The 72089-nt window shown below is 35.5% G+C and overlaps 1 protein-coding gene across 1 annotated transcript; it reads right to left on the minus strand.

The window, feature by feature from the left end:
* Positions 1–338: 338 nt before the first annotated feature.
* cactin (cactin, spliceosome C complex subunit) lies at positions 339–29853 on the minus strand. The gene is made up of 17 exons (XM_089241076.1): positions 29725–29853; positions 24759–24828; positions 23282–23335; positions 21984–22130; positions 19773–19844; positions 18584–18646; positions 14919–14973; positions 13995–14083; positions 13185–13338; positions 10733–10867; positions 9752–9861; positions 7437–7630; positions 6917–7244; positions 5646–5729; positions 4619–4669; positions 4110–4172; positions 339–601 (listed from the first exon to the last, which is right to left on the minus strand). Exons 1-17 carry the CDS (start codon positions 29751–29753, stop codon positions 476–478), a joined length of 1824 nt encoding a protein of 607 aa, XP_089097202.1. The 5' UTR covers positions 29754–29853; the 3' UTR covers positions 339–475.
* Positions 29854–72089: the final 42236 nt, after the last annotated feature.

Below are 72089 nucleotides of genomic sequence, written 5' to 3' on the forward strand. Positions count from 1 at the left end.
ATCTCATTGTGTGGACTACCCAATAAAATTATCCCTATACCATGAAACCTCCTATTCATGGTTACCCTCTCTTTTATGGACAAAAAATAATTTTCCTCGTACAAGAAAAGTATGCATTTGAAACCCTTGATTAATTGTCACCCCCTTTTAAAAATTTTTTGTCCTGCTGATGTCTGCAAAAGAGAGGGTTTTATTGTATGTACAGGAAATTATTAGTTTATTATAGTGAAATAAAATGTATGAATATTATGCTCAACTTAATAAAAAAGTAAATGTGGAAAGATATGCTATAGTTACAAAATAATTTAGAAATAAGAGAAAAATATCAGACGTACAAGGACACTATAAATTGTTTGTATTCCAATTAAAATCCATTGATATGTACATAAATCAAATAAGTGGAGTGTGCATGAGAACTTGTACATAACTTAAGGTACAACAGATAGTATGTAATGTGTTCAGTAACAAAACTGTATCATCTTCTGTATCTATAACGCTTGAAATGAAACCAAAGTTGGAAGATGTTATTGTGAAATTGACACCGGAATCCTCGTTTATAAGAATACTCCCATTCCCTGTTCACGATTTTAAAGGCGATATCCTGTAAGTAAAGAAGTGCATTCAGTAAATACGGATGAATTCAAGAAAAAGAAACATTAAAATAATTCATACAGCAAATTGACAGAGACCAAAGGGAAAAAATGATTTAATTCAATATCAGGATGATTTGAAATAAAACCTATGAGTATATATTTGTTAATGTTCACAGTTTATAACAGGCATCTTCAACCAAAAATCGGTTTTTCAACCAAAATCATCTTTGCTCGAAAGCACCACGATGCTCCCTGAAGTACCCAGAGTGCTCGATGCTCATGTCCGATTTCATGCTTGCGAGCACTTGGTCAACGTTCCAATTGCATTCAAGGATTGAACTCATCGTCACTTCATGCATTTGTATGTTACACTTGCGATAAGGGTGCTCTTCTTTTTATGATGGGTACAGGCAGTGCTCGCAACTGGAAAAAAGTTGGACCTCTGGTTTAGACTCTTCCCGAAGTGGCTGCCCAGTTCCCAGCCCCTCACAAACTAATAAATGCGTGAAGACAGGTCAATGTGTGAATATGAAGTATGTCATATTGGCCAGTAACAAATAAGCAAAAGCGTTATTTTGGCATGAATTTTAATAACTGAAGAACAGTATAGACTAGAACTGGACAAGTCACAAAAATATCTAGGCATAGGAACAATTTTTTAGGTGACAAAATTTTAACCATAAGAAAAAAGCCCTTCAAAAGTCAAAGCTTCTTTTGACTTTTTCAGGGCACAGTGATCTCTTTTCCATGTTAACAGATATGCTGCAATAAATTCCAAACATTTTGTGCTGCTCTCAGCCTGCAATTTAGTAACTTACACAAAGAAGAAAATTTTAGGTGCAATACTAATATCATAGCTGCCAACTGTGGAAAATTAGAATTCTGGAACTTTTTTTAAATTTCTTTTACATTTTAGGGACTTTTCATTAGTAAAAGGGAAATTTTAAATATATTTTCCCATTGCAAAAACCATGACACCATACAAACCATCGCAAATCATGGGGCCAACCAGTAGGTTAAAGTCAATGGGTTGAATTACCTCTCAAAAATCAAATCTTGCAAACGAAAAAATCTCCATCGGGCCTGAAATGGGATACATGGATAAAGCAGATACACACAATCATGCCAATTTTGTGTTTTCTTCCCAAAAAATGAAATTTTTTTGCGATGTGACGAAATGGTGACAATTTACACAACCCTTATGAAGCAGCAGTTTTTTTTGGGGGGTAAATTCTTGGGGAAAAATTTTCCCCCCAAATATAGGGATTTTTTACAATCATGAGCAAAATTCAGGAGATACAAGAATTTTTTTGGGAGTACAGCAGATAGAGTAGCAATTCTAGAACCTCCCGGAGAATCCAGGAGACTTGGCAGCTATGCAATATTTTAGTTACCATGGCTACCTGGCAACTGGGAATTATCCAGCCCTGGTATAGACCAAATAAGTGCCTAACTTTTTACGGCTATGGCCTCTGGAACCATATTTTTTCCTTGTGCCTCCCCTCTCCATGAAGGAGTTAGACTCTTACTTCTATGCAGTGCCGTCTCTCAACACTGTGGCCCTTTGGCAAAAATATGTTTTAGAGCCTTCCACTTCAACTAGAAGCAACACCTTATGCATTTACTTACTCACACAAATCATGGTACCAGATCTCATCATGTAGGACACCCTCTATTGACATTAAGCTCAGGGCCATGCCTGGATGCCATCACCCAAAGTGTCAAGATGACCCTAGTTCTATGCAGGACCATTTTAGCAGGATCACAAATCCTTGCAAGACTAGAACACAGTGGGAGTGACTGCATAAAAATTTACGTACTTATAGAAAAAACTAAAAGTCAAATCTCATTACCATGGGGGCCTTTCTATGCACTCAAGACCCCATGCTGCATACATATGTTAAGGTGATCCTGGGTCTATAGGCAGGTCTGCTTCATTCAGAAAATAGCGTAACTTTTTTTTTGGACCCATGAAGGATTTTTATTTTGGCTGTATTATTGTAAAATGCAGTAAATATCAAAACTTACTTTAAATGTTCTTTTAATGCTATTATAACTAGTCTCTTCAGTACAAAATATAAAAGTCTTGACAGTTCATGTGTGCAAAAAATATCTATTATGAGAATTTTCAAAGAAAAATCCTCAGGGGTCCTGATCTACTGGTTGATCATGGGTTGCCAACTGCTGCTATATGAAATTAAAGAGAATGACAATGTTTACAACTCAAAAGATATGCACCAGTACACCAGTGTTTCCTCAACCTTTTTAAATCTGGGAATCAGTGAAATTTCTGAAACATTTTAACAAACAAATAACTCATATAAGTCCAATTTCATTATGTATTATTAACTCTGAAATCTCACTGCAATGATACTCTGTATAACCATAAATCACTCTACAACAATATTTTTTTATATTGTTGTTTGGAAATGCCTATAGTCAGCTGCATAAACCAATATATAAAATCTCTCCCCCCCCCCCTACCCACAACAATATATTTTCCTGGTCTGCAAAGTAAAAGTTCACTATACTTAATATTTTATCATTTAAATTATCTCAATTTAATTAGAATAAGAAATTTAACTATGCTTGGTGGTGATAGGTTGAAAGACACTTGATATATATATATATACAGTTGAATCTCAATAACTTGACACTTTAAACATATCAATGAGCATGCTGACTTAAGCTGATGTCAAGTTAACAAGGTTTCATTTGATCTCACTTTCCCAATTTTTAGACATCATTTATGTCATGTACTCATATACACATATCTATAAATGAGCAAAAAAAATATTATCTACAATTTTCTACAAAAAGTTTCTGAATAATCTCGATAATTGCTGTGAAAAAGTGCACTGAGACATCGGTTATTTGCAAATGAGCACAGTGTGATTGCCAAAGGTTATAAAAACTTTCTTTTTTTAACTTAAAAATTTCTACCTAAAAAATTTTAAATCCTTTATTTTTTAGCTTTTCCAACCATCTCTTGATCAAAAATTTCATACATCATCTGCACTTATTTGTAACTTTCGTAGTCCACAGGTTGAGTTTCTAGGCTTCAAAAAGTAGAAAATGACCCTACCCCCCAAAGTATGAGAAAATATTTTTGACCAAAATCTACAAAAAAATTGAAGAAAAAAAAAATTAAATGCAGAATTGTTGAAATATGCAAGAAAAATGTCATGAAAGTATATTAACTGGCCAATCCATGGGGAATTCACAAAATTAATTGTGATAACACGATGCAAATCATGGTAGACTTAAGCAGGGTTTAGCCATCTTGTGTCAAGTTAAAGAGATTTTTTCCTATTGAATTTATTATTATGCCAACCATAACAATAACAAATAACAAGTTACACGGGTTTCTTGAGTTATCAGCATGTCAAGTTATCAAGGTTTAACTGTATATATACCGTAGTTTCTAGGCTTTTCTGTTCATCCTGTATTTTCAGAAAAAACACAATCATGAAACTATAATTAGTGTATATCATTTGAAAGAAAAAGTGCACTTACTTCATATGGTGGACCAGCATGGAATCTGAGTATGGCGAAATCCCTGTTATCCTCACATGGGGTCTATGAAATCGAAAAGGAAAAAAAGACATCCTTTAAATAAGAAGTTGAAACTTTGACATTTAAAAAAAATTTTTAAGAGAGTTTAAAAAGATTTTAAAAAACTCAAATTATTTATCAACTGACTGTAATTGGAATTTTGAAAATAATTAAGTAGGGTTACGATTTTCATGCCCTAAAAATACACCCCATCATGATGATATCATGTGATCGTAGGGGATAAAAAATTCCTATAGACCTCTCATAATAGTATCATTCATTTCAATTTTGTAAAAAATATAAATTGAACCTTCTTCCCAGATAACTTTATTTATTCTTATTCATTTATGCAGATAAATATAAAAATAGATCTTATTGTGCTTGCAACAAATAGCATAAACACATGCTATTTTGTTGAAAATGATTTTATAAAATAGTGTAAAGGCAATATGAGAAATGTGCATGCTTACCAGGGTATATTCTGGAGTTTTTGCTTTCTCAATCAAATCCGGATAAAATATCTGCAAAAATATATATGTGCATGAAAAACAAACTTAAACTGAGTTTATTTCTGTTGGAAAAAACATTTTTGCTACCAATATCAACTCATTTAGAAAATAAATAATATAAATTGTACATGTGTAAACAAAATTAACAGTGTTTTTATTTTTCTTCATTAACATTCAATAACAAAAAAATAATGCATAGTGTCTCCACAATTCTTTAGAGTTACCAGTTGATATGAGGTAAAATTATTTCTGCTCTGTGAAAAGATCAGAGTTGGAAACTGTTTTCAGCCAAGAGGAGACGAGAGAGTTGGAATACGGTTTTCACACGAGAAAGTTGGATTTTTGGTGTTTTATCAGCAAATAAACAATTTTTGCTTTTTCCATTTGTGGATATAGTGAAAAAGTTTGAATTTCTGAGAGGTTTGAGAGATTCAATGTTTCTACCAACAAAGAGAGAAGAAATCTGTCGTAAAACTAATTGAGTACCACAAAAAATGAAAAAAAAAAAAGCATTGGGAATTTGATTTTACGACAGTTTGAACTTATCTGAACCACAGTGAGATCTGTTTCGATTAGAATGAAATTCTCTGCAGGCATCCCTGGCTTCATACAATCAATTTCACTCGTTTTCACTTAAATGCGGTTTCAAACATTGTGTGAAATAAAACAATGGAAGTGGTTGAAATAACACTGGAGAAATCGACTATCATTCTTTCATTTGTCTTACTAAAAATGCAGACCTATTGTTTCCCTAAATTTTGTAAGTGATTTTAAAATAGCCCTTGGTTCTTAACACTCTCCAGTTGGAGAACAAGAAAAATATATGAAGCTTACTGACTAATCTTTCAATATTAATTGATGTTTCACATACCGTATTTGAAGCCCAAAATGTCAGGGGAGTTCCTTATACGCATTAAAATACAGTATGTCACAGAAACAAATTGAGAACTGAAAAATAAAGATTAAATAAATTAGTTGAAAAACTTACATTAAATTTGTAGCCTTGTACAATTTTTGGTGGGGGATTGTCCATATCATAATGAGTCTGATTGTATTTGTTCCACTCAAACCCCTGAAAATTAGAACACATGAGTAAATGATGAAATAAGTTTTAAATATAAAAGAAAATTGTAGAATAGAACGCAGGAAATGAGAATTTGATGTGAATAAAATGGGAAATTAAATTTTGTCATTGCCCTTTAAAAAATTTAGACGTAAACAAGAAAAATGTAAGTCATAGAGAGACCATAATTTGTATAAATTACACAAATATTCACTGAATAGTCTTCATTAGTTGAAGATCTTCTTAACAAAAGGTGACTCAGCCTCCAGATCTATTACTCTCAGTTAATCAAGATTCTATTGTACACTAATATGCTCAAATTTTTAACTGACTTTTTTCCCCCTCATTTTTCAGTCATGTGGTTTTTTTTTAAACCCAAATATTTACCAGATGCTAGCAAAAAAAATAAGTCATTCCTAGGCATGCAGTACTATTGACAATATAGGTGAAAATTTTATATAAGGATACTGTGTATAATAATCACCTATATGTGGTGTCCAGTAAGTGCTAATGTGGCCATTATCTCATCACCCACTCGTCACAGAAGTAGGATTACAATTTAAGAAATGCTATAAAGGCATTCAAAAATTACTCTGTGCTAGTTTTAAGAAGGAAAATAGTGTTTCACAAAAATTTTAATTTTTTACGGTCCCCCCCCCCTTGTTTTCTAACTTTCAATTAGAAAGTTGTTGCCCTGTATGTCCTGAACCACATAGGATCTATTTTGTTGGGCTCAGAAAAGACAGGGCAACACTTTCTAATTGGAAGTTAGAGGACAGGGGGGACCGTATAAAATTTAGATTTATTTTATTTTGCTATATATATATATATATATAAAAGCACATATACATATACACACACACTGTATTTTCCTCTCAAAACTTGTTAGGGTAATTTTTGAAAACTTTCTGAGCATTTTTTAAGTTTAAACTATAGCTCTACAACAGACAGTTGATGCATAAGGCTGTATTAACACTTACAGGACACCTTGTATAACAATGTTTCTCCGTGGTTGTGATGCACATTTCATAGTGTTAATTTTATTTCATCTTTAACGACAAATCCTATATAATGATGTTTTTCTAGCCTTTTAGGTATCATTATACAACAGTAGCACTGCATATGCTTACAACTGGAATGTTTAAACTCATAATTTCAAAACATGAAAAAAGTAAATGGTAGCATTTTTCACTTACTGTATGCACTCTGTTGAAATATCTAGGCTTCCTGGGTCGGTACTTATCAGACCAAAGGTAAGTCCTGTCTAGAGCAAATTCTACTCCAAAGACTGCCTCATCTGCATCCATGCCTTTCCTGGCAATTTTTTCAAATGCTTTTTCCTCTGAAGTTAACTCTTCTTGGTTATCAGATCCCATTACTCTACGCTGCATAAAGTGTAATCTTTGTGCGTCTTCATCTGGATCGAGTACTAACACTCCTGGTTCAAGTCTCTCTGAGCTGATGAGAACTGGGCTGTAGCGTCCAGACAAATATTCATTTTCACTCTGTTTCACTGGATCAACCCTAAGAGGGGAAAACCAATAAAGGCATATCAATATGGTTATTAAGCTTTTTATACATAAGCACTGAAAGGCTTTTGATTTGATACTGTATGATAGTTAAATAGTTTTTTTTTTGCCCCAACCACATCACTCATCTGTTTTTTCTCTTATTATACAAAAATGTGTTATCGAGAAAAATATTCATTTATCATACTCTGGCTGATGAGTTTCTCCTTCTTCAGGCTGTTTATCAGAGCTGCTGCCAGCCTCTTCCTCTTTGACTCTAGGGGCGTGTGAAGTATGCGGTTCTTCTCCTTCATCTGAATCACTTGAAGGTTGTTGATCTTCTTGGTCACCTTTAGATGTAGAAGCAACACAGGGAAACAGTGGTTCTCTTTCGACACCTTGCTATGTTATCAAAGAAATATATATTTATGTCAATTATATATAAATGAAATAAAGTGTCAGTAAGAAACACCCACATGCATGAAAGTTATATATATATATATATATATATAATTGATTTTCTATCTGTGTGCATGTTACCATTAAAAATTTATAACTTGCAACCCACTTCTGCTGAACAATATATATATGTTACAGTAAATGTGATAAATCTGGTTACTTTATGCACCATTGCAGAGCGAAAAATTTATCAAAATTTATCGTTTTTACTGCAATTACGCATAATAATCAAGTGCAGCATCCTTGGTAAACATGAAAAATTGTATACATGACATATTATACATGAAAATTCATGTTTATTATATCATACTATCAGGGTAAAATCATTAAATTTTTTATCCTTATATTGGGGTCATCAAATATACTAGACTCATTTTGATTTCTTTTCATATTTATCAAATTTACCAATAACGCTAGGGTGCTAGGACTATGCATAATCACAGATAAAGGCAATAGATTTCAAGTATTTACCAAATTTAACTATGATGCTTGGGTATTATGCATAATCTCCAATAAAAGTGATATTGTTTTAGTACTTATCAAATTTACCAACAATGCATGGGAATTATACATATTCATTGGTGAAAATGATAAATTTATCAAACTTACTCAGATGATCCATAAGTATGCATAATAACTGATTTATCACATTTACCATAGCATATATATCAAACAGGACCTGACATGAGACTGACTACTTTACAATTTTCTCAGAAACACATGAGACACATGATAAAAAAAATGTGATGAAATAATGGTTTTTTAGCTTTAACAATGGCTCTGAATGCTTATTTGCATTTTCATGGTTCCCCAAACAATATTTTTAGCATGTTTATCTCTTCAAATTTGTCCTTTGTTTAATGTTTTACATACAGGAAAAAAATATGTGTAGCACCAATATTTCCACTTGTTATTATTACAGTCAGACCTCTGTATAATGTCACCCATTAGGACCAAATAAAAATGACTTCATAAGCAAGGTGACTAACTAACTAACCATGTGATGGCTCGGTCCTTATCCTACGAGACTTCTAACTAGTAAGCTCAATTCAATAACTATGCTAACATTATAATTGGGATGATGTGATATACATTGTATCAAGTTTTGACTGTATGCCATGGTTGGAGAAATCGCAAAAAAATCTAGGTGGCAAAAAAAATATTACATGGGAAAAGGTCCAAAATATTGCTTCTTTTAATTTTTTCAAGACATAGTGACCCTCTTTCATGTGTGTTGATATGCTGCTATGAACTCCAAACATTTTGTGCTGCTCTCAACAACAATGTGCTGCTCTCTACAATTTGCAATTAAGTAGCTACACAAAAAAAAATTGGTGCCAATACCAATTTCTTAGTCGCCATGGGGACCTGGTGTCTGAGATTTGTACAGCCCTGCTGTATATGCTGTTATGTTATACAGTCAAATCTCACTAAGACAAAGGGGATCCCAAAAATATTACATTAAAAAAATTCTGTATTAACCAATGGAACAAAAATTTTATTATGATAATGCACTTGAAACCTTGTCTATCCATCATAAAGTGGACATGTTTAATCTAATAAAAACAATTGTGTCTTCCTTATTGGCAAAATAAGCATGTTAGCATCAATGCTATACAATGAAATAGGACAATAATGAAGATGAAGAGTAGTGATTCCTAATGAAGATATCAAGAGATGTGTCTCTTAACATCGTCCTTAACCCTACTTGCCTGCTTTTTATTTGTGCCTTATTACGTAATGTTGGCTGATTTAATGACTTATTCATCCTTCATAGATGAAAATATAAACTTGAAAAAAAAAATCACACAGAAAACAATAACATATCGCTACTAAAAAATTTCCTGCCCCTCAAATTTTGCCACCACATGTAACACATGTCCAAAATTCTACCCTGACTGATCAATAATCATTGAATGGGTGAAATTTGTGTTGTTGTCACTTGTGTAGACAAAATTTACGTAGACCGTAAAACTGATATCATTTTGAGTCATATATAATGTATTACTTCAACTAAACTTCAATGCCATATCATAGAAGATAGAGGAATTTAAAAATAACTACTTCTTGTTTCAGCTGATAAAGTTTGTGTCTCAAGTTCTCTTGGTGGCGTTCTCGTAGTCTTGCTCTTGCCATATATGCCTTCAATCGAGATAGAAGAGTCTCCCAGTACCCTAAATATGAAAAAAATAATTATAATTAGATAATAGAAATATCTTTCCTCTTTCATGTAATGCATGGAATGATTATTGCAGATTAGTTTGCGGGGAAGCTATTCTGTCAATATGATGATCAATCAGTGTTATATTTGTATAATTAAATTAAACTCTGATACAGATTATTGATATAACTTGTAATTAAAGCAGTTGCAAAAAATATAAAATTGAAGTAATACAATATAATTTTAAAAAGATCACCTCAATGTTATTTTTTTTATATTTATACTATATTGTTGATCCTAAGGCCTATAAAAGAGAATGCGGCTGAATGAGACATAGATATTGTGAAAAAAAACTAGTGACAGTAGAGGAATTGAAAATGGAACTGGGGAGTTTGTTCTATTTGGCAAATGGTATGAGGAAAGAAGCTGTATTTAAAACAGTCAGTGGAAGCAAAGTTTGGTTTTATTTTAAGGGTATGGTCGAGTCTTCTGGAGAATTAGGATGGTTCGGCTAGAATACCAGAAGTATCAAAGTTAAGATGGCCATGATAGATCTTATAAAACTGAGTTAATCAAGAAATAAGATGGAGAGTAGCAAGAGAGGGGAGAGAAGATTAAGTTTGTTTTTTTAAGTTCAAACGTGGAGACAAAGGATGGCCCGCAGTCGTGGATGAAGCGAATGGATTTATTTTGGAGTGATTCGAGTTTTTCTATATTAGTGGAGGCGTAAGGATCCCAGATTTCAGCGGCATAGGAGAGATGCACTGCAAATTATCAACTTGAGTGAATAAGGGATTAATAGATGAATCAAAATGTTCAAATTACCTTTAAAACAAAAATTAAAAGTTTATTTATTTATTTTTAATGCCAACAATCAATCTTACCAACATCAACACTTTCATCTGCACTGGAAATTTTCTTTTCTATTTGTTGGTACAGAGCCTGAAGCTGATTTGGAGTTTTGCCTTTGAAAATGTTAACTATCTCTGATCCAACAGCAGAGTTTATGCCGTCTCTCTCTGGAAGAAGCAAATAACAATCATTAGAAAGAAAGTTGAGTATAACAATCGGAAATCACCAGATGATTGAAAAAGTTAATACCCACTAAAAAAATTATTTGAGGCACAATAACAAAAAACAATTCAATACAAATCTCAATTTTTCAAATGTGTTTATTAAACTGAACAAAACTAACAAATTTTACACAATTATTTCAATTCCCCCCAAACATTTACCAACTCATGGCACATGCATATTAAAAATCTTTTATAAAATGACACAATACATGCACTAACTCTCAAGTAATTCAGTATTTGGTTATTAAGCAAAATCAATATTTGTCCCATCTCTAGCTATAATTAGTAATTAACTACAGGTATGTCTTATTTCAATGTGGATTAAAACCAGGAATTTCAAATTAAATTAAACAGCAAATCAAAAATGATTATTAGCATTGATCTTGTATTAAATGCTCATATTAAACTAGTTAAACTAAAAAAAACCCATGCAAATGTGCATATTTTTTTTATTATCTTGATTGCATATTGATTTTGAGAATATCAGCATAGAACCATTTACCCTGTCTCTGGGTGTTTGGTTAGAATTCTCTCTATTTATAATGTCAACCTCAAGTTGTATGTTGGAAACCATCTACAAGCATGTAAATTTTTTTATGTTAATATGATGTATAATTTTATATCACTTATACACAGGCAGAGGCATACAGGGCCGTCATTTCAACCTTTTCCGGATGGGGGGGGGGGGAGAGAAAGAACATGTACTCAGACGTGCCAACTTTTGAAATCCAGAAATTCTCCCGAGGGGAGTACCCCCCCCCCCCCCGACACTCATAGATTCGATCAAAAAAAAATTATTTTTTAATCAATTAAGAAAAAGTTACATGCAGAATAGACAAAAATCACATCTACGTGCTGTTCATAAAGTATAAGTGTTTCCTTTCGTGGATGCTATCAGTGATTGATAATCTTGGGTATATGAATTCTTAAAAGCTTTATATTTAGCTGTATATAGCTTAAAGTTTTATATTTTCTTTCTGAAGATGTTTAATTGGAAGAAACGATTTAAAAAATATCAAATTACAGAGCTGCGGACGAAAAAATTTGTTTACCGCATGGCTGTTAATGGAATACAATAACGATTATACAGGAATTTCGGCAACCAAGGCTATGCCCTTGATAAATAATTGCCGATAAACGCTACGAAAACGAAGTCACGTCTTTGCCAGTTGCTTAAATGCGGTCACCAAGACTTTTTCGTAGCTGCTCGATGGAAATGACTACGGCTGTCCTCTATGGGTGTTTTCTCTAACGACGACGGTAATCATTGACGCCACGACAACGTGAAAGCTCACGTAAAATCTAATTTTCTGCCAAAATCCGGAGAAATTTTAACAAATCCGGAGAGCGGGAAGAAGGATGAAAAATCTGGAGTCTCCCGCCTAAATCGGGAGAGTTGGCAGGTCTGTGTACTCAATGTATGTATATATATATATATATATATTTGCATATATATATGCCATTTTAAGTGTATTTTCAAAAGCCGGGGGTAATGGCCCCCCATGACCCCCCAAATGACAGGCCTGGAGGCATATGCAGCGAGAAACAAAGGGATCCTTATCCCCTCCAAAACAGATAATCAATAATTTGAAATATTGTCAAATACCTTTCAAAAATAACTAAAAGCCTGAAAGTAAATACATTTTTTGCTACCTCAACCCTTTAAGCGGTTTTTAAAATTTTCCTAATCTGTATTTTAATTTCCACACTGGAAATGAAAGCATGTTAAGAACCTGAGATATTTCAGGGTGACAGAAATAAAGCAGATCAAGTTTGATGAGATATCTCAGGATTGCTGCAGTAAAGGTTAATCAACTCCTGTTAGTTTAAAATGTGTTTTGAAGATTAATAACTGCAAATTTTGTCACTAAGAAATTTCGTGTACTTTCTCCAAACCTGGTAAATTCCCTGCAAAGGTCAATTCAGTGCACATCCTTGTACACAGACAGAAAACGGAGAAATCATATATTTAATGAGAGTGGTTAATAGCACCTAATATAGTGGTATCTAGACTTTATAAGTTTAATTCACACCTGAAAGTCACTTGTGTTATAAAAACATCTATTTTTTAAAGCAAACTTTCCATCATCAAGATTTTACTTGTTGTATTTCATAACACCAAAACAAAAATAAATTTACATGGTTTAGCGAATTGATCTGCAAAAAAAGTCTTGCAGGATAAAATAGAAGATAAATCAAATGAGCAATTTAATATGTAATTAAAGACTGCCTAATTAATTTATGTTTTATACTCGCACACCTGATCCGGTAGAGTCAACTCTCCTCAACTTATGTATTTCATCTTCAACAATGATCTGTAAGTCTTTCCAATAATCTAAGTTTCTTCCATTTTCCAATTCCATATAAATCTTGATGTCTTCTTGTAAATCTTCCAGATCTTGAATTTTCAGCCCCTGCAAAAAAAAGTAAAATGTTGCATAAAACCTGCAATAAAAAAAAGAAGCCTGATACACTTTGACGTAAATGAGAATTAAAAATAATTTATAAAAAAAAGTATTGTACAGATACTCTTTCTTTATTGAAGCTTCTCGGAGTAGACCTAATTTCAATTTAGTGATTAAATGAGGGAAAGGGACTAACCTGTGGCACACATACCACTAAGTGACATGCCATGATTCTAAAAGCAGTAGTGAAGGTTCTCTACAAAAATTTTCAAAAAATTTAAAGGATTTGAAAATAGAGAAATTATTACAACTAATGATTTATCGTCTGATTTCCCATTAGGTTTACAGCAGCTTACACCTACATAATAGCATACAAATTCATACAATGAAATAGTGTGGCAATATTAAAAAAAATCTCACAAAAAGAGAGATTTGAGTTTGATTCTGGGAAATTCCGGGGAATTCTTATGGAAAACAGTTTTGCATTTTGTTGTCCCCCCCCCCCCACCCGATTATTTTTCTTGTAAAATCTTGATTCAAACAGAAAAACATAAAAAAAATGTTTAGAATTCATTTGAATCTAAAAAAACCCATAAAGTTTTGGTTATATGTAATAAAAAAGAACTGGAGATATGAAAAAAATATTTTTTGAAATAAATACTTACATTTAAATAAACATAAGGTTCATGCATTTCTACTGTGAAATCTTCTTCTTCCGCACTGATGTAACGAGCAAGTAAATCTATAGGTTTCGCTGCAAAAATACATAAGAAAAAAAATTTAAATTCATGCTTTCATACCAGAAAAAAACGAACAATATAATGGCAATATTTTATATAAAAAGTAAACAAACAAAATCAAAATTTCACAGTTTTCAATAGGAAAATAAATACTATGAATGCATAATTTTAATTCTATCAAGAAATTCACATAAAAGAATAGTAGCAAGCAGTGACATTTTACCAAGTGAGTTGAACAGAGAGCCTCAAAATTACATATTGAATAGTGTGATATCCATACAAGATTTTTAATATAAATATTCTAATTTTTAAATGAACTGGGGTTGAGCCTCAGTTACTCAGACTAATTGCTGCAATGGTCCCACTTACAGTTTTGGTTATATTTTTAATATTCATAATGGTAGATGGCCCATTTTAGAACATGGGTATCTTGTGAAAGAAAGGTGAGGGTAAAAAACTAAAAGCTCTGCCGAAGCAAGAACAGGTTAGACAAGCCTACACACTCTTGTACAGCCTCAGCATTCAAATATTTCTCAAGCAGGCTAGCTATCAAGCGAGCCCTGGTCATGGGAAAGAAACTCTGTACATTCTGTACTGATGCTTCTTCGAAGAGTTCAAAGAAGCCAACATTCAATCCCACACACAGCTCTCATGCAAGATTAACATTCTATCTCTCTTACTAATGTAAATATTTTACATATACTTAAACCATCTTTAATTAAATTTTTATGTAATTAAAAGTCTGTCTATCCAATCTTGGAGTCAGATGCATCACTCACTGCTAACATATCACTCTAAAGTAACCAATGGGAGGGGGCAGAAATAATATAAAGACAAATGAAAACATACCTCTTCCATCTTGTATCCTAATCTTTGATCTCAGTTTAGCTTGCTGAAGGTGAAACTAAAACACAATTCAAACACAAAAATGTTAACTCATGTTATACTAAGAAAAATAAAATAATAATATAATTGAAAAAAAAAAATTATTGCTGCTCATATGTAAAGATTATGATCTTTAAATGTAATGTCTAAGTAAAGGTGTGAGCAGTACTTGCTGTGAAGTGATAATAATTAACAATCCTCACATATGAGAATGATTTGAGAGATAGTTATTTCCAAAATCATGAGATGTATTTTTATTAAAGATGTGCTACCTATTGATAGTTCTCAACATTAACTTTCAGTTGTTTTAGACAAGGTATTGCTTCGATAGCTGTATAGATAAAAGGTTTTGCATTCTGGAAATCCTAAGTACTAATGAAAGATGAAGTGGAAATCTTTGAAGATTACATCTGATAACATACATACATACATGATAAAGGAAGAAGCATGAGTATATGAACGTTACATTGTTGGCTACACAAATGAATCAAGAGAGACACAGAAGTAGAAAGATAGCAATCTTAAATCATATGAACATAATAAACAAGCACATAATATCACTATAATATGCTGCCATCTACATAAATGAAATAGATTGCAACAAAATGCATATCAGTACTTTATTTCTTTGTCAAGTTTATATTTAAATGTATGTGTGTTGAGTTGCAGGATAAAGTAAACATCTGAGTTAAAATGAATTTTTTATCATCATTTACAAAGTTACCATTTCTCCTTTTTCTGTCTTCACCTATACCTCTCAAAGATATTTAAAACACTACATCTAATTTTTTTTATAGCCAAAATTTCATTTCTGGTAAATTTTCACAAAGGAATAGAAAGTTCTGACCATTTTACTGTTACACAGTATATAAGGTTTAATATAATTTCCTGAAATTTCATTCATGCATTATAAACTTTTTTCTCCCCCCCCCCCTTTTCTGATGATAAGCTATGTTTTAAATACAATACCCAATACCCATTTTCATATCAACACTTCCGGTTTTCTAATTCCAGAGCTTCATACTTATCCAATAGAATTAACCATTCCCAAAAATTTAAACCAATCTTTGCATCCACAGATTGTATAAAATTTAGTGTCTCTCCTCGAACAATAATTGCTATATCATTTCAATATCCCCTTGATATTGCCTCCGAATTTGATTAGGCCTTCTCTATTTTCTTCTTTGACCCCACTCCCCCAATATCTCTTTTCTGATTCACTTCACAACTCCAGCCCCATCTCTTTTTCTAAAGCTGGTCTCCTGAATCTTTTAAAAAACTAAAACCCCACTCTACTGGCCCTGATGAGATCCTAAATCACATCCTCAAATTCTGCTCAGATGAAATTTCTAACTATCTCCTCATTATTTTCAACGTCTCACTGAACACATTTAACCTTCCCTATGAGTGGAAAATTAACAAGATAATTCTCATCCATAAAACAGGTTCACTGCCCCACCCTCTTAATTTTAGACCTATTGCAATCACCTCCTCTTGCTGCAAGCTCTTTGAACACGTAGTTGCAACGGAAATCCGTACGACTCGATTAACTTTTTCTTCCCTAACCAACATGGAATTAGACTGTTATCTGTTTCAACCCAGTTAACACTTTTCATACATGACTTAACAGACACCATTGACATAAAACCTTCAATCTTATATAATTTTCCTGGATTTTTCTAAAGCATTTGACAGGGTGCCCCATAATAAACTTCTACTAAAACTTTCAAACCTTGGTCTAAATGTTCAACTGCTTAAATGGGTGAAAGCCTTCCTCATTAAACGTAGCCAGTTTGTCTCATACAAGGGCCAGAACTCCCCATTTCTTCATGTCAACTCTGGCACACGGTTTGGTCCTCTCGCAATTACTATTTCTAATTTATATAAATGATCTACCTGTCCCTATAAACTGTCATAACAGACTCTTTGTGCTGATGATTTTGTCATTTACAAAACAGGGTCCAATTTTTCAGACTAAGAAATCTTTCCAACATAACCTTAACATTATTTCTGCATGGTGCTTAACCTGGGAACTGCCCCTCAACTCAAAAATAGTATTTATGAAAGTTACCCGTAAAATAATTTCCCACAATTTCCCTTACTCGATTAACAATTCTTTGATCTCTGAGGTTTCCCATTATAAATACCTGGGCATTATAATCTCTTCCAATCTCCGCTGGAATTTTCACGTTGATTATATTTTTAATATAAATGTCTCCAAAAACTCTTTTTCTTTCATCACAACCTGAAAAACTCCATCCGTCATATCCGTCACCTGTGCTATCAGACATATATCCTCCCTGCTCTCTCCTGTGCCTGTGAAGTCTGGGACCCCCATACCCAAAAACCAACATAGACCAACAATCTATCTAAAATAAGTCCACTCGCTTCATTTTTAACTGTTGGTCTCCATATCTAGCGCCAACTCAATATCCAACCACTTTCTTGTCTGAGACTTATTTCTAATTTAACTTTTCTTTTCAAAATTCTCCATGGGTTTTTTAATATTGACACTTCCAACATTCTAATTAAACCCTCACATTTCTCTGTTAGACTCAACCATTCCAAAAAATTACAGCCCATCTTCGCTTCTTCAGATTGTCACAAATTTAGCTTCTTATCAAGAACTATTATCAACTGGAACAACCTATCACTAAATGTTATAGATTGTACTATGATTTACCAATTTTCCTGTATCATCGATCACCATATTTGTCATACATAACTTACGCATACTCTTGTATAGGCCTCAGCCAAACAATATTGAACAAATAAATAAATAACCGATCGGAACAACGTTCCATCAAACATTATTGATTCTACAACAGTTTCTGATTTCTTTTGTAACGTCAACTAATGTCAATCATCTCCTCTGTCAAACTTCACCATCGCATTCCCTTGTATAGGCCTTGGCCAAGCAATATTGAATAAATAAATAAATAAATAAAATAAATAACATTAAATCATGGAATTATATTACAACTCAACCATACATGCACCTTGTAAACATCCCTCTTGGGAATTTCCAACAAATTGGTGAAAGAGCAACCCTAACATATCTATGTTGTCAAAGTTGAGCTTGTTTCACATTACACTTGTGCTGTCATCTGTCTTCTATATTTTTAAAGGAAACGTGTCAAATGACTGAATTTTCATGCTACGTAAGCATCATTTCGAAGGTTTGTCTACTCTACACTGAGAAAATTTCTCCAATGAGCGGCTAGCTTGCATTCAACCTTTGAAGTTGGAAAACTGCAGAAAATCAACTTTAGCTGGCCACCACTGTGCCGTGAACAGGATTTAAACCTGGATCCTAACAATGAGAAACCAGCACTATGCTCACACAACCTGATATTAATTTAAAAATACAAGAATTGCACAGCATAATTTAATACAGTCAGACCTCCTTATAAGAAATTCAGAAAAACAGATGAAATACTTGTTATATCTTTACCTTATTGATAAAAGATTATAATCATAGGTAATAAATATGAATTCACACTTGAAGTGGGAAAACGTCACTGTATGTGAAATTTGGTGATATCTGTGTCTGTTAAAAGCAAGTTGTACTGTACTATACTTTTATATAGATCATTTGAATGCACAAATTATGTAAATGGTCAACATACTGTGTCCTCTTGTTTCTCCCATTCTTTGAACTGGGCCGCTTCTTTCTCACGTTGTATTTTAGTCTGAAAAAATATTAAAACACATTAGTATCTTAATTTACAAAAAAATTTGATCATTTAAAAAATATATAACAATAATTCTTGTAAAGGTAAAAGGGTAGGGTCTTATAAGTAACTAGCGTTCTTTTATCCCTGTTTGTTATCTTCCATGTTGTTTTGGGATATTGTTATTCAAGCATAAAATATATTATGTGCATTAACAATGGCTGTCAGACTGTAAAAGTACTGGGGAAGCATCCCCACCTCTGATATGTTTAATAGTGATCTCTCACTCATACATTGGCACAAGGGAACAAGGAGAAAGGGTGCATAAGTGAAAGAGATGTATAAGTGAATACCATTATTATGTTATACAGGGTGTTGGACATTGAAGGACTGGACACATCCCATTTCACATCTCAAAGAGATATTGAAGCAGCCTTATATCATATATCAGAAGTGTTATTTATATATATTTTAAATATGAATCCCAAATTTCAAATCACACAATTGGGGGGGGGGGGCGGCTAGCGAAATCTTGAATAGGTAAATGAATAAATTGTCTATGAATATCACACACAAGAAGTCTTGATAAAATCTGTAATCACTGATTAGTTTTTAAAGCATCCATTGTACAGGTTGATGTAGCCAGTTCACAGAGTCCACAGCTCGTCCTTTTTTTGTCATGTTTTCTGACTTGACTTTATTGAAGTGCTGTCCCCTTCATGTGATCCTGTCAGTGACCTTGAGCTTCTTGCTTTGAAAGGTTTTGCAGAAAATAATATCAAAATGTAATCAAATGATATTAAAATGTATAGGTGAGATGGTGTACAAGTGAGAGATCACTGTACTTTTATTTTCCCATGTAATTCCCATAACATCTTGACACACCACTGTACATATGAAACAATTTTTTTTTTTAACATCATTTTTACATGATGGTTTTTTTTTTTCCTTCTTTCTTTGCTTCTAACACCTCAAAATTTTCTGATCCAAAATTAGAACTTTTCGAATCAATTTTAAACACTTCAAAATATTCCATCAAAAACTAAATTCACTAGATAGGCCTAAAGCTCACAAAAAATTCAAAAGCTATGAACAAAAATAGAATTATTTTACCTAAGATTAAACCACAACTATGAGAACTCACCAATTCTTCTTCTCTAGCTTCCCGCTCTCTTTCCCTCTCCAAGCGTCTTTGTTTCACTTTTTCCAATTCAATCTGAAATCGGGTAAGGACGTTCATAATCAGAAAAAGTGATGACTCATATGAATGATTATGTTTGGCTATAAAAACTTTCACTAGTGTTTCACCAGGAGACAATGCAAGATCTTAAATTTTTACTAGAGAAGTAATCAAAACTAATAAAGTCAATGCTAGTTACAGCAACCATTCCATTACAACAGTAATAAAAAACATGTCCCAAATGTTTTCATATAAAGACTACTGATGTATGTTTTTCTTTTGCTAACAAGCTTATTTTCGACGTAATAATGAGGTGCGTTATAATGAGTTGCAACTGTATTATATTTTATTAATTAACAAAAAAAAATTAAAAATTTACTTATCTGAAACACTAACTGCATGGACAAAAAGAGGCAGAAAAGGTTGCCTCTGCATATCGCACAAAAAAAGTACACACACACTATATATATATTATACATACCATAAAATTATATAAAAGAATATTACACATACAATTTGAAATATTGAATGTAAATATGTTACTTATGATAATTGTTAGTCATTTGCTGAAGTAAAAGTTGTTTTCTATTATTTAAGTGCTAGAATTGCTGGTAAATAAGAGTAACAGAATTTATAAGTGCATTAAGAGAAATGACCGAAGGAAAAAAAATTGTAGAAATACTGCAACTTTTTATAAGTCAAACATTATGTTCTTTCAAGAGCTTAAAAATACACTAACATTTAAATAAGATCAAAGATCATGTACTGTATGTTTAATTTACTTATGAAATTTTCTTTGAGAAATTCTATAGTATTGCTGATTAATATCATCACACATTATCTCAGTAAAAAAATTTGATTTTTCATTAAACTGAAATAAGCGTTGAACTATCAAAATAATTGTTCGATCAGAAAGAAATAACACTCATAAAAAATCATTAGAATCCCTCAAAGACAGATCAGAAAATAAAATTATTGGCTAGGCTGCGACTTTGAATATGCTGCAAGAGCTAAACATTAAATTCATATATGTTACTGCCAAAGCCCAAAATTGGCCAGTTTGCAAATTGGCCAATTTCGTTGCAGATGAACCCAACCAATATCTGAGTTCAAGCTTTGGCCAGCCAGTTTGCAAAGTGCAGAAGATCTCTGGCCAAAGTCTGATAAAAAGATTTGGGATCATTTCCAAGTTGCCATATTTTTTCATGATAATTATGTCCACGTGAGCTATAGCAACTCATCAAACTAGTTACGATGCAGTAAAAAATTTTTTTTTTGAGAATTTGACAGAGAAAACTGTTTATATTATTATATTATCATTTTTATAGTTTTTTTCCTCTCAAATTTCTAATTTTATTTTTTTCTTGTTACATGAATCCAATGCAATACAGCTGCTATATATAGACATGTATCATAAGGTAGCAATGAAAAAAAAAATGGATTTGTTGCTGACTGGGCCATCTTACATCACCTCAAACTTTGGCCAGGGATCTAAGGCCTTTTTGCAAATTGGCCAGCTAAACTCTGAATCATTTCTGAAAATAGATATTGACCAAAACTCTAAGCCAATTTGGGCTTTTGTAGTAACATATATACGCTGCTGTGGTGTTCGAGTGGTCACAGCGACGGACTTGCATCGCGAGGACTTGGGTTCGAGCCCCACCGTCACCACAGTAGTGGTCCGCTGAAGTTGGTTTTCTGTGGTTCCCAACTTTGAGATGCAAATGCAAGCCGATCTTCCCATTAAAAAAGTCTTGCCACAGAGAGCAACAACAGGCCTACAAACAGTACAAATAGTCAATCATCACTCTTTCTTCACTTTGCTTCCGAAATATAGATGGTGACGCTGAGAAATCAAACACAACACTAGATACGCACTCAGACAATTTAGGTACACACACACACCTATAGTTCCAGCCAAACTCACCATGTAGTAAATTGCCCATGGTGATAGAACTGTGATTGGTTAAAAAGAAAGAAAGTAACATATATAAGTCAAAGATTCATAAGATGAAATTACTGTAATTTCAAATATGAGGGTGTGGTAGCACAAAATGTTTGGTTAAGACAAAGTCAATACCAAAGGAAAATTATTATCCCTGAAAATCCAGACTCATAAATTTGCAAAATAGGATGAATGATTTCTAGTGAAGTGAATACTCCACATTCATTTACCCTATTCTGCTCAAGTTTTTCTTTGTTCCTCTTCTCTATCTCATCTTTGCCGAGGTTTTTCAACCCTTCTTTTTCGAGTTTGCGATTCCATACGAAAGTCTTTAGTAGATTTGTGTCACCAAATGGATTATCAGTATTGGTATATCCCTGTATAGAATAAAAAAAAACCAATATAAATTTCTAATACCTAAAACATATTTTGTACGAATAATAATAACATTTAATAGTAGTTTTGTGTGGAACAAAAAATTGTATCTTGTGAATGTTAATCATTTTTCATGTTCTCATGCAGGTGAAATAATGTGTTACCTATTCAATTCAGCAGCAAGCAATGATTATACGATTCGATAAAGTTTACTTCCTAAATCAAGTTGACTTATATCACAGGGCACAGTAACTCAATCTTGATAAGATGCTTGCCTATTGACCCAAAGATTTTCGGAGATGTAATGAGTTTGATACCCAATTATTCCTTGAAAGAATCTTTCCTGATGCATAGGTACAGCAAAGAAGACAACAAAACGACTACTACATCTTAATTGTAGGTACACGCACCTCGTAAACGTTCCTAAGCTGAATTTCTAACAAATCAGTGCATTGCAGGAACCATGGCAGCATCAAAAGCAGAGCCAACTGGTCTGATCTACAATGGAACCATGATAAGTTGACACCCCAAAATTCTTGATAAACATGTTGACTAAAGCAGATGTCAAGTTAGCGAGGTTTTATTTGATCTCACAAATAATTTATGTCATGTGCATATACTTATATGTATAGTTGAACAATTCCATTTCATCATCTATAAATCAACAAAAAAAATGAATAAAAATCTGCAATTTTCTATGAAAAGCTTCTGAATAATCTTGAATTCTAGTGGGAAAAAAACCATAAGTATATTGAAATGTCTGTTATTTGCGAATGAACAGTGTGATTGCCAAAAGTTATGAAAACTTTCATATTTTAACTTAAAAATTTCAATCTAAAAAAAATTTATTTTTTAGCTTATTCAACCATCTCACCCTCAAAAGTTTTTGTAGTCCACACGTCAAGTTTCCAGGCTGCAAAAAGTGGAAAGTGACCCTACTCCCAAGGTATGAGGAGGTATTTTCGACCAACAAATGACAAAGAAGCCTTTGTTAGTGTGTCACCGTTTTCGTCAGTGTGAGTGTGTATACACAACGAGGTAATCATGTTTTGAGTAAGCTGCAAGTCTGTTGTATTATTTTGTGTTTATAAAAGTTGTTTTTTTTTTAAATGAGTTCGACTCACTCTGCATTAAAACCCTACATATATCTTACCATATATTCTTCATCCCAACCCATCTTTTCTTTTCTTTTTCTTTCTTTTGCTTCCTGCAACAACAAAAAAAGTTAATTTAATTTCAGCAAAAATTTGCAAATGCACTTTTTCCCCCATAATATAATCTGACGTATTATCGAGCACTTCAATATAAACATTCTTCCCTGAGCTGCTAAAATTAAAAGAAAATGCCACTATCTATATACTATAAATAATATGCTGTTATGACGCAAGACGTCACTCTCCCTTGTTGATACGACAGATATGGAAAACTGGCTGAATGAGGACATATCAATGTTCAGGAAAGGAAACCCTGTGAGGGCAGAGATGAATTTTCCGTTCCTGAAACCTCAGTATTTCTTCACTCAACCAGTTTTCCGTATATGTCGAATATGCTGTTAGTTTGATAAGAATTCATGAATCAAATGAAATTAATATTTTCAGTGAATGTAACAAAAACTCAAACAATGCAGTAAATCAGACCTGCACAAGATAGAATATAAAGAAAAATATTTCGCTACTAAACTTAACTGGTTAAACCAACAATAACTGGTATCAAGGAAACATGTTCTGGACATTATGTTGAGGTGAACTCGGAAAGAAAAGTCATCCTGTCTTGAACCCAAGACCTCTTGCATACTGGGCAAGCATGCTAACATCTACACCACTCAAGACACATCCCTGCCTTCCTTATTTGACGCACTGTGGCATGAGGCGCTGAAGTAAAAACATTAGTAGCCTCTCTTAACTTCAGGAAATTGCTCCCAGGTCGAACAGTTTAGAGACACAGACTGCTTTTTTCTCAGCCCATATCAATTTGATATCTTAGGCAGAGAAAAAGCTGTCTATCTCTAATAAATGGCATGTAAATACTGTAGAACCTCTATTTTGCACACACCAGTGGGACAAAAAAATTTGTCTGTAAAAAGGGGGGGGGGTGGAATTACCTTTTTAGTATGATCAGGAGTAACAAAATGATATTTTTATTATACACTGGGCAATTATTATTTGGCCGTAAAAGAGGGGGGGGGGTGTAACCGCATCTAAGGGTATTTGTATATAAAGAGTGTCCTATATCACCTCCGCTTTAAAATTATGTTTGAAAATCAAAGATATATATATATTTTTTTTCAATTATAGGTCTATAGCAGAGCTGTACAAATCCCAGGCACCAGGTCCTCATGGCGACTAAAAATTGGTATTGGCACCTAAATTTTTCTTTGTATAGTAATTAAATTGCAGACTGAGAAGAGCACAAAATATTTGGAATTCACAGCAGCATATCTGCCAACATGAAAGAAGGTCACTACGCCTGCCTCCTGAAAGAATCAAAGGAAGAATGATTTTGAATCATTTTGAGTGAGTAAAAAACCTTTTCAGTGCCTAAAACTTTTTTAGGAGCCTGGATCTTTTTTTGTGATTTGCCCAGTCCTGGCCTACAGCTGATTACAATATTTGACAAATGGAATCTCTTACTTTCTTGGCGAATCTTCGGAGTCGTTTCTGCTCAGGTGTTTCTAAGGCCTTGACGATGTCCTTGTGAGACCTATAAGAGGCAAAAACAGTAACACAATGTTTATCTTAATAAAACTAAACATATTACATGCCCACCAAACAATGAATTGTTTTACGTATTATTTGCAATCTAACATAGAGATTTTGCTGTAAAAACACCATTGAGATTAAACTAATTGATCCTAGGATTTAAGAGCTGTGCCTGTTGTACATCAGTATGAGCTCCTTCCCTGAACTTCTTCTTACAAATGTTCAGATCAACATCCTTTCCCATCAGATTCCTTTTTTCTTTCAAATGGAATTTCTTCTCAATTCCTCTTTGCTCTTCAAAATCATGCATATTAAACTCCCAATTTCTTTGACATGTCACTTTTTGTCCATTTTAGGTTTTAAGCTAACTTAACACTCTCAAAATTCATTCCCATGCAAGCGCGTGCCATAACACTGCAACAACTAAGTGGCCATTTAAGTATTAAGCCAGCAGATTTTTAGACATTTGTTACCATCCCCCTCACCTGTCAGTTCTGCCCCCCACTACCTCCGAATAATGTACATTGGGAACAGAGACGTACATGGAGAGGGAGAGATATGCCCCTCCCCATGCGTCCCATCCAGATGTGATCAAAAATTTATTTTTTTATGCAATTTTTTTTTTAAATTAAAATTTCAGAAGAAAATACACTGATGAAATAAATTAAGAGAATTTGCATATTTTATCGAATTTCATGAAAAGAACTGAACTGAATGTAAAACCACTGCGTCTAGACAAAAATGCAAATCTTGTTGGTCAAATATGTAAGCGTACATGTGTGTGTAGGCGGAGCCAGTAGAGAAAAAGCCTTTATAAGCGCGCGTAAGTTAAGACGCATTCCGTTCGCTAGCACACCTCGGCGAATTTTTTGGTTTATTTTGCAGCAATCGGTTAATTTCAAATTGTAACAGTAAAAATGAGTAACCACCAACGTTTAGATGATGGAATGAGGTGGAGAATTGTGGGGAGGCTAGAAGCAGGCCAATCTCAAGTCCAGATTTGTAGAGAGTTCAATTTAACGCTGATTGTCGTGTGTAACTTATGGAAACAGTTCCAGGATACCGAATCCATCGAGAGAAAGCCTGGGCAAGGTCATCCAAGAGCCACGACAGCCAGAGAAGATCGCCATTTGTCGATTATAGCGAGGCGTAACAGGAGTTCTACAGCTTCTCATGACTTGTATGCAGCCACAGGAACCCGTGTATCAAGGGTGACTGTTTCCAAAAGACTTCATGAGAGAGGGTTGTTTGCAAGAACACCTGCTGTTTGCGTCCCGCTCACTTCTACGGACAGGAGAATCCATTTATCATGGTGCAGAGAGCATAGAGATTGGAGTATGGATCAATGGGCGATCATTCTCTTCACTGATGAGTCCCGGTTCAACCTAAGCACCAATTCTCGCCGTACGTTCATATGGAGAGAACCAGGGACCCGCTACCTACCCTCCAATGTCTGCGAAATTGACCATTATGGCAGAGGAGGTTTAATGGTTTGGGCAGGCATCATGTTGGATGGCCGCACACCTCTCCATGACTTTGAAAGAGGCACTGTGACTGGTGTGAGGTATAGGGATGAGGTCTTGGAGCCCTATGTTCGCCTTTTCAGGGGTGCAGTTGGTCCCGAGTTCATTTTAACGGACGATAACACGAGGCCACATAGAGCTCTTCTGCTCGACGATTTTCTAGAGAGTGAGGATATTCGCTGGATGGATTGGCCAGCCAGATCTCCAGACCTTAACCCTGTAGAGCAGTGTTTCTCAACCGCCGGGCCATGGCTCAGTACTGGGCCCTGGTATCATTCATACCGGGCCACGAGTGATTAGCCGTTTCATTTTCCCTCATTCATTTTCCTTTGATCGTGTGTTTGACCGGGCCTTCGACTCACAAAAATGAATGAAACCGAGCTCATTTCAAGTATGAAATCACGCTGCGAGGGGGACCTGTATATAAGAGAAAACCATACCCCCCTATTAACCCATTTTTTTGTTTATTCTGCAACCGCTGTTTCATACCTTCCGACTCCAATGAGTGTTACGCACGATCATGCGTGTGTATTACAATTATTGAATGGTTATTTGTTTTGTATTGTATCAATGTATGTACACATCAAATTTCATTAAAATCAGTACAGTAGTTCTAGAGATAATCGACCAAGTCTGCGAATTCCCTTAATTTCTTACACCAGTGTACGTTTAGGCCTATATCTTATTACAATACACTTCTGTTAATTTCGATGCTATTTGAAGGCTAAGAACTCAAAATTTCTCTTTTAAAAAAATATATTGCAACCGCACCCCCCCCCCCAAGCCATATGTTCTAAACCCATGGTCCTCAGTGTTATCTGATGCAGCCCACTACCTCAAACAAAATTTCCTAAAAATGATCTAAGCAAGACATTTACAGATCGCTTAAGTGACCTGTGGCACATTTTGAGATCACTAAAGTAGGGCCATGGCATATTCACAGATAATATAAGTGACCCGCAACACCTTTACAGATCACATGAGTGACCCACAGCACAGTTCCGGTCTGTGACACATTTAGAGATCTCTTAAGTAACATGTGGCACATTTAGAGATCTCTTAAGTAACATGTGGCACATTTAGAGATCCCTTAAGTAACATGTGGCACATTTAGAGATCCCATAAGTAACATGTGGCACATTTAGAGATCCCTTCCCTTGAGTAACATGTGGCACATTTAGAGATCCCTTAAGTAACATGTGGCAGATTTAGAGATCCCTTAAGTAACATGTGGCACATTTAGAGATCCCTTAAGTAACATGTGGCACAGTTTTAGAGCACTGAAGCAACCCCGAGTGCAGGTCTACATCACTCAAGTTACCTGCACATATTCCCAGATTACTTAAGTGATGTGCAGCATACTTACGGATCACTTAAGTGGCCGGCATCACATTTCTGGAACACTTGAATAGCCCGGACACATTTCCAGAACATTTATAGATCACTAAAGTGGCTCTGAAGAGGATTTATCAATAGGAAGAATGTGAGTTCAGGTGTGCTTACAAATTAAAGAACAGTTTCTTCTTCTCTTTGGCACACTGGGTAAGATTCTGTTATGGACTGTTTGCAAAAATCAGTTGAAAATTCATTATAGGCATACTTTGCTTGAATCTGTTTATTACAAGCAATAAATATAACATGGGTAGGCCTAAGCAATATTAAAATCACGGGACATAGTGGACAAACATTTTTATATGCGAAAATATGTAATATCCACGTTCTATATAAGTGATTCCAACTGTATTTTGCTTCATTTCCAATCCCTATCGAGTCCAGGATGTTTTTTTTATTAATCTCAATCCGTTATTTAGTTTACGAATGTTGTTTGAACCCCCACTAGCACCACAGTAGTGGTCGGTTGAAGTTGGTTTCCTGTGGTTCTAAACTTTCAGGTGCGATCCGATCTCCCTGTTAAAAAGTCTAGCCACAGAGTGCAGCAAGCCTAAAAACGGTACAAACCTTCAATAATTATACTTCACTTCTGAAATATAGATGGCAACACTGAAAATCAGACACACCACTAGATACACACTCAGTGTGTTAGGTGCACACACTTACACTTTCAGCACTACTCACTTGGTAGTGAATTGCCTATGGCGATAAACCTGAGTTCTGCGAAGTTTAAGAATGTTACTTCATTTGTTGCTTTTTGTTTGTTTTTTGGGTGGGATGCAGTTTAGACCACTTCAGAAAGTAGCCAACTGTGGCACCTCGGAAACATTTGTTTACCTTCAGCCTCAACTGGATTATACTGTCTTCTCTGTCTGCTAGCGCTTTATTCCTGCTTAGTGAAATATTCTTGCCATGTATCCTGCTTAGTGAAATAATATTGCCATGTTTCTGGTTGTGGTGCAAACAGAGTTGATAATTACAGGCCGGGGGCAGGGGCCCCCTTTAATGGCCAGAGGAGCGAAGTGACGTCCGAGCGTAGCGAGGCAGCCAAGCCCGAACGAAGTACGGCCTACAGGTGCAGCCACTGATTTGCATATTCGCATGCACCTGTTAGCAATTGGACGAAACATTTTCTGCGCTAATGCATTGCTGAATTACGTGCCATTTCACTTCCATTGCGCGTTATTGCAGGATGTTCTGCTTGCAGTCGTGTTTCAGCACTAATTTTTTAAATTCTTGACGGTGATTAATGGCTTCTGTTGGGCCGAGGTCTAGTAACTTCAACCACTTCAGAGTTTAATAATTCTAGTGATTTTAATTCGGTATTTGGTAGTATGAGTTTACCGCCCATTCCATTCCATTGGATTATTTTGATTTATTATGCGCATTTCGAATTATTTACGTGTTTGTGTCGTAAGGATAATTTCACGTGCTTGTGCCCAAGGCCATGGCGCCAAAGCAGTGCCAAGAAGGGTGCTTATACTGCTTTTTAACCAGAGGAAGTTCTTTGAATGAATGCGGAAATCCACTTTATTCACAAAACTTTTCTCCACCATAAATTTACTCAGAGGAAAAGACCTTACTCTCCCTGATATTGGGGTGCTCCCGCAGGACGGGGCATGGTGAAAGAAGAGAAAAATGTGGTTTAAAAGGAATTACAAATGAAAAAAAAAAAATTGCCAAGAAACAGATTTAAATAGCTTTTTGGCGAAAATGATTGTTTGCGCTTAGTAATTGTTAGGGTTAAGAATTATGGCGCTGGTTAGATAAATGTCACCAAATCTGAACTAATACCGCAATTCTGTGAGAGTTACAATGTACGATTGAATGTTATCTGTACAAAAGTTTCTGATCTGACTGCAATTTAATTTTCCAAAAAGGAGTCCTGAGAAATGTTTATAATCAAATCCTACAATCAATCATGTTGGGTTATTATTAACATGATCTCATATTTCAAGCTTTAAAAATTGAAAATATCATACCTGCTACTTCTATGCGATCGTTCAGACATGATTCAAGCTTCCGAAAGATGCTCTGATCAGCAACTAAACATTGAAACTTTAAAGATCAAAAAAATTATTACGCGTTAAGGATGACAAACGGCTCCAGACGGCTGTAACATAATTTTTTTCTGGTTTCGACTAAATTATACTGGACTATCGGCTGCGAAGACCATTAAACCTAATATGTGAAATAGCTCAAAATCAGCTTTGTGCTGACATCTAACGAACAAAACAAACAACTTTTGATATATGATGAAGTAAAAAAAAAACTTCGACTCTTCATAAGTTAAAGAGAAATAAATCAGTTAAAGACCCGTTTACACGTGATTTAGAGTTAAGTAGGGTTGTTGTAGTCGGGAATGCGGGTTAGTTAATGATAATCACAACAGTACTGACGGGGAATTACCCACCTCTGACTTGGATGGCTTCTCGATTGACAACAAACCACCGGGCAAATTAAAATGTGTGTTAATAAATGCCAGGAGCTTGGGTAATAAGAAAGATTTTTTAGAAACTATGATAGTTGTGGAGGACTTGGATCTTATAGCCATTACAGAATCTTGGGCAAACGATGGGGATGAATCTTTCTTACACATCTCCGGATACGATACTTTTTTGAGAAATAGATCTGATAGGAAAGGGGGTGGAGTGTTGATATACGTGAAATCATGTTTGAAGGCTAGAGAGTGTAACGTGCAGAGAAGTGATATTGAAACCATATGGGTTGAACTTGAGAACAAAAGACGTCATAAGCTTATTGTTGGGGTTTGTTACAATCCACCGAATAGGGATCAAAACTATATCGCCAAAATGCATGATGAAATTTCCTACATGTGTAAGCGAAAGAGGGTTCTCATACTAGGGGATTTCAATTACCCGGGTATTGATTGGGAGAACCTTTCATCTGGAAATCAGTATGAAAGAGACTTTCTTAAGTTGGTGCTCGAAAATTTTTTGTATCAGCATGTATCAGAAGCCACTAGGGGTACTGCTATTTTGGATTTAGTTCTTACTAGTTCTGAGGATCTAGTTGAACATGTTTCGGTGGGGGAAGAGTTTTCTTCCAGTGATCATCGTATCGTCAGATTTCACTGTAACTTTTCCTCGGGTAAGGTTGATAACAAAAGACTGGTTCCTTGTTTTCGGAGAACTAACTTTGATGTTTTGCGAAGAAGGTTAGCGGAAGTTTTCAAAGACCGGTTGGAATCAGTAGGGGTGGTAAGTCAATGGGAAGAATTTAGTACGAAGCTGTCCTCTGTTTTGCACGACGTCATACCCTTTGTTCGAAAAAAGCGTGTTTGTACATCACACCCTCTATGGTTCACGGATAGCGTGAGGAACCTTTATCTTGAAAAGAAAAGAGCATTCAGAGAGTATAAAAGTGGACGAGGTGACCTATCATTGTTTACTGATAAAAGAAGACTGTTGAAGAAAGCGATAAGGGATAGTAAAAAGCAAGTTGAATCTAGGTTGGCAGATAACATTGGCTCTGACGCAAAATCATTTTTTCGATACGTCAATAATGGATGTAAGGGGACAGTTGGCCCCCTCTCGATAGGAGGCTCAAAAGTAGAGAGCAATGTAGGCATGTGTAGTGCTTTCAATGACTTTTTCGCGTCGGTTTTTAATGGAGATAATGATATTCGATATACGGGTGTTGCATGGGGTAATAAAACGCTCAACGATATTCAAGTTGAAGACGTGGAGGTCCTAAATCTTCTAAGAAATGTATGTGCAAGCAAAGCACCAGGACCAGATGATATCTATCCCAGGGTTCTCAGGGAAGGTGCTAATGAATTGTTGGGGCCAGTCGCACAGATATACAGGAGTAGTGTTGCTGAGGGTATCGTCCCGAGAGATTGGAAACTGGCTAACGTTGTTCCGATATTTAAGAAGGGTAGTAGAGAAGTGGTGTCTAATTATCGTCCAGTGAGTTTGACGAGCTCCCTCTCGAAAATTTTGGAAATTATCATCAAAAGGCAGTTTGTGAAGTGGATAGACGAGAATAATGTATTGTCGGATAATCAGCATGGGTTCAGGAAGGGGAAGTCATGTGTAACTAACCTCCTTTGCTTCTATGATTACGTGACTAAGGCTTTGGGTAAGAGCAAAAATGTCGACGTTGTTTACCTTGATTTCCAGAAGGCATTCGATCGGGTCCAACATGGCAAACTCTTGAAGCGTTTACACGAGATTGGAATAGGGGGCAACTTGCTGAATTGGATAGAATCGTGGTTAAGAGATAGGTCGCAACGAGTTATGGTGAACGGGGAATTCTCTGGTTGGACAGACGTCACAAGTGGAGTTCCTCAGGGAAGTGTCCCTGGCCCCATACTTTTTTCACTTTTTATCGACAAACTCGATCAGGGTATCGATGGAATTACTAGCAAATTCGCAGATGATGTAAAGCTAATGGGGGTAATCGGAAATGAAAGCGATAGGGAGTTGCTCCAGACCAACTTAAACAAGATTGCAGCATGGGCAAATGAATGGAGCATGACGTTTAGCGTAGATAAGTGCATGGTCGCTCATTTTGGTTCGAACAACCCACGGTTCTCTTACGAGTTGAATGGTGTCACTATCCCGGATGCAACTAGAGTCACCGATTTGGGAATTCTCATTGACGAGCGACTTAAGTTTTCTGAACATTGTTCAGCGGTTGTCAAAAAATCGAATAGAATGCTTGGTCTCATTTTCAAAAAGGTCTCTTCGCGTTCTCCTAAAGTCATTCTTCCGCTTTTTCGAGGCTTAGTTCGTCCTGGACTGGAGTATGCTGTAAGGTTTTGGAGACCATACCTACAGAGGGACATAGACTTGATTGAAGGGGTGCAGAGAAGAGCTACGCGTGTCCTTATTGGCACACAGGGCTTGAGTTATGAAGAGAGACTTCATTTTTTGAATATGTTTACATTGGATGAACGCAGGTGTCGAGGAGATATGATCGAAGTGTTCAAAATTTTCAATGGGATGGATAGGATGGACCATGAACTTTTAGTACACCGCCAATCAACCGCTTTTACAAGGGGACACCAGTATCGATTGGTGAGGGACAATGCAAGGTTATGGTGTCGCAGGGAATTTTTCTCTAATAGGGTTGTTAATAAATGGAATAGCTTACCCCCGGAGGTAGTAAATTGTAACACAATTGACACGTTTAAAAAGAAATACGATAAACATGTTGGGGTAAATCGAGAAGCTATCCATTCTTAGAATAAGACAACCATAAGTATTCTTTATGGGCATTGTATAATATTTTATCATGTGTATATATTGTTTGTAATTTGTGTTAATTGCATTTTTAATTGGGTTGCTGTATTTTTGAAACATATGACAACCATATTTTTATGGGCATCTTTTTATCAGCCACCTCGTTGGGCATTTTGCCTGTTGTGGCGTTGTATTTGTATTTGTATTTGTATTTGTACACAACTTTAGTAGGACATGTCCTCCTTTCTGATGTCATTATAAGCGTCCCCCTACGTTTCGAAAAATTCGCCCTTTTGTATTCTTTTCCAGGTTTCTGAAATTCTTTTTATTTTTTTCCTGAGAAACATTTTTCTTCCTACTTTGAAGCATGTCTCTTTACGAAGGTTTTTAATAACTGGTTGCTGCTAAGATGAATTTTTGGAAAAAGAGGAAATTCAACTGCCTTTTCGGGGAATCGAACCCATGTCTTTTCACTTTCCGGATGAACGCCCTAGACCACTATACTACAAAGGCAACGAATTTTCTTCAATGGTAGCGGAAAGTGACGTCATCCTTGAATAAGTCGCCATCTGGTGGCAGCGTCAGCAGTTGTGAGCTTGACCTGAGTCAGTTCCGGCCGGCCGTCCATGTACGGCCTTGTTCAGTGCACACGAGCTCAAGTAAAGATTCATTGATTCGTTGCCTTTGTAGTCTAGTGGTGTAGGGCAGTGGTCCGTAAACCGCAGCTCGTGAGCCACATGCGGCTCTTTGGCCCCTTGAGTGTGGCTCTACCCCAAAATATCACTTGCTGGCACGCAAAAATTCCAGATTTTTGCGAAATCATGTTTCGACACTCATTTTGGACATTTTGTTCTCGCTCCCTTCCCCTCCCATCCCAAGTGAGTAATCTTTTTCACGGGTTTTTGCCGGAAAAAAAAAGAGTGAAAGCCTGACGCTGTTGCCACGTGACACTTCCGCGACCAATCAAAACTGGATTTTGGGTCGAAACTTGGAAGTTCGGGAAAAAGTTATCGAAAACGAGGCTTTTCTTCTAAGGTACTCAGGGTAGATAGACGCAAAAGACGAGTCTCTTCTCAGAACGGGGGGGGGGGGGGCATTCAATGTTTTCCGTATACTAAGGAACGTCAACCTCTACCCTGCCAGATCATAGAAGACGATGCTCCTGGGACACCACCTCTCATGACGGCTCTCCCGAGGCCTCCTCTCTCCAACCAACGTCTGTCAGCACTGCTAGAAGCGATCCACCAGGAACCACACATCTGGAGACGATGCTCCTGGACAACCACCTTACCACCTCTCATGACCACTCTCCCGTGGACACCTCTCCATCCGCATCCAACATCGGTCAACACTGCTAGGAGCCATCCACCAGGGACCACACCTCTGATGACGACGTTCCTGGGCCACCACTTCTCATGAAGACTCTCCCGTGCCCACCTCTCTCTATCTGCAGCAACCATCGGTCATCGCTTCTGAAGCAATTCCTCAGGGGCGACCATCCGAAGACGATGGGGCCTCTGCCCCACAAGACGGACCGCCTTGGGCTTTCATCGACGACGTCGCCCGTCTAACATCTCTTCGGACGAGCTTACAGTGAACCCGTCTTCCGCATATTTCCCAGAGAAGGGAGCCAGATATCCGTAAGACAACAAGCAAAACAATAACTTTAAGTAAGGTATAGTTAATTTTAGGGAGCGTTGTGGAGTGAAAGGAGATGTAGTGTCGGGGATTGAAAAAGGTATGTTGAGATGGTTTGGATGTGTGTATAGAGGGGATGAACGAAAGGAGATAGACTAAACGAAGTATACAAGACGAATGTGGATGGGAGAGTTGGAAGTGGTCGACCTCAGCGAACGTACCTCAATCACATTGAGGACGTTTTTAGCAAAGGCCAGCTGAGGAGTACCTTAATTAAGTTAATAACTATGTACCTACCTACCCATATAGTTTGAAAAATTTGGCTCTCAAAACAAATTTCAATCGTTGTACTGTTGATACTTGGCTCTGTTGACTAATGAGTTTGCCAACTACTGGTCTAGGGCGTTCACCCGGATAATGAAAGTATGTGGGTTTGATTCCCTACAAAGGCAGTTGAATTTTCTCTCTTTCCAAAAATTTATCTTCGGAACAGACAGTTGTTAAAAACCTTCGTATGGTAGCGGAGAGGGACGTCATCCTTGCATATGTCTTTTTATTAATTGGCATGATTGTTTTTGTGGGTTTTTTCTCATTCACCAAATGTCCATCAAAATTGCCAGAATTTTCTTCTGTTTTTACGGTTCTGTTATAGTCAGGAGAAATTACGGTTGTGACCCGTTTTATCAGTCAGAATAGTAGCACCATCTGCTTTGAAAATTGATGGAAAGTAACGTCATTAAGGATGCGCGCAAGCGTCCTCCTAGTCTTTGAATCTGATAACCCTAAATTAACTAAATTTAAAGTTGGCAACCTGTCAAAAAGGGTTCACATTAAGTGGATTTAGTAAATTCTCATTAGATAATTTTTATATTTGGCACTGGCACATGCACATAGGTATACTTTAATCGGGGGAAAAAAATCTGATTTTTATACTTTTCAACCTGATCAATTGTCGACTAAATCACTTGACAACTTAACGGCATGTAAACGGCTGTTAATGTCTGAATGCATTTTGAAGTATTTGCGAACTTGAAATTTAGTCATAAGCGGAGATTGACTTCGAAGTCTGAGGGAGGGGGATGAACAATGATCATTGTTGCGGGGGAGGGGGTATGATGATGCCAATCCATACATACATCGGACACGTACACGTATACACACGTATACATCGGATCAGTTGGCTGCGCCTTTGATTCTGGGGGAAGTCCCCCCACCCCTATGCCCCAGTATCTACGCCAATGTAACTACTAAATCACTTAACGCTTGTAAACAGCCCTTAATGCACTAGTAGTAAACGCAGGACCAGAACTAGACAGAGGTGAAGGAGGCAACTGCTCCGGGAAACAAACTTTGAAACACTTATTATAACATTTTGTTGTGGATGGGGTCAGAAACGTTTGCTCCCCCCACCCCCCAAAAATACCCAAAATAAAAATGCTAGTTTTGTCCCTGCTAATGAATTCAAGAAATTAATGTGATTAATTCCAACAATGAACGGTTCAGAAAGCAACCAGTGTAAGTCAACAAACTTTTTAACCCATTATATTATAAAACTCGAACAAAATTATTTAACTTGAACAAAAAAAAACCATTTTGTAATAACATGAATGAAATATGAAAGAAAAACTGTTTGGGAAAAAAGATTTATTGAATTAAAATATATAAATTAATACTTGTGATTTTTTTAAAATATTTTTATGGAGTTGGTACAAAAAACAATAAAATCTGAAAATTCCACTGCTCAAATAGAAATTGAGCCCAATATGGTTGATTAAGGGCATCAAACGTAGCATTATGTGATATAATAAAGGACAAACGTCATCCCTGAGATTCTCAACCAAAGATTGCACCATTAATGATTGTCCATTTTTAAGTGGTCAATCTCTCATCTTTATGAGTCAGTCATCATCAGTTTCATGGTGTCATGTCAATCATCACTTTTCATGGTGTCATGTCAATCATCACTTTTCATGGTGGGAAAGGCAATGACGGAGAACATAAGGGCGTCGTGCTTGATACTTCGCAATAACGAACAATAATAAATGGAAATGGAAGCAAGTGTCCCAAAAAGAAACAATGGTATATAATGAGCTAAAAATTTGATAAAAATATTTTTTTTAAAATCGAGTTAAAAATTACCAATTTTTAAGCGCCATCTGTTGTTGCAATATTAAGATAGCGACTTGAATGCTTTGACAACTGAAAATTTCAACAATGAAGAAACAATGGCAATACCCAAGTTAGTCTTGAGAAAAAATTAACTATATTAATTACATTTTCAATTTTTGTCTATGCATTAAGCTGAAATTTAAAATATGAGAAAGATAATTAAAGATATGATAAAATAAAACAATATAAAAAAAAGAAACTGCAGCAAGAACTTTTTATGTAAAAATCAATGACACAATATCTACAAATAGACGAATTAGATCATCTATAGTGCAAGGCAGTGTTATAGGACCTTGCCTCCACAATTATCACATGAATGATTTTCCAGTGGCAATTAAGGGTATTACTGCGCTGTACGCAGACGATTCAATGATAATTTGTACAGATAGAAAACCACAGAAGGCATTAAGTAATTTACAAGAATTAATTGATCAAGTCGAAACATGGTGCGAAAACAGCAGAGTTAAACTTAATGCAGACAAGACAGTATTTATGTGGATCACAGGAAAACTAGATCTACCCCCAGATGCCGGAATAGTGGTTGGGGGGAAATTCATTGAACCTGTTATAAGTACTAAATACCTGGGAATAATAATTGACAAACGATTGACATTTGTGCAACAACGAAATTATGTAATACGAAGAGCAGACGTAGCAAAACACACTTTAAAACGCATACTTGCAAGCAGATCAACATTGACAATCAAGAACAAATTAAATGTATACAAAATGGCTATCAGATCCATACTTTTATATGCTGCACCAGTGTGGCTCTACTCGAGCAATCAACACATGGTTAAATTAGAACAATATCAAAACAAAACAATTAGAGCTATGCTGGGAGCCAATTGGTTCATAAGGAATAGAAGTATAAGAAACGATATAGGAATGCCCACCATACACGCCTTTGCTCAAAAGCTGGCTAATAATCTCTTCCAATCTCTTGAAGAGTCAGAATACCAACATCTTAGGGAAATATCCACTTACCCAAAAGATCAGATATCAGCTTTTTCCAGACCCAAAAACTTTCTGGTTATGAAAAGACCGGAGGTACCGGGATTGTGAAGAATGTATATAAGCAACTATATATAGTGTAAATAATTAGACCAACTGCAAAATATCAAATTTTGTAGATAATATATATTTAATCAAATAATCATAAATTAACTGCATTTAATAACATATAATCGCATTTATTAATATGATCTATAGTTGACGCTGAACATAAAAATGAGAGTAGGTAATATATGTATTATGATGAATGATTAATGTTAAAAGAATAGCATTTATTATAACTTAATGACGTCCTAACAGGCTGATGAAGTGACATTCTGTCACTGCCCTGTTGAGTGACACTTTCTGCTTTCTATTTCTCCTCCAGCCTACTTAAGCTTTCTTTTCCCCCTAGATTAATAACCCAATATGGGTAATATTAAACTCTAAGTAGTTTAAAAATAAAACATATACAACCATGGCGAAAATAGCACTACTAGTCCAGGATGGCTAAGAAATGACTCAGGGGTATGCACTGATTGCCAATTTCAGTCGGAACCCACAGGCCACTATGTCATATTTAGGATTTAGGATTTAGGAAAAAAAAGAAAAGAAAAGAGAGTGATGCCTAGTCACTATCAGCACTATCTGTATAAGTATATATCTCACCAAACCAGAACATGACTCCCACTCTGTCCCCAAAGGGGATATAAGCAGTTAAGAAGTCATGCTGGAAAAGCCTTTCAGCATCCAGGCTGGGAGAGCCACCACGCAGAGTAAACAAAAGTTTTATAAAACACATAACAAAAAGCTTTAGCCCCAGAGAGGTGATGCCTTAAGGCACCCCATCTCCGGGGCTAAAGCTTTTTGTGCTGGCTTTTCTGATTGCTGTGGGGGATGGTTGCTGCTGTAGCGACCTCTGCGTGGTGGCTCTCCCGGCCTGGATGCTGAAAGGCTTTTCCAGCATGACTACTTCTTAACCGCTTATCAATATCCCCTTTGGGGACAGAGTGGGAGAAGGAGAAAAAAAATACACATATTATATGACATATTGCTACAAAAATCTGAAAATTACGGTAGCGGAAAACACTATGAACATCAATGTTCGTCAATATGATACGAAGCAAAAGGTAGGATAACCGATATTAAATCGATACAGATAACAGATTTACATGGATTACAGATACTACGTAGCAATAACATGCCTCCATGAAATATAATACAGATGGCAGAGGAAATGATTACGAGCATCAGTGTCCATCAATACGATGCAATGTGTCAGTGTTACACAATAATATTCACATGTAGGATAAAACATGTTGCAGAGGAAAAAATATACACAATATAAACATCCAAAAAATATGAAAATGATAGCATCGGAAATGGTTATGAACATCAATGTCCGTCTGCACAATTCAGAGCAATATTATATTAAAAAGAAAGAAAAAAAAAAGATGGAGGTAGATATGACATGTTTTTCCCGAGAGAGAGAAAAAAAACAATATATGTATATATATATACGGGGTGATTATAAAAAAACTATCCCGTCATATGGGCCCCTAACTATCATACCATTCACAGAAACTGAATGAAATTTTGGCATAAGGTATTTTGAGGTATGCGCTCAAGAATGATATGGGAAAACAACAGTGTCACTCTAACAGTTACGGTTACAGTGAGAAAATTTCGAAAATATCAAATGGCAACACCAAGTTTTTTGTATTGGAATGCGATCTCCATACTGAAAAACACTAAATAGCGTTGGAATGGCACCTGTAGTACGAAAATCCCCGGAGCTAGGCAAGGAAAAAGTAAAAAGGACTTTGCCGTGCACCAGAGCATTAAGAGATACTAACCCCCGGCCCGGCAAACATAGTTCGCCATACGGGGTTCCCCGAAGGGAGCATTTATTTTCTCCACAAAAAAAAAAAAAAAAAAAAAAAAAATCAACTTTACATCTTGGCCCAGGGAGCAACCATTAACAACTCGCGAGCAGCAATTTAGTGTCCCTGGGGTTTATAATAATTGCTTCACTTAAGTATTATATTTTACATTGTAATTATCACACTGTAGATACACATTCACATGCCACACATGAGTTCGACAATCATTTGATCTTTCAACATAAAAAAAGAGCACCAGAGCATTAATGTTCGTTTCATTCGTCACACCGTTTCTTCGGCTGATATCCCAACCTGATTAGTCCTCCACAAGGTCATATGGAAAATTTGTGAAACACAATAAAATGCTTTATTTTATGCTGCTTCTGTGTCCTTATTGGTTGTCCTCACTTTTAGCCTATCTACCGCCGGTGATTTTCATGCTACAGTTGCCGTTCGAACGCTATTTAGGGTTTTTCACAATGGAGATCACATTCCAATACAAAAAACTTGGTGCTGCCATTTGATATTTTCGAAATTTTCTCACTGTAACCGTAACTGTTAGAGTGACACTGTTTTTTTCCCATATCATTCTTGAGCGCATACATCAAAATACCTTATGCCAAAATTTCATTCAGTTTCTGTGAATGGTATGATAGTTAGGGGCCCATATGTCGGGATAGTTTTTTTATAATCACCCTGTATATATATATACACAGATGGCAGAGGGAATCATTATGAACATCAGTGTCCAACAATACAATGCTACAGTTACACTATAATATTCACATACGAATGCTTATATATTGAAAAATTCCAGTGCCCATGTGCGGATTATTCTTCTTTCGGGTCGAAATCCGGATCGGAATCTGAACTCGTATCATGCGTCCGTACATTAACATAGTCAGTTGGTGCTGATTCCAGCAATATTAGCTGATCCTGGTGAGAGTCAATGAAAAACATAAGATGTGATAGTTTGGCTCGTAGAGAAGTGTTTTTAAGTATTCTTTTCTTCCAGGAAACAACGTCTTCTGAAGGTTGAATTGCTATATGAAGTTCCTCGGTGAGCTGACAGTCCGTAGCATAGTGATATGGGTTGCCCACTTTCCCACATTTACATTTGTTAATTGCATGGTCCGGGAGCCTCACTTAAATAGGAGCTAATTGGACTTTTCCATGTAGGGCCTGAGGAAAACCAATTGGCCCGGGGCCCTATGATGCTGACGGCCCTGTCTAAGAGATAACAGTCTACTCTGTCAGATTAAGTAAATGCATCATACCTATACATCATTATGTATGGTCGATATTATTATTCACTACTATTGCAAAACCTGCAATATTAGTTTGTGTAATCAAACGTTAAGAATATGATTTATAATGTGTATTTTGATTTGATTTTTTACGTCATCATACCATCCTTGAATGTGTTGAATACAGAAACAATAATATAACACTATCAAAATGCAGGTATAATTGATATACCAATTTTATATATATACTCACTCATAACATCTTTTGCAAAGGACTAATGCTCTGTAATTCATAAATGTCTCTGATTAGTGTCTCTCAATTTCGTAACATTATCCCTGGGGGTTTTTGGGTGGCACACAACAACAGCTATTTTTTCCCCTTTTTAATGTCAAATGTTTCTTCGACAATGTTGCTTCTTCCTTCGACTGATGAGCACTCTGTAAAGATTTGCAAACAATCTCTTCTCCTAAACTTTCAATAAAAAATTCTCTACTCTTACACTACACTGCTGACTTACAAGGACACTCTTGTCTTTCTCTTCATATACCATCATATACGATTTGTAGGTCGGAAGACAGCATGCAAGGGTTAGGCACAGATAACCTTTATTTCTAGTCTATGTGGTTCAAGTATAGGTCAGGTGAGTCCATTATTATTATCATGGCATGGTTTTCTCAGCTCATTTTCCATCTTTTCTAAATTTTTCGTCATTTGATGGTGTGAGATGACCCTTATTTTGCCATCATCTTTTTTTTAAACATTTCAACCAACTATGGATTTAATGCACTATTGCATTTGATTTTGAATTGCAGAGCGATGATGAGAGGAAGAAAGGGGTATGAACTGTTACAGTCGCATCTGAGACACCCCGGATTCAACAGATAGAGAATAATTGTACAATTGTACTTCACAAAAGTTTGTCACTTGGACCAGCCTGGTGCTAACGAGGCAGTGACGTCGGAGTTGGAAGTGTTTGAGCAGCTGTATTAATATGTTCCTATACAAATTCTTCTCATACGCATAATAGAATGATGGCTCCCAGGTGGGCTCAGGAGAGAGAATAAAACTTGTTTTCTCTTAATCTTTCAAGCTAGAAATTTGCTAGAAAATGTTTGGTAGTCAACTAGAAACCTTGGCGAAGAAATTAATACCGATTTGAAATTCAATGTTTGTTTCGCCAAAACCCCGAAGAATTCATCAAATTTGAAAACATGATTGATATTATAGCGCAAAAAGTTTATTTATAATTTATATCATACGACATATTTCCAGGAAAGAGACGTTTTCTGGATATTATGCAGACGTGAATTGAAGAGGCATTCCAGCAAAGTGCTGTCTCCCGTAAAATACGGATAATGAGCTTGCCTGGGTTGTAGTCATTTGATTGATTCTCAGCGTAGAATCAATCCAATTACACGGATTCGATTCTACGCGGAGATCAGTAGATGTTTCTTTTCGAGTTCACCTCAATTAATATCCAGAAAAAAATATCTTTCCTTCATATATTGGAAAGAGGAAAAACTATCTTACTAGAGTTACTCAATATCGTTCATTTTTATGCTGCACAACCAATTTATGCGAAAACCGGATGAAAACTAACGTTCAATTTTAACAGAATTCAACAAATGGTTCTGTTTTTATTTGATAGATAGCAGTAGAAGTTTCCCCCTCAAGGAGGAATGCCCGTGAAATAGAGCATTTTATTGTGCCACACCTGTGCTGCCATCTACACAAAATATATAACAGATCACATATCGTAGTGGGTTGTCTGCCGTAAAATATCTAATCTCCGGTGACTATGGTTCGCTCATCTAAAATAATTGTTTGAATTCTCCGGTGAACAACTTAAACCATAACTGGAAATATGCAAAAAATGTACACAAATATCATACCAGATGTGATTAATTTTCATGTTTCACAAAAAAATATCATGCAAAAAACCAGCTGAAGCGAACGTTCAATTTTAACAGAATTATAACAATTTTGTAATTTTATGGGTGTCAGCCGTAATAAGTCATACGTACAGTATTTATTTATGTTACACTGAAGCCTTCGCTTCTCATCTAAAACATACAAAACCAATCAGAAATCGTAGCGAGTGGTCTGGCGTAAACTATCCAATTGCCCTTGGATTGGGTTTTAATTATGTACCGAATATGAATAATTTTCTTTCTTCTTCCCATAATCCTACTTAGATACGTTCCAACACGACGTAGCTCTGAAGCTTTCCCAGCCAGCAGAACTAAAACAATTTCCAATTGGTTCAGGATATTTAGCAGTCTTGTAGTCGGGTGTAGATCCGAGGCGGACTTAACGGCGGGCGCAACGTGCGTGCGATCATGACCCCGACTTCTGAAGGGCCCCCGAGAAACCCAAACTTCATACTTTTTCTAATTTACGGAGAGGGGCAATTTTTCTCTTGCAACTGAGGCATCCACCGACTAAAATCCGCTTCAGGTGTAGATCCTTGAGGATCTCTCAGCAAACTGTCCAATCATGTTGATCACCCTCACGAAAGTAAAGCCGAAAGTGAGCATCGACGTAAAAATTTCTTCGAGTCTTATGGCTTTGCGCTAACGAAGTTCAACTTTATTAATATTCGTCAATACGAATTTCTAGCACAGGCAGAATAATGGCACTCTGGTCGGTCCAAGGATGAAACTGTAATTACATTTTTAAGCCCGAAATTTGTAAGAAAACCTGCCGTGGCGTGTTGCTTAAGAAACATCTGCAGAGGGATTCCGGCAGCATATTATTCCATCCATCACATTAATAGTTGAAATTTTTAAACAAAACAGTTTTTTCCCCAATTTTTTTCTGTTATTCATTTTTTTCCATTTCCCCGGATATTGCACCCCTCCTTTTGTTGCACAGCCTTAGAGCCACACCTGTGTTCAGGCGTCCCTGGTATGAATTTTCTAGTCGTAATAATTCCGAAGATATCAAAGAATCACGATGCGATCAACTATTATTTATCACACCTGTTTTACCACATCGTAACTAGATGGAGGCACAGTACTAAGCAGTCCGTATTTATCTTTTCCTAAGAATGTGCGAATTTATAAAGATTTTTAACTTTTTCAGTTATTGAACTAGTCGTTGCAAATTATAAGATGGAATTGAGAGAGATTCTCGAATTTCTTTCGAAAGAAAAGAAAAGAAACATTGATTTTTAAATTAATTTTCCGTAAATGAAAATTGCACTTATTCAAGGACTTATATATGCCATACTTTATTACACGACTATAAAAGAGATGAATAATTTTCTCACGTGATAAGGCATTCTTACCCCGAGTGTAGTCACGAAATATTTTCTTGGGGGGAAAGGGGCGACTGAAGAACTTTTCCAATAGTACAGCAAACTCAACTATAGGTGTATGTGATTTTTTATATAGGGGAAAGTGGGGTCTAATGAGATGAGACCGAATTTAAATATTTTCTTTCTTTTCAAATATCTTTTCACATCTGAATGAAAACAATCAAACTACTGTCATTAATAACAAAAAATGAACTATTCCGGATAATTAGAGGGGAAAAAAGGCGACAGTTAATTTACCTCTCTAAAAAATAAGTTTGATGGTTTTTTTGTTTGAAAATGATTATGAAATAGCCTACTAAATTTCTTTACATTGGGGAAAATACTGCTAATTTTTATATTTATTGCACTTTCATGAATCTCAGTTGAACTTTCTTGTGATAAACATGAACTGTTTAGATTCAAAAAATTTAAACTTTCAGCCTGTGTCGTCTAATAGGACCAACAAAATGAAGTTCAATGGAACATGTAGTTATTATTCAGAGAAGGTTTTTTTGGTTTATTTTATGAATTATTTTTTTAGATTATTCAACAAATTAAGCTATATAATTCGTGGATGGTATCGCATATTACATTAAAAAAACACTTGTCATCACTCCGAGATTACAGCCTAACAAAGTGTTTTCAATCAAGCAAGTAGAGGAACTTGAATATTCGGTAGTGACATCAAAGCTGCACCATGGCTCAACAACAATTGAAACTAGGAAACTTTCATTTCAATATACTGTAGATTTAGACATAAAAACTGAAAAATTACGTTGAAATAATATTTCATTGTGTTTACAGTACTCTGTGATTTTATTTCCCCCCGTTAGGCCATGGCCGAAAAGAGTTGATGTAGAAAAGGATAATTACTGCAAAATCTACTGAAGCTACACTTGTTTTGAATATTTTTATCATGTAACACAAATATGTTTGTTTGTTTAAAAAAACAATTAAAATTATTTACTTTTTTTTGAAGAAATCAATACAAATTTTTTTCCAATTAGCCCCCCTTTCCTCTACTATAAAAGGTAGATTTCTGATTTGTCTCCTGCAAGAAACCTATTCCGTCCTGCTCCTCCCGTTCTGAAACAATCCTCGTCCATGATAAGTGCTTTAGTGCAAACGGCCCCCTTTTATCCTAATTGATTTGTTATTGATTTTTAAAATGTGTCCAGGATTTCTCGTCTACTCTGCATATTTCTTTTCACGACTGTTATGAAGTTATAAAATTCAGCCCATGAAACTTTCAGAAAATAAACTGTGAACCTCCAGTGGTCTGTGGGCCACTTTTCCATCAACTCAAACAAACAAATTTATTAAGCAAATCAAAGTAGTTTATGTCCCCCCCCCCACATTAATTATGAATGATACTCCAAGAATTTTGGAATTCGTTTGCAAACTATTTCGCATGTAAGTTACAGCAGTCCAGGATAGATATTTATTCATTCTTATTTATTGCATCATTCTACTTGAACTTGCATTTAGAAAAACGCTCCCGTTTATTAATTTATTTTCCCGCGTTTCAATCGTGGTAAATTTTCCTCAAACTGATTTATGTGTGCTTGCACCAATTAATTCAGTCCATTTTCCCGCAACATACGTATATCCAGTGCAATTTATCTTAAGAATCGGTGTGAGGTTATTTAGAATTTGAAAACTCTATAAATTCAACATCGATGAAATAAATTAATAAAACAAGAAGTATACGCGTAGTTAATACCGTCTACATAAATAAATGAAGCATTGTAGTTTATATAGTGCATCATTACTCTACATCTCACGGAAAAAAGCCATAAACTAAAAGTAACCCAAAGTCTCGAAAGTGTTGTTGCTAACCGCCGTCGTGTCTGTAAACGAAAAAAAAAAATAAATTAAAAATAAAATATGAAATACGCCACCATATTTATAAAAAGAAAATCTCCAAGGAACTGTGTAAGGGATTTAGATTTATTTAACCTTTCGCATTTCGGTAAGTTACACGAAATAAACAAAAAAGATGAGAGAGAGACATAAGCAGACAATAAATACTCGGATAATACAATTCTGTTTTTTTTTTTGTTTTTTCTTTGTTTTCTTTTAATACAAGCGATGAGAGTTTGTATCGTAATTTCCCACTGGTGTCGTTTATGAAAGTAGAAAAAAAAAAAAATGTCGTCAGAGTTTATGTTATTTGTCTTCCTATGTTTTATTTTCTTACTTTTATTTCCAAGTTTATATAGTTTATTTGCTTTTTTTTCGCGTTTATTTTTCCTCACGTCAAATACAGTATCATGGTAGAAATATAAGTTTAGCACGCACGTGTATGTATACAAACATATATATTTAAGAACATAATTGCTCCCAAGCATATTTTTGTCATAAGTTAGTGAACTAAAGTACTCAAAACGGAAAGAAAGAAATAAAATCTTTTAAGCCAGCCACGGTTTTAAACATTTTTTTGTTTTATATTGGTTTTTTTCAATAAAAAATTACCTCTTTATTAAAGTCTACAATGAGATTACACTGTGTATATCTAGCTCCAAACTAAATTATACATTTTGGGGGGGGGAGGGAGATATCGAAAAATAAAAGCGATGGGAAGAAAAGGAAGAAAGAAACAAAACTATAATTTGTTGAGAGAAATCTTCATAGGTAATTTTCTTTTTGGATCTAACTCAAACGTTAGTGACGAACGTTGTTTATTCGTTGAATTAGAAAAAAAATCGATGGAGTTTTTCAAATTAATCTATACGGATGTTGATAAATTAACGAGATTTTTTTTTTGAATTACTCAAATTTTAGGTCTCTAAAGTTATGTGAGCTTCAGGCGATTACGGGAGTATTTTTCAAAAGAGAACACATTTTTGTAAAGCAAAAGCAATTTGCGGATTTTAGAATATTTCTTGAAGAGATTTTTTTCTCTTGACATATATCATTTCATAATTTTGAGGAAAGCGAATCAATTTAGAATATTTTACATCTGTAAGCAATCTAGACATATTACGAGAAATTTTTCCCTTTTTGAAATGTCATGTCACCAAAGTAATGATGAGTTTCTGAATCGTTTGCTAGAATTTCATGCATTTCAAATTAAAAAGCTTCAGGCAACTTTCCAGTATTTTTAAATAAGAACAAACTTCAAGCGATATTTTCCCTCGAATATTTCTTTAGAACGATTTTTCTCTCGAGATATGTATCATTAAATGTTTTTAAATGGTGCAGCTTTCATTCATACACTGATTTTAATATTGTATGAAAGGAGACGTATTCGTATATTAAACACAATTTTGCTTTAATATGCGGTTAAAGTATTTATTTGGATGTCTTTTTTTCTAAGTAAGAGAATAAACAAATTCCATATTTTAAGTAAATTGAAGTGTTACTTTTCTCTAACATCAGAATTGTAACAATCCTTAACTTGCTCCAACAAATAGATTCAAATAATATTGATATTTTAAAATGAATCCCGAGTATAAATTTAAACGGTAGAAAAAAAAAAAAAAAACGGGTGCTACAAGCAAATAAATCGCCTCCCATGCAAGAAGAATTACATAGAAATGTGTTTCGTATATATGAACGTACATGTACAACAAATTTTATTTTCTCAAATTAATACTCAAAACTAACAGAGCAGTACGCTGTTACTACAAGTTTTCTATGACACAGCTTCATGTTTTGAAAATACGTATTAGTATCGCTTCATAAGAGCAACACATGTGCGAATTGGCTTTGATAATCTCATCAGATGAAAAATATTTTACCGTATTTTTATATAAAAGTATTCTTTTTATAATCAAAAAAGCGAATTTAATTTTAACAGTTCATTTCCCGAATTCGAAAGAGAGCATCAAGAACCTTTAAATTACACTTTTCTCTCCGTGTTGTTATTCTAAGATACAGAAAAAAAAAAAATGGATATAAGCGTATAATAGGATATTTAACAGTTTTAAATAAAGTGAAATATAACATTGACTTCATTTTTCATGTTTTAATTCTAGGAAGTGATGACACGTACGAGGAGGAAGAAAAAAAAAAAAGAAAACCCGTAGAAAAATGACACTATCTATTCATGTTATGAAGAAATAAGGAGCTCTAGGGGGAAAATAAATATTATTGAACATGAGAGAGAGCGGAGAAATATTATTATATATCAACAACGGAGGAAAAAGCTCCGCACACAAAGCAACAATAATATTAATATTGCAAAGCCCGAGGCCAGCAGAGCTTTCCTCCAAGGTAATAGGAATAAAGATGGGGAGCTCCTTTTTCCACTGGTTCCTCCCTTTTGTCGGATTTCTGTAAACATCTCGAAATATTTATTGCGATATCTTGGATAATATTTTCCTTCATATATTCCCTTCCTTGAAGTTCTTTAACCATTTGCTTAGCCTCAAAATTCCATCTTTTTTAAGGAAGAAAAAGAAAAAAAATTTTCTTATTCATTAGTGAATGAAAGTTTAAGTTGATAAAAGCACATATTGAAAATGAGTAATTTATTTTTACAGGGATTTGTTTAGCTCGGAAAGGCTATAAGGTATATTATTTATAAAAAATAAATTCATATACAGTGCTAGCCACGTAATGTGTTCACATCGAGACTTTCTGGTAACACCAATGGATTGATAACTATAACCAAAGAAATCCCGGTTGTAAGTGCGATTGTTTAGTTGAACGGAAAGCATAGATACGGGCAGAGAACTCTGTTTTCCTTGTCGCCATTAACATTTTAAAAATGTTAAACAGTGTATTTTTTCAATTGTTTAAAAACAGTTTTCAAGTTGGGGGGGGGGGGGGTTGGTGCACGCAAATTTTCCGAAAAACGCATTTTCAAATTTTTCAATTTTCAAATACTATAAAGTTTTCTGCTTTCAATTGCTCGAGTTTTTGTTCTACCTGCACTAAAAATATATTTTTAACATATTTTACTGTAAACTGCTAGCAGGCATTATAAATGCTATTGTTTTAAATTCAAATGCTCTTTTCTCAAAACTGAGCTTTTTCTGTGAGATAAGAAACATTTTTTTTCAAACACCAATAGCTCAAATGTCTTGAAACTTTGTGTGTGTGTCTCAACACTGAAATGTGGCATAGAGGATTTAAATAACAAGGTGAGTTCTCATTAAAATGATTTTTAAAAAAATTATATGGCCCAAAATAGGAGTAAATGTCATAGATTTTTGAAAATGCTGCACGTTGTAGAAGTCAAAAGTCGGGAAAAAAATATAACCAACGATTAAAATCCTAAATGCTCTCGTTAAGTTGCGTAAAAAATATCCATAGAGGTTGGGAAAAAAGTTGAATGTCTATATATATATATACAGTTAAACCTCGTTAGTGCGTCACCTGGTTAACACGTCACTCCTCTTACCGGGTCACTTTTTGGAAGTCCCAATTGTCCTCGGGTAGGAATTAGCACAGCTATGGCTTACTCCGTTTAACGAGTCACTCCGCTTACTAAGTCATATTTTTGCTCTCCCAAGAGTGACTCATTAACGAGGTTTGACTGTATATATATAAAGTGAATGAAAATTTTTTAAATGTTCCTAAGAGGAAAGATATTTTTCCCCATAGGAAAGCATGGGAAGCCAAGATCGTACACCAACACCCCTCAAAATCCCTTTTTTTTTTAAAATTCAGAAATTGTAAGGAGTCAGAATGTATGTCTAATGTGTGTCACGAATTACGATACTTTTCGTAATGTACGGTACGTTCCAAGACTTTCAAACTCTTATAAAAGTCTTCCTACCAAAAAACTGTGAATGTGGTTCGTTAAAAGAAAATGACCAAGAACTGAAGAAAGGGACTTTTCTTTCAACTTACACATGCTTTCACTATAGGAAAGAAATCGCAGAAGAAGCGTTACACGCACATGGACCATAGCGGCTATTACGGCTCAATTAGGACATTGCGAACTTAAGTACGGAAATTTTTCATCAATAAGAAGCCTTTTGACCTTTGAACCTCCTACGTGGTCTTTTAGGTTGATAACGATAACTTGTAGTTGAAAAAAATAAGTCTGGTTCAACCTTAGTTTCAAAATATACAAGAAAATAAAAAAAACTTTCGACAAAAAAAAAAAAAAAGAAAGATAAAGATAACATATACCGAAATCCTGGTAACAAATGAATTTTTTCCCATGTTATGATATTGGTCACTTCCGTACAGAGGCGCATTTAACGGCGGGCGCTGCACCGAGGGCGCGTTCTAAGGGCCCCGAAAAACCCAAACTTCATACCTTTTTCGAATTTAAGGGGCCCAATATTTTCTTTTACGCTTGAGACCTCGACCGACTTCCATCCGCCAGTGCTTCTGTACTTACCGATAATAATAATAATACCCGAATGATAACATTATCAGTCAATGTAATAAGTAGCATCTACTGTATTGTGTAAAAAATATATACACCATAAAAATACAGTATATTATTAATAAGTACTTGTTTGAAAAAGAAAGAGTATGAAATGGTTGTTATTTTTTATAGTTACGAAAAAAATCGAATAAATTCTTTTCGGAACTTGGTGTTGAACCCGATTGATACATGCCCAGTGGAATTCTTAATCTTACCGGTACAACAGTTACGTAGCCCAAACAACACAATAGCTGAAGTATAAATTGCAGCTCCTGTGAAAAATGAAACATTCATTAAACTGAAGTCGTGAACTTTGTGAACGTGAAAACATTACAAAATAGATGGAAGTTCTCTTGAAGCTGATCTTGTTATAATACGACGTCTCCTAGATGAAACTCTTGACAGAAATCTAGATTCAATTTCAACTGCTGGTTGAACATGAAAGTATAATTGCTCGGTTCCCGTCGTACTTATAAGGGTTCAGCTGCTTTTGAAATTATTTTCTACTGCGGGAATTATCCACAGCGAACGTTGCGGCAGATGTTGGGCATGAGTTCGAGTTCAGCTCCAGAGAGAGAGAAAGAGAGAGATAATTCGAATTAAAAATGAACAAGAAGAAAACCATCCATCAAATGAAGATATTATGAGAAAGGTAATATATATTCTGCTGAGAGAGTTTACTGTAAGCATCTGTTGTGTCATTAGCGGTTGCGTTATTCCGTCTTCTTTGGAGAAAATGAAGTGTTTTCTTCGTTTCCGCTACCCAACGCAACGTTTAATCTAAAAATTTCTACGGAGTGAGGCATTTTGAGTGTAATTTCTTTCATCTGAGAATCCTCTGGATCGATGATTCCAAAACTTTTTACGTTCGCGGTACCCTTTGCTATATCTTGGGGGGAACGTTAGTTGCAGCCTGATTTGCTGTGGCTCAATGAATTACGAATCATCACATATTGGGAATCCCGGCGTTATTACACGTTCTTTACGATTTGATTCTAAAACCTGCTCCCTGCACCCTGGGAGCACACCATTTGGCAAATTTCACTGCTCTAAATTATGCGTGTGGATCGCTGCATTCCTTGTCTATCACTATAGCGCAATTTACTACGGTTTCACTGTTTTATCTCAAAAGGAATGAGTTACATCGGAATGTTTTGGTAGCTGTAGTTTGAAAGTATGCGTATGTCCAGAGTCGTGTATCACACGTGTCAGTAAGTGCTGCCATCTACTTTTCATATTGGAAAATGACAAGAGTACTTGTACGTGTGAACCATAGCTATTAATATAACCAATTAATCTTATGTGTATGGTATATGAACGTAATTTTTCAACATTGCTCTACCATCTTCAAAGGTGCAAATAGTTTCGTAATAGGTAAATTAATTTTCGTAACACGATGAAAATTCATGTGGATCTACTACTTTCAATTCTAACATGGAAGACAGATGGCAGCACTTCTCGAGCATGAAAAATAGATTTTTCTTACATCATAAATACGTTGGAGACACACAAACATCTATTTTCGGCATGCACCATTTCAAAAGAAATTCCTCAGAAGAATGTCTTTGAGGTGCATATCTAGTATAGTTGTAGTAGGTCCTAACTTATTGCTTCATCAAGTATTTTGACAAGTGGTTCCGAACCTTTTTTAAGCCATGCCCCACTAAAGCATCTCTGAAATCCTGATGACGCCACTGCCATGACTGTAAATATAAATTTTGTCAGAAGGGATACACCCTCCCTCCATAAAACTTCATTTTCATAAAGTTTTTGTTTATTTGCGAACCATTCTGCCTGTATCCTTAAATTTTGCAACCCGGGGACTTTGCCACCCCCAGAGTTCTTTTTCTGCCCACTTCGTTACTTGTAATTCTTTTTATTCGAAAAGAGTAAAAAAGAATGACAACAACGTGAGTAAAACTCCTATTCCTGTTGAGTTAACCAAAAAGGTCATTTACTGAGTCAAAAGCAGTGGTTCTCAACCAGGGTTCCTTGGAGAGATTTCGGGGGGGGGGGGGCATGAGCTTGGATGAGAAAACAATTTATCAAACAATTCATTGTTTTTACATTGCTATACACAAAATATTATTTTGTAAAGGGGTCCCTAGTCTTGAATTTTGTTCATTTCATTAGCATAGGGGATCCGTTGACTTCATCTTACTGGAATAAGTTGCCCGTGGAACACATAACGTTTAAGAACCCTTGGTCAAACCCTTTCCAAAGAAAACACTGACAGAGGAAAAATAAAAGTAAGTAATCAAGATATGGTTTAAAAAGTATGAACTTAAACTGATATAAAACTTGGCGGGAATTCTGAAAAGTTTTGTTTTAATAGAGAAACTAATTCTCAAACTGACCCCTTGTGGAGTGTTAGGTCCTACGTTGGGAATCACCAGTTTAGACTGTGAGACATACGAGATCGATGTCCAGCCGAGTATTTGGTGGAACCGTTTTTTGATGGTGGTTTGCGACCCATGCCATTGTCACAGTGGTAGCATTATTAATTGGTCAACACAGTACATTGTGTGTATAGCTAAGGTACTGTTGTATACGTGGAAAAATAATTAAAAGGTTCGAAGAGCCCTCACAACTCAGCACAGTCTTTGGTAGGCTCCCGGCAAAGTAACTGTCAGCAAATTTATGGCATAAGAAATACTAAAAATATTGGGAATTATTTTCGGACCGGTGTCGCTACAACCTTATGATGTGTGCGCCATGGAATTTCGTACCTTGAATTGTTCAATAAAAGCCTACGCAAATAATGAAAGTAAGGGTTAGATATAGACCTATAAAGAAGAAAATATAAACTATTCCGTTAACAACTTAAGCTTAGCTGTTGATTCTGATAAAAAAAAAAAAAAAAAAAATTGGCAAAGCCGTCAAAAGAAATAATAGAAATAAATGAGGAGATGGAGGTAACGCAGCCGGGACCATTAAATGTATGAAGAACGGCTATTGTCTATTTTGTTGTCGTTTTAGGTGATGGATGGACAAACATACGATTCTACAAATCCTAGATAATGACACTAGGGTTTCATGGCAAATGGCTTTCGATAAATTAGCTGAACAGTGGAGCATTTCCCTCCCCTCCCTCTTTCTCTCTCTCGCTATCTTTTTCTGCTATCGAAATATTACGCCACTGGAGACGAAACTCTTAGGAGTGTTTTTTTTTTACTCCACTCCCGAAATTCCTGATTGGAAAATATGATTCAACGTTTCCAGCAACAGCCGTACCGAATATGTATAGGGAATATAAATCTCTCCAGAATCATCACACACAGCAAAAAAAAAGGAAGAATAAGGAATGATGAAGATATTGTGTAAAAACACAGTGGACTGCTCAAAGAAATTTCGATTCCGAGATGAAATGGAACAATTTATGGCGTAACTGAAAGAATTGCACATAAATCTAGGAAATTTCCGAATGTGACAAGATATGAGTAGTTTTCTAAACTGCGCCCAATAAAAGAAAGCATGCATGTTATTTATTACTGTTTATGGGTCCTTCACAGTAACACTGGAATTTCAAATATCAATGGAAGCTTGGGACATGAATTTTTAAGAATTTTACGTTCGAGGAACTCTTGGTAATCAGAAAACTTCAATCGCCGTGAGAATTTCAATTTTTTTTTGGAGAGAGAGAGGGAGAGATAGAATTGTTTTAGTATAAAATTCTCTAAGAATGGAGATTGTATATATTAATGTATTCTGATTTGACTTATCATGAAAAAAAAAATTAAGGGATGTTGTAGCATATGCTGAAACAAATATTTGTTTTTGGTCTGAAAATATAAGTGGGCTAGATTCTCGTGTTTAGACTGTAGTTGTCTCCATCGTATCTATTAGTGAGCTAATTTTTGAGTGATATTCGATTAAAACCAACATTACAACTGCAACAGGCTCTTCACTCACTGTCTTCTAAAAGCATAGGTCCACCCAGGCACCGTCTGTGGATTTCAAGTGAAAGGAGGGGGTTTCTCCTGAAAATGAGATTTCACGAAAAATTCTCAGAGTAATCATGTAAATTGGCAGGTTGGCATTTCTAGCCAGTTAGGGCGGCTTCCGAAAGATCACTTTTGCACGGGGCTCATGATGTTTTTGAGACGGCAATGTTGTTACTCACAGCATTCCTCGTTCTGAATGCCTTGTTTCTCTTTCATTCTCGAAGAGGGTCTGAGTTGACGTGCTTGAAAATGTCTCTCTGATGACGGTTCACTGTAAGAACTGAAAACCAACCCACTACATCAGACCAAAATTGAAAGTTTTTGTCGCTACCTAGCCTTTGCGGGCTTTTTGGCGGCGTATAGATCACCAGAAGTGGTATGTGAAGGGGAAAGACAAGTTTGTGCGAGTGCATGAGTTGTATTGTGTATGTACGTGCAGAGAATGAGTCAAGAGAGAGAGGATTGTTTACAAATTTTGCAAAACGAGTACTCATCGGGAGAAAGAGCAAAAACAACGCATTCGAAGGAATTATAAGTCATAAAAGTGGGGGGAGGGAGGGAGTTGCCGATGTTATGTTACCCAAAAATGCCACGGATAATGTTACACAACCGAAAGGCAGTAATCAGAGATATTTAATTAATTCAAGATGAATTCATGCAAAACTTGGTGTGATCAAGTTAAGTCAGCACCACAGATACTGTATGATCGGCATCAGTGATGTAGTTATATTCGAGAATATCCGAGAAATAGTTATGATGAAGACATAATAAAACTATTCCTGTATTGTAATTGCAACAATTGAAATACCAAATGAATTTGATACATTACCTGTTCATTAATATAAATAATCAAGAATACGAAAAATAACTACATTGCTGATATTGCAAAAATACACCTGCAAGTTATGTAGAAATAAGATAATGCAAGAGTAAATTGTAGCAGCAATAAATATATTTAAGAAAAAAAGCAATCCGCGAATCTCAGGAATAAATTACATTTAATTTAAAAAAATAAAATAAAAAATCGAATGGATGTATCAAATTTCTTGAAATTTTTATCACAAAAAATATAATTTTATCTTCAAAATATCTCAAGGCATCCTCAAAGTCTTGCGACGCATCCTTTGGGAAATCATTGGCCTGGAAAGATTTATAACGATATTACTGCTATCTATCGATGCAAGAAACATTTGCAATCTATAGTGATAGCAAAAATATAGCATTAGGTCGGGATTACACAATAAAAGTTTGATAAAAGATCTTCTATAAAACATGAAAAATTCAACCAATAAGCGCATCGGTTACATTCGAGCAAATGCAACCGGTGATCTTATTGGTTGAATTTTTAAAATTTTATCAGAGAGCTTTTACGAAACTTTTATAGTGTAATACTGGTCTTATAATTGACTTAAATACAGAACTGCTCGCGTCGTCTATTGAGAAGCAAAGAAACTATTTCATATTGAAGTATTATTAATTTTCTAATAGATTACACTACATGTTCTGTGTTTTTTGGGTGATACAAATTAAGAGCGCGTAATGCAAACTCGAATTGGCGGAAATCGGAACGAACGCTCAGCCGTGAGCTAATATATTGCTTCGATAATTGGAATTTATTTCCCTGACTGGTAATTTCAACGTCAATATTGTAGCTTGTTATGAATTGATGCACGCACGCGCGCACACACACACACACACACACACACACACACACACACACACACACACACACACACACACACACACACACACACACACACACACACACAAACTCATTTTCCATAAAATAGTAAATAAAAATTCACAATTCAGTACTTCAATCTTTAAGAAATTATTCATTTGATAAATTTCCTCCTACCTGCCGCTGTGGTGGTCGAGTGGTTATAGTGACGGACTCGCGATGCGAGGATCCGGGTTCGAACCCCAGAGTGGTGGTCGGCTGAAGTTGGTTTTCTGTGGTTCCCAACTTCAAGGCGCAAATGCGAGCCGATCTCCCCGTTAAAAAGTCTCGCCACAGAGAGCAACAGTCCTACAACGATAAATCATTCAATCATAACACTTCACTCATAGTTAGAAAAACTGGTGGCAGATGGCAGCACTACACATAACAAGCATTACAGAGAAACAAAAAACTTCACGTCAGGTTTCACTACACGTACACGCACATTCCCGCATGTACCGATTCGTTGGGGGTTCCGGGGGTGGGCGGGGTGCATGTGTGGTGTAGCAGTAGTAAGTAGGGCCTCCAAAAAATGGCTCGGGGATCCATGATGTTCTTAAGTCAGCCACCTCGTTGGGCAGTTTGCCTGTTGTGGCGTTGTATTTGTATAATAAATCTTTGGTACCATTCAAATTAATGTTCTCACATTTTTAACTGTACAAGTTCGAAAAAAACCCCGATTTAAATGTAGTTATTATTTTCCAAATAAAATGTTTCAATCAATTTGAAACTGAAGAAAATTTATGTATAATGAATACGAAATAAAGTAAGAAAAAATCAAGAAACTGTTGCGCTACACTTATTCAAAAAACACTATGTTACAGCAAAAAAGAATTTCATTCCAGACCAGTAGCCCGCAGACTCCTTGGGGAGGGGGTTGTTCTTGCAGACGTTTCAGGGGATACGCGAGAAACGATGAAAAACAACTTATTGTTTTCACATTATTTTGTGTTGAATATTATTCTTCAAAGTAGTCCGTGGTCGTTGTCTTATTGGAAAGGGATCCTGGCCTTCGTGTTGTTGGTAGAAAGGATTCATGAAAATGGTGAAGAACCCCTGTTCTAGACATAGGCGAGGATTCTTGACACCTGGAGGGGGAGGGAGGGGTGTTCCTCCCTAAAAGACGACAAAAAAAAGTAAAAATGCTCTATAGAATTTTTGTTAAAAATTAATATCAAATAAAAATACATTTATATGGCTACCTCAAATGATTTCTGTTCATGAGAAAATTGCTTTTTAAACAAAGTAACTCCTAACTATAGTTTCCTTGTACTTCCCTGCAAAGGCTGATCCTGATACGTACGCACCTGCCTTTACACCAGGGACAAATAACCTCAGGGACGCGGACCTTATGCGGTCCATCAATGGGGTTCCATCAAGCTCGTGAAAGGTGTTCAAAAAAAGGAAGTATACATTCAAAGAAAACGATGTGTGCACGATTTGTGGCTTGCGAGCGGTAACAATCCCCAAAAATCGATCCTAATACGTACTCTCCTGATTATAGATGGGGTAAATAACCTCAAAAAAGGTGTCCTAATGCGGTCCGACAAGGGGTTTCATCAGGCTCGGAACATCCAAAGAACACGATGTATGCACCAGTTTGTGCCCACAAACGGTAATCATCTCGAGTATGTGGCTCATGGACTGACAAGGTTGGGCACCTTCCATTCTGGACAAACACGCGCACAGAGAAAAACACTTAAAAAAATTCATATCAAACAAAAGAAATATCCCATCAGAAATCATTGATTACCTTACGTGAAGCACAATTAAAATGCATACGTATAACCCTTGTAATAAAACGCCTCGTAATTAATTAGCTTCCATATCAAAACAGAATTACTTATAGCTACAGCAAGAGATTATGAGAGAAGATAATATTATATAACAGAGCCGCAATTAATGAGTTTTTTTCCAGCAAGGAAACTACTCTGAAAAGGGTTTTGAAGAGTTGGAGATGCCACAGGCTTGATCAGGTTAATTTACTACACATACTAGAAATATGTTGCAGACTCTCTCACGCTCTCTTTATGATATTTTATTCTCTCGCAGTTGGTTAAAGTTCGTTCCGAGGAATAAATACAAATACAAATACAACGCCACAACAGGCAAAATGCCCAACGAGGTGGCTGAGAAAAAGATGCCCATAAAAATATGGATGCCATATATTTAAAAAATACAGCAACCCAATTAAAAATGCAATTAACACAAATTATAAACAATATATACACATGATAAAATATTATACAACGCCCATAAAGAATACTTATGGTTGTCTTATTCTAAGAATGGATAGCTTCTCGATTTACCCCAACATGTTAATCGTATTTCTTTTTAAACGTGTCAATTGTGTTACAATTTACTACCTCCGGGGGTAAGCTATTCCATTTATTAACAACCCTATTAGAGAAAAATTCCCTGCGACACCATAACCTTACATTGTCCCTCACCAATCGAAACTGGTGTCCCCTTGTAAAAGCAGTCGATTGGCGGTGTACTAAAAGTTCATGGTCCATCCTATCCATCCCATTCATTGAAAATTTTGAACACTTCGATCATATCTCCTCGACACCTGCATTCATCCAATGTAAACATATTCAAAAAATGAAGTCTCTTCATAACTCAAGCCCTGTGTGCCAATAAGGACACGCGTAGCTCTTCTCTGCACCCCTTCAACCAAGTCTACGTCCCTCTGTAGGTATGGTCTCCAAAACCTTACAGCATACTCCAGTCCAGGACGAACTAAGCCTCGAAAAAGCGGAAGAATGACTTTAGGAGAACGCGAAGAGACCTTTTTGAAAATGATAATGGTACCAAAAATAATGGTACAGTATTATATCATAGTATGCATGTACAGTCAAACTCAGTTATAACAGCCTCGATTGCAACGACATCTCAGTTATAACGTCAATAATTGTCAGTCTGGGCTGATCCCCATAGAGATTAATGTTAATGACCTTGCTTATGACGTCGATGAAAATGTTACGAACTTTGATAAAACGACACATTTTTCGTCGTTTTATGGCGTTTTCGATACCTAACGATGTAAAAATTGTTTTTAAGAAGTTTGGAGCTCCGACGTGTTTGTATAACTATATTATAATCTATATGACGAAACAAATATTCATCTCACTTATTTACCATGTGTCCGTTAGATTTTTTCCCCTCAAATACATTTTAAATCATTCATATTTTCTAGTGCCTACTGTATTTTTAGCAAAAAATTATTCGTTAGCCATATTTGGCGATTTCTGTGACAGTCAGTAATATTTTGGTAAAAATTGGTGATATCCCGTATTTATGATTCCAAAATTTCTCGTTTTCTCTCGATCAAATACGGTCACCTAAATCATAATGAAATAACACCTTCTTGCATAGCAATTATTGCATCTTGATTACATTCTCCTTCAGAAAAGTTTTCAAAAACATAAACCTCGGTTATAACGACAGAAATTCACGGAATCTTCTGTGTTGTTATAACCCTAGCATCTTGACGACAGCGAATATAAAGTGTCTCGGAAAAGACATAGATCTCTACAGAACACGATGTGAGCACCAGTTTTTGGCCCGCGAGCAGTAAACAAATCATTTCAGCATCAGAAGAAGAAAAAAAAACCCCCATCAGAAATCATTAACTACCTTCTGTTAAGCACAATTAAAATGCATGCGTACAACCCTCTTTAATAAAACGTCTCGTAATTAATTAGCTCCCATAGGATAACAGAATTACTCATTTCTACAGCAAGAGATTATGAGACGAGCGAATATTATACAAACAGGTAACTTTATTCAGCCGCAATTAACGAGTTTTGTTCAGCAAGGAAACTATTTCGGAAAGGGATTTTTGAAGAGTCGGAGCTGCCATAGCCTTAATCAGGTTAATTTACGAAAGATACTAGAAATAGTCTCTAGGCTCTCTTTCTCGCACTCTCTTGCCGATATTTTATTCCCTCGCAGTTCGTTAAAGTTCGTTCGAAGGGATATAATAAAGGTTCAGGAAGCGCTTAAAAAGTGAAAATATCCCAGCATCTTGATAACGGAGAATATAAAGTGTCTCGGAAGAGGATTTGCATACAACGCAATGTCGGTATCGATAGAGGAGGAGATATTACAGGGCGAAGCTGCTTAATTATTAAAAAAAGAAGAAGATTCGTTGCAGAATCAATACTTTAAAAGGCGTAGCAGCAGCAACGGATTCGAACTCGAGAAAAGCCTTATCAGATATCCCTCCCAAATTCTTAATTTTCCCCTCCGGAAATTCAAAATTAAATATTCTCTCCTTTGAAGCTACTTTGTCACGGAAAAGTTTTAATGAGATTGGAATCTAATTTGTTGTAGAAGAGATTACTTTAATCCGAGATGTGTTTGGCGTGGAGTTTCCGGAAATAATTCCGTGCCTAATTAGATGCACAACGCATCAATATTTCAATTTATCTAGACAATCGTAAAGGTTTTAAAAGGCTTTTAAACTAGAATTTTGTTGTAAAAATTTAAAAATTATATAATTATTTCTTTTTAAAGCGTGAAAAATGTCTGGCGTTACCGGTAATTGTGCAGTGATTTGATTTCGATGAATATTGTTACTTAAATTGAAACCAAAAGGTGATTTTTAGTCTTTTTTTCCGATGGAGATATCGTACCAAAGTAATTTCAGTATATGATACAGCTGCGCATAAATATTGCACAGGAAAAATTCTTTTATTAATGAAATTAGAAAAATTCTATAGTGTATATAATATACGTATATATGGTATTATATACATAGAAAAAACTATGTAAATAAGAAAAAACGTTTTTTTTTCTCACAAATTGTTTTATGTGCCGTTTTCCTGGAAATTTCTTCTTTACCTAGAATAATAAAGTAGGATATTTTTCCTGTGGGAACAATAAATATTCATTTCTCCAGAAATACGTTGTGATAAAGGATTATGTATTTCAAAAAAAAAATAAACAAGTGTACAATCTACGAATATCAGAATAGAATAAAATAGAATCGTTTTCAGCATAGACTTTTGGCTTTTCCAATTGGTCTTTTTGTACACAATAACGTGCTCTTGTGTGTGTGTGTGTACGCACGGCCGTAACTAAGATTTTTGCCATCCGGGGCAAAAATGATTTTGCTGTCCCACATGACTTTAAAATTCGATAATTTCATAACGGTGTTCTTTGTTCTCATCTAAAAAACTGCTATCCCCTGCATTTTGCCACCCGGGGTAGTTACTCCCCCTCTATTTCCGGCCCTGTGTGTATACCATAGCTAAAATCGTATACTACCGATAGGTAATTTATTGATTATTTATAGGTAAGTTTCTTCACTAATTTACTTTTCGGAAACAAGAGTTGCACCGGAATTTATAACTACGCAGTTGCGATTTAGCAATGAGAGCAATCAAGTCCTGAAACGCACACACACAGGCCCGTAGCCGGAAACTTCGTTCGGGGGGGGGGGGGGGACCAAAGTGATAGAACAATAGATTTGGCCATCTTTTTCCCTTTTTTCGGTCATTTTCTCGTTGGGACGAGACCCCCATGTCCCCCCCCCCTTTGCTACGGCCTTGCACACGCGCGTGCGCACACACACACCCACTCTCTCTTAAATTACACCCATAACCATATATTCATCTACTGGCAGTTTCTCACTTCCGCTTTGAGAGATAAATGGCAACACTCCAAACGACACAAGATGCTCCGTTTAGGTTCTAGAAAAATACAATTCCGGCACAGCCACCTTGTTATTACCTCTATATTATAACCTCTTTGGAATCAAACTTGTATGGGTTATGTGGGGGTTAGAGCAAATAGGTAAGACTAGAACCGGGCGTGTCTGCAGATATGTATGGTTCCAGACCGCCACGAAACCTGACTGGAACAGATTTCAGCGAAGGGGTGTGTTCGGTGACAGAGTTCTAGGGTTCATTAACATACGCGTGCTATCTTTCTTTCAAACCGAACATGGCCCAGGCTCTATCGACTTTAGCCAATTTTTGCCACTACTCCTTTCAAGCGGTGGGACGGTGTCGGAGGATACTTTACCAAACAATTATATGAACATACACATAAGAATTATAATATGTATGTCGTTTGTGTTAGTGAGTGCTGCTATCTCTGCCGTCCATAGCGGACTAAATAGTGTATTTTACACACCTGACTAATATGTTTATTATTTTCTTCAAAAAATAAACTATTTATCTGCAGAAAATACAGTACGCTACGCATGTTTACTCTCTTTACATTGATACGAGTGAAGAGGAATCCAGTGATTGGTCGGAACGAGTGGATGGCGACACCATGGTGACACCATCCACTCGGTGGTGTTCTTGTTTGATATGAAGTGAAGGTGACATGTTTCTTTTTACCCTGGGGCGTACGCAGGATTGCCCTTCGGAAAGCATTTAAATTAACAGAAATTGGTTAATATAGCATTCAAAGGGTGTTTTGCTATTTTTTTTTAATATTCCAATTTTTTTCACCGAAAAATTTGTTTTTCTAATTTTTGGTCTCTATGGGGGGGGGGGGGGGAGGAGCACGGGTTCCTTGAGCACCCCCCCCCCCTCCCGCTTTTACCTATAGTTCTTTTCACTCTCTCGTGTAGTACAGTCCACTATCTTTTATTGTACTTTTTAAATTTCATCCTTTTATTTTTCTATGTTCCTAAATTAATTTATTGGAAGAAAAAGTTTAGCGTCAATTTAGTCATCTTGAAGTCCATTGAGAACTTTCTCTCTCTCCACCGAAAATAACGTAATTCTTGCTTTCGTCAGCCATTGTGATCTATTATGGGACGTTGAATTTTTCATGTTCGTATGAATGTAAGGTTTGCGTATGGTACACGCGAAACGGGAAAGCGAGGTGATACAGTGTTGAAAGACGATGCAAACTATGTTTATAAGGCACTTGCCTGCTATTCCATGAATTCTTAAACCACAGTCGTGAAATTGAAGGACATGCTGTAATATGACATACGCCATTGAGATTTCATACTGAAAAAAAAAAAAGATAAACCTTAATTTTCGTGATTTCAACTTATGCTAATGAGGATTTCCATGTTTTTTTGATGCTTTCAAAGACGCAAAAATCTTGGAAATGTAAATCTTTCCGAAATGTCCTTCACAAACAAAGAAAAAAAAAACCAAATACCATACTCTCGAATTGTATAATAGAATCGTACTAAGAAAAGAAATGCTTTCATTTACTCTATTTATATGATAACTAAAACAGTTATTCAGCAAAGATATTCTGTGAGAAGAAAATTGAATTTTTATTACCTTGCTCGGTTTTCTACGTCCGCGGGGGAATCACCACTGTTCTGCGTACTCGAGTCACAAACATTACTTGTCGCTATATTTCACTGTAGCACATTTGAATATTCCCGAAGAGATAACCGAATTCTCTCTCTCTCTCTGGTGATCTTCTCTGGAAAGTTCATTTGCATAACGATGCATGACAATGCGATTCCAGTTGCGCGTTAAACTGCTGTCGCACATCTTTGGGGCTCCCGTTATTAGCGCACGAAAAATGGGAAACCGTCACAGCAGGAGGATCGCGTGCATCCCGAGAAAATATTTACATCTGCAAATCCAATGTACACATAACAAAAGCTTCCCAATTGGATTCAGAAAGACTTATTGACCTTAAAAATATGAATAATTGAAAGATGTTAATGGTATATTTTCAGGAGAAAGAATTCGACTTATTCTTATATCTGCAAACATCGAGGCTGCTCGAAAATACGAATTTCAGTTGGATCGTATCTTAAGAATTCGTTGAAAATGGTAAACAAAATGTCTCACTTAACGAGAATCCAGTAGAGAAGATTCCTATAAGAAAACAATCGCTAATACGAGATTCAAATTGACATATCTCAAGATAGTATTAGAAACTGGTATAGGTTGATAATTATTTACGTTCAAAATTGGAAATTTCACAAGCATGTTTCATAATTGTCGACTTTTTAAATTAAGGAGCTCTATATTATAGTTCTCCTCATTGTTTTTGTCATTACAGCCATTCTTTAATCTCCTATTTCAATAATGAATAAAATTAATTTTCCAAATTTATTAGCATGGAACGCTTATCCCTTATATCTACTCCCCATGAATAGTAATACCATATTAATTCTATCTTTCGACATTCAAGAAACTGTATGATTAAAAAATAAGTAGCAATGCAAATATTGATTTAGCGAAGTGCTAATTATTTCTTGTTACTTGGGAGTATTGACGCAAACCTTCAATTATTTGAAATGGCATGTGATTAAACATTTCTGTGTTTGAGATGATATTAGAATGAAGAAAATGCTGAACTTTAATTTCTTTATATCCACGTTCAAGCTTGCAATGCTTCAAGATAGAAATTCAAGTTGGTATAGAAACTTGAAACAGGCAAATAGAAAGTGTGTGGATTATAGAATAATCGGGATCGATTATAGAATCACCGGAATTGAAATGCGTATATTACGAAAAATACTAAACATAGACACTTTAAGATTAATTTTATATTACACGGCTAATCATAAAGTTTTTACGAACCAAATTAAAGGAGCTCAATATGTCCACCTTGGGATGCACGGCATATGTCTATACTCTATACGGTAGTCAAATTCGTCCTAAACTTTTGCGGACATGTTTGCATCCACTGCGAGTGGATTTCTGTGAACTACGTGTGAAACTATGTCGGATGCGCTCCACATTTTCGTCTGATATGCGTGGGTGGCCATGGGATTTTCCTTTACACAGACAACCCGTGTCTCGGAATTGTTTACATCATCCCCTTAATGCTCTGAGCGGTAGGAAGTTCAACATCAGGGTATTGTAGACGAAAAGCACGATGAACAATTGTTACGGACTCACACTTCGTGAAGCTTAGAACACAAAACGATTTCTGTTGTGCAGTCGCCATCTTGACAAACATTATAGTGGCGGCTGAAGGAAGAGCGTTAGTACTACCTGTCGGCAACTGCGTGAAACTCGAAATTTCCCTCTTTCTGCGTATATATTATTCGATCAAAACGGATTAAAAGCTGAATAGTTATGATTTTTTTAAATCAGGTGATTCTTTTTTAAACACCCTGTACTCTGCTCATCTCATTTTTTAATTAGCGGTTCTTTCCTTTGTGATAGGATATTATTTTGTATCATCTATTGATGTGTTTCTTAACCTTTTTTACTTATGGGCCACCCCCTTTGACCTACATTTCCTGTCATGAAATTCCCCCCCCCCCCACCCATTCAAGAGTTAGACTTCTTTCTTTTTCTTTGAATTGATTTATTTCAGTAAATTAATAGTTAGTATAAATATGATCGTCTCCGGATAGCTGAAGTTCTTTGACTGAGCTTCCGGGTCGTCTCAACACCATGGAACTCCAGAGCCAGGCGAGAATCAATGTGTTTGGAGGGATGACTTTATCATGCAGACTTATTACGAAGGCGCACTTGCAGCTCTGGAATGACTACACGATGTCTACGACACCCCGGGTACAAGTATTTTCTATTTCACAAAGTAGCTGCGTGTGTCATTGATAAAATAAGATGATAAAATAAGAGGCTTTCAAGAAGGCGAGATACTCGCCAATGCCGCGTAGATGGGTTGATATATATTTCAAATTTGAAATCGCCTTATATATCAGTCTCACTTAATTCATCCAACAGCGCATTATTCACTGATGACAGAAAATTCATGATGACGGTGAAATATTAGTGTATACATATTTGACAAGATTAAACAGAAATGCAAACACAGACACTGCAGAAATATGTTATTTGCAAAGCATGTTAACTTCACATCACTGAAACCTGTCATAAAAGTCTAAAAAAGTTTAAACTCGTGCGACGAGATTTTGAACATACCCATACAGAAAACGAAAACCAGACATTTCTTGTGAAATATGTGCTTTCAAATGTACCCAGAGTTTAGTTTCATCCTCTTTCAGACGCATAGGGATTCCGTGCTGATGCGTTCACGGGCAAACTGACGTCAATAGCAGGAAATTCAAGTATATGGTGAAAATACACGTTCAGTGGCAGACATTACGTGGTATATGGCACAGATATATATATTCTTTGTACCCTTTTTTATATTATTAAATATATATTCTTTTTCCCTCGAGATATAAATCGCTGCCGTGTGTTCCGACGAACAAATCCCATCAAATTAGGTTTGACTACTCTTTCCTCAAATATTTTTCGAAACTCCACAGAAACTTTTAGTTTTTCTGTATGGATAGAGTAAGAGACGGCATTCTCTTCTACGTAACACGTGGGATTTTTCTCACAGAAAAGCAAATGGAAAAGAAGAAGAAGAAGAAGAAGGGAAAGAGCAAATGTTTGACCAGATTTCAAGAGAGGAAAAGATAACAAAAGAAATAGTAATATCAAAAAATTTCGTCTGAGGAATGTCTGAAAGGTTTTCCCCAGTTTTGCCGTGACTGTGAAGAAATGGGATGCATTTATTTGCTTTTGAATGTATACGCATACTTTCATGTACTTATATTCTCATTGATGTTTGTTAAGGAGTTTATATAATAGTTTATATAATAATATAACAAATAAACTTCTTCAACAGGTAATGGTATGAGTTGTGAAAAAAAATTTAGATTTTTTTTGCCCTATATTTTTAAAAAATGTGATATAGCCGAGAAGTTGGAACTGGAAAGATTTGCTTTTCGGAATTTGAATTGTGTTAGCGTTTCTTTTTGGAAAAAAAAAATAATTTCTCGAACAACTTATTTTGTGATAACAATGCCCGGGGCTATTGTTTCAGTTTATATGACTTATATATCTTCAGATAGAGGAAGTGAGTGGTACGGAATGATGGGTTTTTTTCGTCTTCAAGTATGGCATCGTCAAGCCGAAAGATATGCAAGCCACATCACCATATAGCAATATCAGCTTATTGTATTCCCGGACTGGATACCTCTGGAAATTTATTTATTAAAAAAACATGCATTGCAAAATACATTACAATCATAACAAGTATAAAATCATAATCTAAGCATATGATCAATTGTAAGATCACAATCTACGTATACAATCCGAAATCAAACCTATAATCCTGTATCGCATATTAAATCTTAATTCGAATATAAAATCCTAAATCGCATATTGAAACCAATAATAAATCAAATTAAATTCATAATCGATTTCATTCTCAATTTAAATCGTTCGATTTCTACGGCGTTATGCTCTTCTTCTGTCATAAGTCAATCTTCTTTATAACTGATCAATTTCTTTTTTCTTTGTGAACGGCGAGGTGGTGCAGTTTGTACTTGTACTATTGGTTGAAATGGCGTCTGTGGGATCACTTTGTCTTCATTGTCTTCTGTCCATCTAATTATTTTCGTGTGACATTTTAGCAGCAAGATTATACTTTAGATTTGCAGGTAATTTACAGGTTGTTAAGTAATGGATGGGAGTGCCGATTCTACCCCAAAGATAATGATCTGTTCCTCGTTTTTTGCAGCGATGAAGGTAATTTGTAAAAGATCCGTGATTGGTAGTAAAAAAGTTCTGTGCTCCAATTTTTTGCGTTGTATGAAACTTTTGATACTATTTTGTGGATACTTTTGCCGGTTTTCGCATCATTCCATCGGCTTTGCCATATATTGAGTATTTCTTTTCTTGCCTTTTGTTTTGCTATAGATGGCGGTAATAATATTTTGATTCATTATGTGTCATTGATTGTCGCTACTTCGGCTATTGTGTCTGTTTCATCGTTTCCCCCACTCACCCACATGCGCTTCGGATCCATGGGCTCTTGTGGAGGACCTGTCGAATATTTACTCAATATGGGCATGCCAAGTATGATCATCAAAGTGGAGCAGTAATAAACTACTTCCAAACGTCCTCAGATGATCTGTAGTCAGTGTCGCTTGGTTTTCAACCAACATCATGCGTGCTATAGGAGAACATTTTTGCTTTTATACTTCCAGAAATTTACTAAGACACTTTTCAAAAAAGTGTTTAATAATTACTAAAAATGTGCGCAGTAATTTGAAACAAAAAACAATGCATATCCATAGTATTGCATACTACTGTGTTGTGCTCATTTTTCTGACTAGTGATTCTTCCCGGTTATATGAGACTATTTTTTCAAAGATGGTGTGTTGTGTTATATGGATAGTTATAAGTATAAATCTGAGTTGGTAGAATATTTCTTCAAGACGGAACGTTTTATTGTTAAACGCGGTTGTAACCTGACGAAAGTTAAGGTTTCTATAATTAACTGGTTTGTTCTGAGCTGTCTGCAAAGCTAACTGCCAATCAGAATGTTATGCAATTTCAGAAACATCTGTATGAAGGGACGGGGGAGAATTATTGAAGCTTTTTTTAAGATCGAATATCTCCATATAACTTTTGGGATGAAATCGCCAAATTAAAAGAAGTTCAAACGGAAAGGTTCGTTCTTGTAAACACCTAATGTAATACTCTTCAGTGAAAAAATTTGAATGGAAATGGTTCTGCTTGAGCTATTTAGATACCCTGCCATGAAGCTTAAGCACTTGATCGCACGTTTGTAAAAACATGGCGTGTGCACTACAATTTGCATAAAAAACAACCTCTAGTGGTTAATGTCAAAACTGTGTGATTTTTTTTCTCTCAAATTCTTTCCCATATCTTCATTAAGTCGTTCCCAAAGATTCATTGCTCTCTGATGGATAGTTAAGATCGTAGACAGCTCAGAACACATCAGCTTAAGTTATAGACGCTCTCTATGTACACCAGGGCTGGCCTTACCAGACGTGGGGGGCCCGGTGCGAAATAATTTCGGGGCTCCTTAGCCCGATTTCATAAATTTTGTGAGGGATGGGGAATATCGGGCACCAAAAGATTCGTGCATTATCACAGAATATACAGGAGAATGCTGAATAATATTCATTCGTAAGAAAATATAGGTGCAATTAAATATAAATTAACACAGAAATTATAATGAAAGATTTGAATCGATGAAAATTCAGAACTGAAGAAAATTTTAAATTGATGAAAGAAATAATTTTTCAAAACTAATGAAAATTAGAACCGAATGATCTGAGAGCTAATGAAAATTTAGAATTGATGAATAAAAATGAGAAAGAATTGGAAGATTTTCCAGCTCTCTAATGAAAATTCAGAACAAATAAATGAAAAAATCGCAGAATTGATGAAAATTCAGAATTAATGAGTGAAAATTTTTCTTAGAAAAATTAATTCTACATATTTAAGACGACTGCATTTACTCATATATTCCAATGAAGTCAATATTATTTGTGAATTAATCACATATTTAAGTGATTAATTCCAATGCTAGTTTAAAAATTAAAATATATTCGTTATTCTGTATCGCTAGTTTAGAAAATTTTGTATTCTTTTAAAAAAGAATACAAAATTCTCTCATGGAAACTCGAAAAGCGTGTAAATGGCAAGGGTCATGGAATGTGTTCAGGTTTTATTTGTTATGATCCAGCATACTTATTTAGGTATCTATCATACAAAGATAACATGGTAAATTGCGAGACAACAATAAAGCGATGTTTCATCTATGGCTTTTTTTTACAAAGTATACAACCAAGTGAAAAGTGACTTTTCCCAAGGGACCCTTTTAGTTCACAGAGTGTCTGTGTCATCGTAATGTCATTTTTTGTGTCTTTCTCGGTTGTCTTGATTGTATGTTTTAAGTGTTGTGCTCAGTTCAATTAAAAAAAAATCAATTTTTCCGATTTTTAAATAATTAATCAAATTTTAGACGACTAATAGCCAAGCAGATGGCATGCCAACTTCAATTTCGATATACCTGCTTCACTACCCATTTTCTGTATTCGAGTCCCTGTAAGATTCGTATAACTTCTTCACACCAAAACTTGCAATAATTTTTTTTTTGGATGATGTGTATTTGTTGTATGCGAAAACGCCCTTTAAGAAGAAAATCATGAAACGATTGTGGCAACATGGTTAATTATCATATCAATTATTTTGCCTGTCTTTTTTTCTTCCGCTGAATTATATAGACATAGAGAATACGTTTATTTTCAATAATAATAACACGCTGACAATTTATTCGATTTTTATGTCGTGAATGATTCTAAATCCAAGATGGAAATCGTATTTTTTTCCTGATCATTTTCTTGTTTTTTGGTCATTACATGTATTGAGTAATTTGCGCGAACTTCAGCTTCTAAAAAAAAATTCATTTCATTAGCGCCTCATTCAAAGAGCTTCTATTATGTAATTTAATCGTCTAAAATGAATCAACATCAGACCGATCACTGATAACAAATTAGATAAGAGAAGGGACAGAAAAAAAGCGAAGACAAGTAAGAGGATGAACAACAAAGATAAACAAACGCATTAATGCATAAGTATGTGATTGATCGATTTTCAGAGTCAACGTGGTAAAGATACAGACAACTCAATTAGAAGGATAAAAATAGATTAATTTATTGTTAATTACTTCACCTAACGAGATTTTTAGATGAATTGGAAAAAAATATATACATGAAGTATATATGTATATATATCACTGCCGAAGCGACATTTAAAAGAAGGGATTCTTATTTTCCACTGGAGATATTTGAATGATTTGATTTATAAATGTTACTATTTGTTTCTAGATAGTCTAATTTTACGGAGTGTCAAGCTTAAGCAGTACAATCAGTGTCTGTTTCTCACATGGGCCAAAAACCACATGTGCCCAAGGACCACAGATATTAAGCCCCCCCCCCCAAAATTAAATAATTTAAGAATTTGCTCTACATATTTCTTTTCTCATCTTGTTGAACTTTTGAATGTTGAATTTTAATGTCAATTGCCAATTTAGAAAAATTGAATAGTATGACGCAAAGCAAGCAAACAACAAAGCATACTTCAGAACATATTTAATATACAAGGTAACCGGTTAAGTCCATTGGCCGCAAATTACTGGCGAACCGTTGACACGCCAAGAGACACGCTTCCAGTTAGAAAAACGTATCTAAATAACGCGTGGGATACGCTATTCATATTGCAAGAGGTTGTATAGTTATCGAAATGAAAGAAATAGCTTTTTACACGGGCACTCTGTCCTACAAAACCCAATAAAAACGTTTTCCCTGTGACTCACCCTCCCCCCAAAAGAATTCCCGTTTCGAAGTGCAACATTCGCTGAGCTATTTCAATTTAAATATTGGCGGAAGTTGGGAAATAACAACGTAATGAGCTTATCCGTTAGTTTACGTTGTTCTTTCCCAACTTTTCTCCAATTTTTCGAATTCGGAAATCTAAGCGAATGTTGCACTTAGAAACGTGGAATTATTTTGTTGGCTTCAAAAGAGACGGGGCAACAATTTTTTAACGGTGTTTTTCAGGACAGGGTGCCAGTAAAAAAAGTTTCTTAATTTTATTTTAATAACTATGCAATTCCTTGCAATATGAATGATGCATCTGAGTTCTACACGTTATTTTGATAATTTTTATAATTGGAGGTATTTCTCTAAGATCGAAGATTGGCCAGCAATTTGCGGCCAAGGGATCTAACCGGTCACATTATTAGTTTATACATAAATACAACATAATAATAATACCCTGAACTGTGCCTCAAAGAATACTGAATAAAGGGGGGGGGAGGGGAGATACCAAAATTTCACGTTTACCCACGGCCCGAACTTTTTTTTATTACTGTAAAAAATACACATACATACACATTACACAAATACTGGAAAATAACAAACGGAAAGGAATACAAAAGAAAAAAAGACATACACGTATAATGAATATACACTATGGGGGCCCCAAGGGACATTAAGTCCTTCCAGGAAGCCAAAAAGAAATTGTATTACATTGTTTCGCCGCCATTTGTGAGCCACCAAGTACGCAGTATATATAATTATAGAAAAAAACATAAACAATTTAAGACATGATGTATGACATTTCAATGTAAAATGACAATCCATATTTAGTCATTTACA

This window comes from Pholcus phalangioides, unplaced genomic scaffold (assembly GCF_987345545.1).
Source record: "Pholcus phalangioides strain wild (caught in Gottingen) unplaced genomic scaffold, Ppha-v1.0 ptg000013l_1, whole genome shotgun sequence".
In the NCBI taxonomy this organism is placed as follows: Eukaryota; Metazoa; Arthropoda; class Arachnida; order Araneae; family Pholcidae; genus Pholcus; species Pholcus phalangioides.

Excerpts from the sequence above, each read along its gene's own strand:
- cactin (XM_089241076.1), bottom strand. The coding sequence starts at position 29,753 with ATGTCTGAACGATCGCATAGAAGTAGCAG. Across the intron at positions 14,084-14,918 it reads TAGGATACAAGATGGAAGAG|CGAAACCTATAGATTTACTT; the intron begins GTATGTTTTCAT and ends GTATTTTTGCAG. Across the intron at positions 7,631-9,751 it reads TTTATCAGCTGAAACAAGAA|CAAGGTGTCGAAAGAGAACC; the intron begins GTAGTTATTTTT and ends TTGATAACATAG.